The 67799-nt window shown below is 39.5% G+C and overlaps 6 protein-coding genes across 7 annotated transcripts; all 6 read right to left on the minus strand.

Annotated features, from left to right (window-relative positions):
- Positions 1-2904: 2904 nt before the first annotated feature.
- On the minus strand, positions 2905-8504 carry gpr55a (G protein-coupled receptor 55a; the record flags this gene model as incomplete). Its single annotated transcript, XM_053651340.1, has 2 exons — positions 7066-8504; positions 2905-3790 (listed from the first exon to the last, which is right to left on the minus strand). A coding segment is annotated over exon 2 (885 nt), but the record flags the coding sequence as incomplete, so codon positions are not given.
- A 6506-nt stretch (positions 8505-15010) lies between these two features.
- On the minus strand, positions 15011-18862 carry LOC128624142 (integral membrane protein 2C). Its single transcript, XM_053651521.1, has 6 exons — positions 18631-18862; positions 17893-18015; positions 17492-17683; positions 17250-17375; positions 16921-17068; positions 15011-15814 (listed from the first exon to the last, which is right to left on the minus strand). The coding sequence occupies exons 1-6, from the start codon at positions 18721-18723 to the stop codon at positions 15723-15725; spliced, it is 774 nt and encodes a 257-aa protein (XP_053507496.1). The 5' UTR covers positions 18724-18862; the 3' UTR covers positions 15011-15722.
- A 1774-nt stretch (positions 18863-20636) lies between these two features.
- LOC128624467 (rho guanine nucleotide exchange factor 28) lies at positions 20637-30165 on the minus strand. 2 transcript variants are annotated; one of them, XM_053652141.1, is made up of 15 exons: positions 29528-30165; positions 28648-28755; positions 28187-28437; positions 27646-27771; positions 27373-27490; positions 26997-27251; positions 26784-26860; positions 26489-26667; positions 26227-26291; positions 25692-25844; positions 24457-24519; positions 23352-23404; positions 22850-22897; positions 22674-22763; positions 20637-22504 (listed from the first exon to the last, which is right to left on the minus strand). In XM_053652141.1, the coding sequence occupies exons 1-15, from the start codon at positions 29655-29657 to the stop codon at positions 22223-22225; spliced, it is 1998 nt and encodes a 665-aa protein (XP_053508116.1). In that variant the 5' UTR covers positions 29658-30165; the 3' UTR covers positions 20637-22222. The 2 variants fall into 2 exon arrangements, with proteins under 2 accessions (XP_053508116.1, XP_053508117.1); XM_053652142.1 differs by having other exon boundaries at positions 20637-22516; positions 28515-30165.
- A 12369-nt stretch (positions 30166-42534) lies between these two features.
- Positions 42535-43286, minus strand: insl3 (insulin-like 3 (Leydig cell)). Its single transcript, XM_053651006.1, has 2 exons — positions 43019-43286; positions 42535-42896 (listed from the first exon to the last, which is right to left on the minus strand). The coding sequence occupies exons 1-2, from the start codon at positions 43203-43205 to the stop codon at positions 42676-42678; spliced, it is 408 nt and encodes a 135-aa protein (XP_053506981.1). The 5' UTR covers positions 43206-43286; the 3' UTR covers positions 42535-42675.
- Positions 43287-44706: 1420 nt separating this feature from the next.
- Positions 44707-48676, minus strand: si:rp71-39b20.4 (potassium voltage-gated channel subfamily V member 2). Its single transcript, XM_053651341.1, has 2 exons — positions 47319-48676; positions 44707-44991 (listed from the first exon to the last, which is right to left on the minus strand). The coding sequence occupies exons 1-2, from the start codon at positions 48630-48632 to the stop codon at positions 44707-44709; spliced, it is 1599 nt and encodes a 532-aa protein (XP_053507316.1). The 5' UTR covers positions 48633-48676.
- Positions 48677-52954: 4278 nt separating this feature from the next.
- angptl4 (angiopoietin-like 4) lies at positions 52955-57349 on the minus strand. The gene is made up of 7 exons (XM_053652032.1): positions 56814-57349; positions 56294-56404; positions 56126-56192; positions 54760-54873; positions 54437-54532; positions 53989-54267; positions 52955-53887 (listed from the first exon to the last, which is right to left on the minus strand). The coding sequence occupies exons 1-7, from the start codon at positions 57315-57317 to the stop codon at positions 53721-53723; spliced, it is 1338 nt and encodes a 445-aa protein (XP_053508007.1). The 5' UTR covers positions 57318-57349; the 3' UTR covers positions 52955-53720.
- Positions 57350-67799: the final 10450 nt, after the last annotated feature.

Below are 67799 nucleotides of genomic sequence, written 5' to 3' on the forward strand. Positions count from 1 at the left end.
AGAGGGTGCTTATGGGGGCCCGGTGACCTCATGGTGGTGAGGACAGAATGACATCATCATCTAGAGCTATAATACAGACATGTGTGGGGTAAACACAGTGACTCATACATTTGCGAGTCTGTAACGGTTTTGAATATCAGAGTTCCTTTTATAACTTTTGTTTAGACCAAAATTTGGAGGAGTAGCAAATATAGTTAGATGGAAGCATTTTTGGCATGTTATTGTAACTTTTGACCAGTAGGTGGTGTTGTCACAAAATTTGCTGCATAGCCTAAGGGCATGGTCCTGAAGTGTATACTATGATTTGTGTCAGTGTGCAAAGTTGCTGCTGAGATACAGCCTCATTTCCTTTTTGGCAGCATTGTCGTCAAATTCTCTGGCACAGGAAAAACTTTTGGAATGTTCAAAGTTCTTTTGATAACTTTGTCCAGGTCTGAATATTATGCATGCCAAATTTGCTGTTGATTGGACATAATTTTTAGCAGAAAAACAGATTTTGACAAAATCCAAGATAGTCAACAGGAAGTACACTTGAATTTCAGATGTTGGTGTGTGTTCACTTAAGCATACTCCAGAGAATTATCTTAAAATATGAAAGTTGTTACAGTTCTTAACCACAAGGTGGCGAGTCACAAAACTTCTTGGGTACATTCAAGGCATGGTCCTGAAGATACGTATAAATTTTTGTTATGATACATGGATGCATTACTGAGATACACCCTCACATCCTTTTTTTTTGCATTTGCCTAGCAAGTTACAGGAGAATGGTTTTGAATATCAAAATTTTACTTTTGTTTAGAAAGGTTTTAAGATGATGTGAGCCAAATTTGGTGAAGACTGGACAAAATTTATAGGAGTAGCAAAAATGGCATCTAGATGTAAGCATTTTTAGCATGTTATTGTAACATTTGACCAGTAGGTCGCATTTCACAGGAAAGCCTTGCTCCTGAGGATGCCTACCAAGTTTTGTGTCAGTACACAGAGCCATTGAAGAGATACAGCCTCACCTCCTGTTTGTTGGCTTCACTGTCAGATTCGTTGGCCATTACAGACAAACTGTTTGGAATATTCAAAATTCTTTTGATAAGTTTTGTGAGCCTTACTCTGCAGATGATGTATGCCAAATTTTGTGATGATTGGACAAAATTTTAGGAGGAGCAGTGAAAAAAAGTTATTGACAAAATCCAAGATGGTGTAAAATGTAATTAAGCAGAAATTGACATCATAGGGTGCATTGAACTGATCTCGACACAAGGTTGGACACAAGGTTCAAAAGTTATGATCATAAGCATACCTCCAAATTAGGCCCAATTTGAACTGATGGTGGCACTATTTGGCCCAAATTTGGTCAGAATGTTCCTAAGACGCTCCTCAATCAATGTATCAAATTGCACAGTTTTCATACTTTTTACCAGACGGTCCTATGGGCTGTATGAAAAACAATAGGAGCACCATTGGTACTTGGCCCCTGAAAAGGTAGAATAACATTAATGTGCCTACACACCTTCGATGTTTGGCCCACTAATAATACTCTAGTAGCAGTAGCAGTAGTTGTTTACACCCCATTGTGTTCACTGCACTGTTGTTTGGGTATGATAGAATTTAAAAATGATCATCTAAATCATCTAAACTTCATGCATCTAAACAAAATCCAAAAAATGAACACAACATGTGATGAGATTTACAAATCCAAAAAATGGAATTCATAAAATATATAAATTTGCTTGTATCTTTTCTCATTTGCAAGTCGCTTTGGATAAAAGCGTCTGCTAAGTGAATAAATGTAAATAAATGTTGTCTGGTGAACAGTACGAAGATTTGAGACTTAATGTTTAATGAGATTTTGATTTCAAACCGGAACTCAGAGCCAGACACAGAAAAGTTTTACATTCATTCAAACAGGAAGTGGCTTACCAGCAGTTTTTATTCAGTAAAAGCAGAAGAGCTGCAGCTGCACTGCTGTGTGACAGAGAATGTGTGTGTGTGTGTGTGTGTTTGGAAATGTTGACTGCAATGCATGTCTGTCTGTCTGTTTATTTCTAGCTGGGAACAGCTAACTGTTCACACACCAACTCATGAGTGCAAAAGTTTTGGCCCTCATAGGAACATTCATAAATTCACTTTCAGTAAGTACTTCATCCCGGTCAGGCTCTCACTGGATTCCTAGCCTTTCCCGGGAACACACGCGCACACACACACACACACACACACACACACACACTCATATACACCTAATGGCAATTTAGAGTCACTGACCTACATGATGGCATGTGTTTGGTAGGTGGGAGGAAACTGGAGAACATGGAGGAAACCCACATGGAAACATGGAGAACATGGTAAACTCCACACAGAAAGTAACCCGAGCTCAGGATTGACCCTGGAGCTCCCAAAGTTATAAAATCTTTGCAATGTTATAATGACCCCAAGCTCACACTGATCTACGCAATAAGACGTGCACACCAATGTGCAAGTTCAGTGTGATTCTACTGCACAGATTCTGAATCAAAACACAATCAGTGTTATGTCTGAATTAAATAAACCACCCGTTGTTGTCACTGTGTTTATTGGTGTGTGCTCATAATTAAAAGAGTAATATATTTAAATGTTTCGTTTGTTAATATCAGTTAGTGTATGTGGCCACATCCAGCTACCAAACCACAAAAACCATCACACTGAAAACCCCTGGTGTGGCAGTAGAATAAATCCATGTGTCCATATGTAAACACTGTAATTCTGCACAGATACATGTTTTATTTAACATTATTTTCCTCTTAGTGTGTGTTACTGTTTGTATGCTGTGGATAAGTGTGTGTGTTACTGTGTATGCTGTGGATAAGTGTGTGTGTTACTGTGTATGCTGTGGATAAGTGTGTGTGTTACTGTGTATGCTGTGGATAAGTGTGTGTGCTGTGTGAGTGTGTTGGCTCTGGCGTCTTGCTGGGCAATCTGCAGGTTTTCTTTCAGTATGAAATAATAACAGACTGCATCTGCGAGGCAGTTCACGCTGCTCACACACAGACTTAGGTGGACAAATTTACGCAGTTCACCAACATCTGATATGTTGTTCTGTTTAACATAGAAATAAAGAAGCACAGCGATGTGATACGGAATGAAACATAAGAGGAACACCACCAGGTTGCTGAGCACGATCTTTACACTCTTGTTGTTTCGTAGTTTAGCATCATTGGGGTTTCGTTTACGTAAATCATGCAGGATTTTAACAACGTGCCCCGAGCAGAGCACCATGATGAGAGTGCTGCCCCAAAACACACACTCCACACACACTACAATCCACTGTTTCGTCCATGTGCGGTTGGAAAAGTTCTGGAAGCAGAATGACACGTTACTGCTGTCCCTGTGTAAATCATAAACCGGGTAGCTAAACCCAAACAATAATGCCCACACAACTGCGCAGATAAACACAGCCTTCCGTTTGGATTGCAGGCGCCGGAAGGGAAAGTGCAGAGCGACATAGCGATCCACAGAGATGCACACGCTCAGCAGGATGCTGCCATACATGTTGACGTAGACAAAACTCTCAAACAGTGAACAGGAAAAGCGTCCAAGGTTCCATGGCCGGTGGTAAGCCATGATTTTAAACGGCAGTGCAAGCAGGAGCAGGCAGTCATTAACGACAAGGTTCAGCAGGTAAATAGTGGATTCGTTCCAGCGACGAACGCGGAAGAACAGCTGCCACAAGGCGGCCATGTTTAAAGGAAAACCAGCTGCGAGGATGGGAATGTAGAACCCAAATTGAACACACTCCACCCAGTCACGGCAGCCTTCCATGCTGAAACAGAAGCAATAAGAGAAACACACACTTCAGTCAATCACAACAAGGGTAACACACACTGATGCACATAGAAACTTATGTTTGTTGTCCTTCTCAGCCCTATCTCGAGCTCCAGTTAGTCCCAGATGCATTAACCAGAGTCCTTAGAACCAGGAGATATGACCACATCTCCTCTATCCTTATCCACACGGCATTGGCTCCCAGCAAAATTTCACATTAATTCTAATTTAATTGTAAAATACTATTAATAACCTATAAAGCACTGAATGGTCTCACACAGCAGTACCTGAGCGAACTTATGATCCGCCATGCCTACTTCGATCAAAAGGTGCAGACTTTTTGTTGGTTCCCGGAATAGTGAAGGCTACAGCAAGGGGAAGAGCTTTCTCTTACAAAACCCCACAGTTATGGAACAGCCTTCCAGTTAGTGTTTGGGACTCAGACACAGTCTCAGTGTTTAAGTCCAGGCTGAAAACATGTCTGATGTGATGCTGGTGTCTGATCCTGATGTGCTTCTTCTGCTGTGGCTCTTCTATCCCTCTAAAGGTGCCCTCTGTCTCACTCTCTGCTCCTGTAGATGACTCCACACTAACATTTCCCAAAAGCAGTTTATGTCCAGGTCTCACCTGTTCTTCAGTATTTAAGCTCACGTAGATTCTTTAGATTTGTGTTTGAGCTGCTGCTGTAATCATGTTATTGATTCACAATCTGCTCATGCTGAACATCCTGTAAACACACTTGTCCTTACTCTTCTACACCTGAATACTGTAATAATTTATAATCACACTGTTCGGTGTCACCCAGAAGTAAAATTGAATTAAATTCTAGTTCCTGTTTGACTTTACAATAGTACCTCAGGACTTGATCTTGTTCTGGTTACAGTTTCTGTCATAGATCCAGTTACAGTTCATCATACTTCCTTATCTAGTTCCATCTTAAAGAATACTGGGGCTGGACCAGGGAGCTCAACTGGTCTAAGGTCAGCTTAATTATAATTATTTCTGATTATGAGCTTCTCACATCTAAAGACAAGACTGTTAAATCTATAGTCCATATATATAGTTGCAATCAAAATTATTGAACTGCCATTACAAATCAGATTTTGTTGTCAAGATGTACAGACTTCCAGCTGTTTGTGATGAACAAATCAAACAAAAGCAATTGAAATAGTTTGACACAATGAATGCTTCAAGTGTTTTCCCCAAATTCAACTGAAAATGCAACTTATAATGACTTCTCCAGTCTCAAAATTATTCACCCCCCTGAATAGACTCCCTCACAACAGCACAAATATCTAGAACAGGTGTTGTCTCAAGCACACCTGATGCAACTGCTCAAGGGCTTATTAGTTGCACCAGGTGTGCTTGAGCTGGAACACATGAAATACCTGAACTGGCTAGGGGCAGAAAATTTATGAAATGCCTGGACGAGGCAGAAAAAGGAAATTATCAATGGCTGCAAGCAAATTTCTGAGAAGGAAGGTTGTGAAAAACCCTCGAGTGACTGCAAAAGCCCTGCGGCAAGACTTGGTGGCACCAGGCACTGAGGTTTCAGTGAGCACAGTAAGGTGCGTACTAGGTGCGTACTAAACGCAGAAGGTTTCCATGCCAGAACTCCAGAAGTTTTGGGATTCTGTTCTGTGGAGCGATGAAACAAATCTGGAACTTTTCGGCACAATGGATTAGCGGTATGTCTGGAGGAAGAAGAATGAAGAAAGAACACTCTGTCCACAATCGAGCATGGTGGGGGCTCGGTGATGCTCTGCGGCTGCTTTGCATCCTCTGGCACTGGAGACCTGCAGCATGTGGAAGGCGAGATGGATTCATTGAAGTATCAGGAAATCCTAGGAGAAAACATCATGCCGTCTGTGAGGAAGCTGAAGCTTGGGCGTATTCGGACCTTCCAACAGGACAACGATCCCAAGCATACCTCAAATTCCACCAAGGCTTGGTTGCAGAAGAAGTCCTGGAAGATTCTACAGGGCATCACAGTCACCTGACTTGAACCCCATAGAAAATCTCTGGTGGGATGTGAAGAAGGCGGTTGCAGCACGCAAACCCAAGAATATTACTGAACTGGAGGCCACTGCTATGGTAAATGGCGTGCACTTATATAGCGCTTTTTTTAACCTTAGCAATTCCAAAGCACATTACACTGGTTCACATTCACCCATTCACACAGGCACTCACACACCAATGGTAGCAGAGCTGATATGCAAGGTGCTAACTTGCCATCAGGAGCAACTTGGGGTTCAGTGTCTTGCCCAAGGACACTTAGGCATGTGGAGTCACGTGGGCCGTGAATCGAAACGCCAACCCTACAATTAGTGGACAACCCGCTCTACCACCATTGACACAGCCGCCCATGAGCCACTGCTCATGAGGAACGGTAGAAGATTCCTCAGGAACGCTGCAGAAGCTCTGCTTCTCGTTTGCAGCAGGTCATAAAGGCAAAAGGAGCTCTACTAAGTACTAATGATGCTCGCCATGAAGGGGGTGAATAATTTTGAGACTCATTATAAGTCATTTTCAGTTGTATTTGGGGAAACCACTTGAAGCGTTCGTTGTGTTGAACTATTTCAGTTGCTTTTGTTTGATGTGTTCATCGCAAACAGCTGAAAGTGTGTACATCTGACAATAAACCTGATTTGTAATGGGGTGAATAATTTTGAATAAAACTGTAAAATGCACTTCTGTATTTATAAACAAGTTAAACAGAATCTTTCTTTCTCACCAAGCGCAATTATGGTGACGATATGATCAAATCAGCTTATTATCAAGCGCCAGCATGTGTCGAGTGTGGTGTGGCCCTGAGAGATGTTAGATTAGAATGTTTTCAAACCGATCTTTTTCTCTTTAATGAGAATTAAACACACACACACACACACACACACACACACACACGAAAGCATCACAAGATATGATAAAGGCCATGTGGCATGTTAGAATGAGGATTGCAGAGTTACAGAGTATAAAATATAAAAATATATTTTTCAGAACCTCACAAATTCAAATCCATAAATAAAGGTTTTTTTAGTTTAAAAAATTATTATAATTATTATTATTATTATTATTATTATTATTATTAGTTCTGTTGTTTTCTGTTCAGATATTTAGCACTCAGTAAGAACAGCATTGTGACCTTTACGGCGTTGACTCACATGTGAAGGGCGTAAAGGACTTTTATATTGATTTAAACTTCATCACATTTTTTTAAATATCTGAATGAAATAACAATAATTTAAATATGAATCAAGTTAAAAAGCCACTTACCCCAAAACTTTACCCTCTAGAAAACACCGCTGCCATCAAAGACGAACAACTTCTGAGTTCTTACTTCCTCACTGCTTCTCTGTGTCAGTCTGAGAATTGTGAAAAACCCACAGGCTGATAAAAGGCATGGAAGAAATGTGGAGGTGTGAGAGAGACAGATAGATAGAGAGACAGATAGAGAGACAGAGTCTCACTGAGAGTGAGAGACAGAGATTGAGAAATAGAGAGAGAGATAGAAAGAGGGGTTACAGCTATACTAACATGATGTTTCTCATAGAGACACAAAACACTGTACTCCACTCTGGAGAGAGAGAGAGAGAGAGAGAGAGAGAGAGAGAGGGAGTGTGAGAGAGAGAGACAGAGAGAGAGAGAGAGAGACAGAGAGAGAGAGAGAGAGAGAGAGAGGGAGGGAGTGTGAGAGAGAGAGAGAGAAAGAGAGAGAGAGAGAGAGGGAGTGTGTGTGAGAGAGAGAGAGAGAGAGAGAGAGAGAGAGAGAGTGTAAATTGTGGTTTCTTTTTCGTCTTCATTACAAAGTGTTCTCATTTTAATGTAAAACAAAACAAATGTGGGTGAACATTCATGCACCAGTACATGCACACATGCACGCACACACGCACACATGCACACACACACACACACACACACACACACACACACACACTATTGTTAGTTATTGTTGATGCTGCGCTCTTTTGAGTTGCGTTGTGTTGCAGTGAGCAGCTGGTGAACCTGTGATAGAGCACTGACACTAAGAGAGAGATGACAGTGGACTTGACCGTGAACGTACAGACAACAGAAACATTGTGTTTTATTATTTTTTTGTTTGTTTGTTTGTTTTTTTATTGATACATATTTTTATAAATATGGAACAATAAATATATGTAACACATTCGAAAAATGACAGTGATTTCCGTGCATGATGAAGATCATGGTTATTTACTGAAACAAACAGAAATTACAAAAACATATGCCGTATATCAGATGCGGTCTCATACTGAGTGAAACATGCATGCAACACATTGATTCACTATAACATTCTCTCCACTCTACAGTAAAAAAAAAAATTAAAAATAAAAGAAAAGAAAAGAATTTTCAGAGGTTGCTCATTTTACTTTAACAATACATTTGCATTTAACACCTTTGTATTAGGATTTGTCTTCAAACACAACTGCATCATGTTAAACTGACTTGAATAAGTGATTCTTTGGCTTTACTTGTGTTTTATTTAGTTTTTTAAATCAAGTGCTAAAAATGGATCCAGTAAAATGTTATATAAATAAAAAGGACCAAATGGTTCTGTTGAAAGCTGCTGCTGGGGTCCTCATTCCCCCTGACACAGTCATAGTCACCTAAAGACCTGAATGTGTGTCAAGAGTCATATAAATAAACCATACAACACAATACAACACAATACAAACACAGACCACATACCCCCCCACCCTCCCCCCCCAAAAAAAAACAACCCAAAAAAACAAAGAATATTGGGAGCTTTCCAACCAAGAATAATGAGACTTATCTTTTTGTATTTTTTTTTTGTTTTTTTTACTAAAATCAGGAAAACCTTGAAGTCGGTTGAACCCATCTGGCAAGTCGGGGCACCAGGCCTGTTTCACCTGTTGAATGTGCCGGCCCTGCATACAGCGCCCTCCATTAATATTGGCACCCTTGGTAAATATGAGTAAAGAAGGCTGTGAAAATTTGTCTTTATTGTTTAACCTTTTGATCTTTTGTTCAAAGAATTCACAAAAATACTCTGCTCTCATGGATATCAAACACAACACAGGTTTATCCAAAAAAAAATCTTTGCTAAATATAGGTGTGCGATAATTATTGGCACCCCTATGAATTCATATGAGAAAAATATATTTGAAGTATATTCCCATTGATATTTTACATTTGTTTTAGTACACCTGGGTGAAAAGGAACAGGAAATTGTTCAACCATGACTTGCTGTTTCACAGGGGTATAAATATGAGGTAACACATAGGCCAGATTCCCTTAGTCATTCATAACGATGGGTAAGAGCGAGGAATATAGCTATGATGTGCGGCAAAAGGTTGTTGAGCTTCACACAATGGGGCGTGTCTATAAGAAAACAGCACAAGCATTGAAAATGTCCATTTCCACCATCAGGGCAATAATTAAGAAGTTCCAATCCACTGGAAATGTTATGAATCGACCTGGAATTGGACGTGTGTCTATATCGTCTCAACGCACTGTGAAGAGGACGGTTCGAGTGGATAAAACATCTCCAAGGATCACAGCTTGAGAATTGCAGAAGTTAGTTGTGTCTTGGGGTCAGAAAGTCTCCAAAACTACAATCTGAAGTCACCTACATCACCACAAGTTGTTTGGAAGGGTTTCGAGAAAAAAGCCTCTACTCTCATCCAAAAACAAACTCGAGCGTCTTCAGTGTGCAGACACGACTGGAACTTCAAATGGGATCGGGTTCTATGGTCAGGTGAAACCAAAATAGAGCTTTTTGGTAATAAACACCAGAGGTGGTTTTGGAGCACACAGAGAGGTGGCCATATGGAAAAGTACCTCATGCCCACGGTTAAATATGGAGGTGGATCTTTAATGTTTTGGGGCTGTTTTTCTGCCAGAGGACCTGGACATTTTGTTAGGATACATGGCATCATGGACTCTATCATATATCAACAGATATTAAATGAAAACCTGACTGCCTCTTCCAGAAAGATTCAAATGGGCCGTGGTTGGATCTTCCAGCAGGACAATGATCCAAAACATCATCAAAATCAACACAGAAATGGTTTACTGACCACAAAATCAAGGTCCTGCCATGGCCATCCCAGTCCCCTGACCTGAACCCCAGAGAAAACCTGTGGGGTGAACTGAAGAGGAGAGTCCACCAGCGTGGACCTCGAATTGTGAAGGATCTGGAGAGGTTCTGTATGGAGGAACGGTCTCAGATCCCTCGCCATGTATTCTCCAACCTCATCAGGCGTTATAGGAGAAGACTCAGAGCTGTTATCTTGGCAAAGGGAGGTAGCACAAAGTACTGACTAAAAGGGTGCCAATAATTGTTGCACACCTATATTTAAGAAAGATGTTTTTTTGGATTAACCCGTGTTGTGTTTGTAATTGTTTGATATCCATGAGAGCAGAGTATTTTTCTGAATTCTTTGAACAAAAGATCAAAAGGTTAAACAATAAAGACAAATTTTCACAGCCTTCTTTACCCATATTTACCAAGGGTGCCAATATTAATGGAGGACACTGTAGATAGGTATACAAACTATAGTTTAGAATATAATCAGTCATGTTTAACACATGCTGGAATACAGTGTGCTGATCATCTGTTGCACGAATCAACTTCCTGAAAACACTGTGAGGCATCGACCACAAAACTGTAAACACCTGCAAACAAAATGCTATGAAACTACAGACAGACAGACAGACAGGAAGAGAGAGAAATAGAGAGAGATATAGATAGAGAAAGGGAGCGTGAGAGAAAGAGAGTGAGAGTGAGAAATTCAGCCGTGTCACAGTGGTAGCAGGTTGAGAAGTTCAGTCAATAACAAGACTCTCCTGTTCACAAGGCCACATCTTCAACATCTGGGGGGACTAAACCGTTTGGTGGTGTATATATTTATTGTCATATCACAGCAAACCAGTGACTACATTTCCCATCCTCCACTGCAGCCTACAAACATGGCTGCCATGGACCGCAATTCCCAGAACACTCGCCTTCTTGCTAATCACGCACACCTGCATCCAATTCACAGCACAATCACAACCACACATTAAAAGGGACCTTCTATACCTTTACTCTTTGTGAAGTATATGCTCTGTTGCCTTCTGTCTCTGTCACCAAGCCTTGATCCCGTGTTTGTTTATGCTGGTTTTTTGACTTTGTTTATGCCCTGTTTGTGCTGTTCGTCTTACCTCTGCATGTTCATGATTATTGTCTTCTGCCTTATTCTTTGGCCTTGTTGTTGTTTTATTAAACTGCCGTACCTGCACTTGTCTGCGCCTCCATTACGTGACATTTATATACTGTATAATTATAAAATGCAAGACCTTTACATTTAGGACCAAACTAACTACACTAAAGTCAGTGTGTATTACAACAGAAAAATAGGTTAGATTAGATGGTTAGATTAGATGGTTAACGAGCGAGACAAAATTACTTACACAAAATTATTTACTCATCCTCAAGTTGTTCGAAACCAGTATGTTGTTATGAATTCAGAGTAACACAAAAGGAGAAATTTGAAGAATGTTTACACAGCTATACTATAAAAGCAGTCCATACAACACAAAGCCACTTGGAGTTTTGTTTTTTATGGCTCCTTTATAGTGCACCTTTAAAGAGGGGAAAAAAACCTCTTCTTTTATGTTATGAAAAGTAACAGTATTTGGGTTTGGAATGACACAAGGGTACGTAAATGATAACAGAATTCATTTTTAGGTGAACTATCTCCTTAACATTTTGAGCACAGACCTGACATGGACATACAGACTGGCATCACAATACAATGACTGCAGACACTTGGGGGTTTATTGTCCAAAAAGAGAGAATTAAAGGATTAAAGAAAAATAGTTCAAAAAAGATTTTATTTTAATAAAGGACGCTCAACTGATGACAACCTACAAACACACATGTTTTTACTATGTTCTAGTTTAAGCATGATAACTCTCTCATTTTGAGTTTTATTAATCATTTTCTTAGATAAGTGAATTTACTGAAAGGCTACCAGTAAAAGCCAGGTAACCACGTTCATTACATTCCTTTACAATATGTACACATTAATTCTTCTCCTAACTCTAATCTTATGCCTAATATACTGAAAATGATTCTTGTGTCGTCACACTGACCATAATGCATTATACTACATGAATCACGTAAACGGATTTTACTGTCGGTTGTTTCAAATTTCTTTCGTAAAACAGTTGTCAAATATTAAACTTTAGCTACTTAGCTTAGATCTTACCTCACACTCTTTCACCATTAAAACTGAAGCGTCACACGGCTTCTGTGAACAGTAAAGCCCCGCCCTCTTTGCTTTTAAAGGTCATCTAAAACATTTTGACATTGATGAGATCTGCTAGACCACTGAGGTAGTCCACCCTAAACTTATTAAACTTTTTGTCATCCTAACAACATACATAGTGGTGCATAATAGAGTGCAGCAGAGCAGCATCGAAAATATCAAATATCTGATTATTGGAGGGGACGTGTCCCCCTCAGTGTCTATGGTGGTTACGGCCCTGCATCCTCATGAATGTTGGAATTTGTGTCACAGCATGGCATTGGTTTGTTTCTTAATTGAAACAATATCAGTGCTGAGTCCTTTTCTGTTCTCCCTCTATGCCTGCTCTCTGGACTGCACAATCAGAAGCCACACTGCAGGACGCATGTGTGTGTGACATGTTTCAGTCTAGTTCTGGAAACATCAGTGAATTTACAGAAGTGGTGTTGTGTTTCGTTGCTACACTGAGAGATAAGATCATCTCCAAGGGATTGGTTGGGTCTTTCCCAACCAGGATCTGTGGCTTTATAAATCCATCTGTGATGTACTGAATGCATGCACAACTGCCTATAATGATAGGCTCCAGACGGGAGACATGGCTGAGATTAAAGTGTAGCATAAGGTGCACAGTGAAAAATGCTAAGTATAGAACTTTAAGAAGAGAGTGGAGTCCAGGTACACAACACCTAACGAGTGTGGCAAGGATTACTGACCATCACAAACTACAGAGGCAGACCCCATGTTGTGGTGAGAGCTGACCAAACATATAGATCCATGGATGATGTTATCTTCCTTGTCCTACACACCACCCTATTTCATCTTGACAAGGGAAGTGGGAACTATGTGAGACTGCTATTCATTAATTACAGTTCAACCTTCAACACTATAGTCCCCTTCAGGCTGTTGGATAGGCTCAGGGAGCTGGACCTGTTCTCCTCACTCTGCCATTGGGTTCTGGATTTTTTAACTGGTTGGTTGCAGATAGTGAAAGTTGGCGGCTTTGCCTCAACACCTTTACTCTCAACACAATAGCATACACAAATCCAACACCATTGTGTAGCTTGTGGATGACACTGGGGTGGTAGGCCTGATCACCAAGAATGATGAGAAAGCCTATGTGGATGAAGTGGAGAGGCTGTCCCAGTGGTGCCTGGCCAACAACCTGTTCCTAAACATCAGCAAGTCTAAGGAACTGGTTGTGGAATTCAGAAGGGAGCAACAAAGGACATACACAGCACTCACAACCAGCAGGACCCCTATGGAGACAGAGAGCAGCTTCAGGTACCATGGTGGAGACATCAGTGAGGACCTGTCATGGACTCTAAACACTTTAACCATAATATGGAAGGCAAGACAGTGTTTATACCATTTATGTGAGCTGAGGAAGTTCAACATCTCCTCAGCTATTCAGAAGTCCTTCTACACCACCACTACAGAGAGCATCATCACTGCCTACAGGTAATCTACTCTGGGTAGTGCAGGACCAGAGCAGGAAAGATTATAAAGGATCTCCCACAAACCTACAATGGACTGTTCTGATGGCTGTGGTCTGTGTTCTATTGTTTAATAGGTATAATGACGACCTTCATTATGGAGACAATGTGACAGCCAGCCATAACTTTATCCACATTTTATTATACTCTCCCAGCACCATTACTCACTGAATATACGTTCCACACATGTAACCTATGGATTCTAATACCACCATATAGAACATAATAGTACAGTCTGGATCCAAGGAGGATCTTCTTTCCCCAAGCCATCACATCCATCAACATGCTCCAACTTCCAACATGACATTAACACACACACACACACACACACACACACACACACACACACACACACAGCACCTGATTATACATATCATATACGGTACACCTGGCACATTTGCACTTGGACAGGACACTTTAGTGTATATACATATATACATACATATACATAAACAATAAATACATACATAAATACACTGTGGAGGTGGGGGTGTGGTCAAGAGTCAGCTGTGGACGGAGAGGAGGTGGGTCGAACCGGCAGGTAACGCGGGATGATTCTCACCCGTGTCTTATTACCACCAGTCTCTTTATTTATGTCTCTTTGTGCTCTCAGGGACTCCCGTAACCGAACTTGAAGGGGTGAAAGCTGCTATGCCGGGACGAACCTGTTTTCTGTTGAGCTGTTGGAAGTGCACTGAAAATTGCGGACTGAATAAACGCGAGCCTGGAGCTCAACTAACATTCCACCTGCCTCCCTTCTTCCTCCACACGCTCACACACCGCATTCTACATACACATGTGTATTTTTGTATGCTCTTATTTGTATTCCTATACCCGTTGTTATATTGTCTGTTTGGTCTGTTTATTATTCTTGCTATGCAGTCTTTGTAGTTGCTGCTTCTCATTTCACTGCACTTTCTTCCTGCTATGAATGCACATGTGACAAATAAACCTTTGAATCTTGAAAGTACTTTTAGCACCTGACCTAGTGACTCAGTCTGAGGATTTGTTTTTGATGGAGACTCAGTCTCCATCTCTCTGTGAAGGCTCAGTCCAGTCTTGTCTATCCCTGTATCCTTGTCTAGCTCCTGTTTCACCACCACAGAGCAGTACACAACTGTAAACCTCTGCTGACCTGACACAGCATAAAGTTGTTGGTTTAAATAAAATAAAATAAAATAAAATAAAATTATATATATATATATATATATATATATATATATATATATATATATATATATATATATAAACAGCATTTGGCAGACGCTCTTATCCAGAGCGACTTACATTAATTTCATTTATACATCTGAGCAGTTGAGGGTTAAGGGCCTTGCTCAAGTTTGAACTCACGCCTTCAGAGCAGTAGTCAATGTGTTTTAACATTTCTGAATGATTTTACTGAAACCAGCTATAAAAGTATTCATTAAGAGAAAGAACAAGACCAATCTCACAGTGTTCACGTGTGTAATTTCTTTATTTGCTCAGATGTTTAGCTACATTACTCAGATTAGGAGAAGGCTCAGTTTGAAATGTCACACAGTCCACATTTAAATAGATTTTTACATTGAGATTCAATTATTCACTGTTTAATGTGGTAAAATTCATGCAGTGTAAAGACGAACTAAATATTCTAGCTATAGAAATAACAATCGATCAGACTGCTGATACAGACAAATGAACACGGTTACAGGATATTAAGTGCTACATGGACTGAATGAGTGCATAGTCCAGGACAGAAAGAAATAAACCTTGAGTATAAACTGGTCCTGTGCTAATAATCCATTATACAACATACTGTGATATTCATGTCCACCACATGGTAAACTATCATTACTAAACTTCCCCGTACATGTGGGAAAGTCAAATGTGTTTTCAATGGTTGCCATGGTTACTTTTAGCCAGCTAATGCTATTTTAAAATGTGGTTCAATGTGCAGGTGAACATGTTCTTATATCAAGATTATACTTTATATTACACCAGAAATAGTTGGTCTATTATCACAAGATAGTAATTTAATGTCAGTATACACACACACACACACACACACACAGAGTGCTACGGGGTGATTAATGTGATTAATGGAAGCACTTTTATAAATTAAAGCATGAAATAAATAAACTAGTCATTAGGAGAGGAAATGAGAGTGATGTGAGGTTGAAGTTAAGGTTCAGGGCGCATCACAAATCAGCGTGTCCATTACGAACGTGTTCTCAAAGTGTCGGATCGAGTGACAGATCTGCTCCTCTCGCTTGGCGATACCTGCAGCGGGAAAAATTATTTCAATCTGAATAAGTTTATATTTGTAAGAATTTACAATATAAAATTCAAATAAATGCACAACAAAACACCTGTGTAACACACTAATACACACACACTATAATCACACACACACTCACTATAATCACACACTCACTATAATCACACTCACTATAATCACACTCACTATAGTCACACACACTCACTATAATCACACACACACTCACTATAATCACACACACACTCACTATAAACACACTCACTATAATCACACACACACTATAATCACACACACACTATAATCACACACTCAGTATAATCACACACTCACTATAATCACACACTCACTATAATCACACACACACTATAATCACACACTCACTATAATCACACACACACTATAATCACACACTCACTATAATCACACACACACTATAATCACACACACACTATAATCACACACACACTATAATCACACACTCACTATAATCACACACACACTATAATCACACACACACTATAATCACACACTCAGTATAATCACACACTCAGTATAATCACACACACACTATAATCACACACACACTATAATCACACACTCAGTATAATCACACACTCACTATAATCACACACACACTATAATCACACACTCACTATAATCACACACACACTATAATCACACACACACTATAATCACACACTCACTATAATCACACACTCACTATAATCACACACACACTATAATCACACACTCAGTATAATCACACACTCAGTATAATCACACACTCAGTATAATCACACACACACTATAATCACACACACACTATAATCACACACTCACTATAATCACACTGTCTTATTAATGTATTAGAAGGAGCACATTTATATAGAAAATTGTTGTTTAAGTTGCAAACAGAACTACTGTCCAAACCCCGCTGTACATATTTTTAAAAATGCTGTTATATACAAAGGTTTCTAATCAATCTGATTCAATATTTCAGCCACACTGTGGTATAAAACTGGTAGCTCACGCTGGTGTGTGCGTCAAAATAATTCTACTTCTTTACAGAATCTTATCATTCAGAGAATTAAGAGGTTTATTAACTTACGGCGGCGTGTGAGGCGGCGTCTGATCTGATAGGTTGGTTTCCCCTCACACAGTCTGTGGATAAACACACCAAACACACGTGTGTTCATCACCTGCTCAGACACCACCATCTCCTCCTGAACCATGTACGTCTGCGGGAGAGAGGCCTCCTGTAGAGGGGGAAGCACTGCAGTCAGTGGTGAGGTGTACACACACACACACACACACACACAAACACACACACACACACACAAATCAGACAGACACACACACACACAAAATCACACACAAACCATCATACACACAGACAGACAGACAGACAGACACACACACACATACACATACACATACATTGCCGGTTCTCAGTTTGACATTGATGAGGAGTTTCCACAGGTTCCTTGGTGGCAGAACGACACTGCTGTTCAGCACGCTGATGTAACACTTATCCAGAGTGATATCATGATATGCAGTCAGACCCTACACACACACACACAGTGTAAATCTACAGTATGATGCACTGTTAGTCATTTGTGATGCTTGTGTGTGATGGTTTGTGTGTGTGTGTGTGTGTGTGTGCCTGCACGTGTACACACCTTGTTGAAGTCATGTATGATGGTGGCAGGACGTGTGTGTGGGTTTGTGTTGCCAGCATTGATGCTGATTCTCTCGTAGTTGTTCTGCAGGTTGATGTTGACATTCTCCTGCAGTTCCTCTCGATCGTGCTTCAGAGGTGCCTTCAGGGTGTCTTCATAATACACATTACACCGGAACTGAGACTCATCCGCCTGCACACACACACACACACACACACACACACACTAAATACTTATAACCCAATAATTTCCATTTCCCTTAAACTAAATGTTTTTATAAAAACATGTTATATAATCTATCAAACAGGACACATTCATTAAATCATGATGAAATTGTGTGTGTGCAAGCGGATGAGTCTCACTGTCCTTGTGTGTGTGTGTGTCTGTGTGCGTGTGCGAACCTGAGGGATGATATAATAGCGGTAGATGTAGATGGAGGCGTACACCAGGCTGCAGGTGCTGATGATGAGAGCGATCAGTAAACAACAGAGTCCACTCAGAGATGAGCGCCGGTACACGCCCACCTGCAGAGAAAGAGAGAAAGAGAGAGTGACGTCATGTTCTCAACAAACAAATGAGCAAAACACCAGCAGCAGTTTCCAGCCAGTAACACGTTTACTACATGGCATTACAGTCAACATTTCCAAATAAACACACGCATACATACACACACATACACACAAACACACATTAAGCCGATTTTTCAGGATGAAATCTCAGAGCTGATATACAAGTATAAATGTACCAGTCGGATCTGGACACGTCACTGCGGAACCGAGGAGCATGACGTCATCCGTTTCATGGCCAAAATGCACATTTATATAATTACATGTTTACAGATATAAAAATTTCTGTACTATTAAAATTACTACACTATTAATTCGTCCATCTGCGGCGTGTGTGTGTGTGTGTGTGTGTGTGTGTGTGTGTGTAATAACGGACATTATTATTCTCTATAATAATCTTTAATAATACAGTGTGAGAACCGAAGCTTTAACCGCTCGTGCAGGTTTGCTCTTCCCTGCCACGCGACCGTTAATTATAAATGTAGAGATGATATATCAGAGTATTAATATTAAAATAATATTCATAATGAAGATGATGAAGGTGATGATGATGCCTGGCTGTAAATATCTCACGTGCTGCGGCGGGATGTAGCTGTGCTCCGGTTCCTCGCGCTCCTCTTTCTCGGCTTTAATGCCGTTTATGGTCGCGCAGCTGATCTTCACCATGATGGAGCTGCAGCTTCACCCGCACCGCTACAGCGCGAGACCTTACACACACACACCTTACACACACACACACACACACACACACACACCTTACACACACACACACACACAAAACCAAACCAAACCCAACCGGAAGTGCTGCTGCTTTTTCATTTCCGATTTGGAAAACCGCAACGCCCCTACCTTCCCATGTTTAATATAAAATCTTAATATATTAAGATAAATATTTTATAAATATGTCAGATTCATTTGGAAAAAGGTTTCTGAATTTATATTATGATGCCAGTGGAACAACCAACATCTAAACACGTTGAAGATAATGGAGATGATTCCAAGAAAAATCACCGGCCTTCTCAAGGCACTGCAATTAAAATAGTAGAGTCAGTTAAGTTCCTGGGAACCACCATCACCAACACCGTGAAGTGGACAACCATGTTCATGTCACTGTCAGGAAAACCACACAAGACCTTTCTTTCTGAGACAGCTTAGGAGGTTCAACATCTCAAAGGCAATACTAGCATCCTCACTACCTCCATCTCCATCTGGTTCCCATCTGTCTCTGCACATTCCTGTCCATAAAAAAAAGGCACACAGTTCAGTTCAGTGTTATTTGTATAACACTTTTAACAGTGGACATTGTCTCAGAGCAGCGTTACAGAAATATATAAATTCAGGACTTAGATGTTAAATGTATGAATTTAAACCTACTGAGCGAGCCGGTGGTGATGGTGGTGAGGAAAAACTCACTGAGATGATATGAGGAAGAAACCTCGAGAGGAACCAGACTCAGAAGGGAACCCGTCCTCATCTGGGTGACACCGGATAGTGCGATTATAAATAAATACACCCCTTCTATAAATGTGCTAATACTACATGCTCAAATAGTGCAGTTGTGTAAGCAGGAAATTCATTACAGTTTCTACAGGAAGTCTGTTGTCATTGACGCTGCCATAACTGTTAGGATTTTTGCTGTTTCTGTTTCTGTTAAAAGTACTTATGTTGTTATTTATTGTTGAATGTTGCTTGTTGCTGATGTTGAGTGAATGAGCTGCTTGCTGAATGCTCACTTGTTAGTATTTTTTTCTTCTTCACCCCACGGTCACGCCCCACAATCTAGACGAAAGCCTTCCCAGAAGAGTGGAGCTTATTATAACAGCAAAGGAGGAATAAATCTGGAATGGTCATATGGTGTATACAGTGTGATCACACAGAGCCACCTGCTGATCATAATTAAATACTCTAAATACTAAATTAAATCACCCTGTGATAATCAGATTCAGCTCAAGTTCTTGTAACTTTTCTGCTGTGATAAATCCACATAATCAACTTTTTAATGTTTACATGGCAACACACTACAAACAGCACCTGAATAAAATAATAAAAAAGCATAATATTAAGAACACAAATTAGCGGTGACCTCAGTTGTGTGTGTGTGTGTGTGTGTGTGTGTGTGTGTGTGTGAGTGTGAAACATAGGCATGCAAAAAGTAAATTAGACCCATATCTGCAAAAAACTTCATTGTAGTGCTTTCAGATTGTACATTTTTTATAAAGCAGTTTCTTTCATTTTATGCTATGGATTTTAATTAATGTGGTGAATTTTTCAGCTATGCAGAGAGATAAGTTATGGCTGTAACTAAAGTGTGATAAATATTAAGTAAACTGTCTGTAGCAATAACATCAGTTATTCACACAGACAGACACTGTGCTACACCCTGGCCACCAGGTGGCAGTACAGAGCTGTAAAACTGTAATAACACTTTATTAGAGACTGCACTGTTAATTCCTCACTGTATTAGTGTTTATTACAACTTAACTCTACACTTATCAGTGAACTCATCTGTATTAGTGACTAGGCCTCTTTTGTATAGTGATGTCATACAACACCATAAATAAACACACTAAGAAACCCACTACATTCATGGTGATATTTATTGGACATAATATTTACACAAATACACACACCCATACACCCTCACTACATATACACACTACACCCTCACTACATATACACACTACACCTTCACTACATAAACACAGTACACCCTCACTACATATACACACTACACCTTCACTACATAAACACAGTACACCCTCACTAAATATACACCCTCACTACATATACACACTACACCCTCACTACATATACACACTACAACCTCACTACACCCTACACTACACGCTCACTACATATACACACTACACCTTCACTACATATACACACTACAAACTCACTACACCCTAACAAAATATACATCTTCACTACATATACACACTACACTACACCCTCACTACATATACACACTACACAACAAAGGCAACATGAGTAAACACACAATACTATATATTTTTTTATTGAAGCAAAAAAATAATAATTATCCACCTATTACCAATGTGAAAAATTAATTGTCTGCTTAAACTTGAAATCTGGTTGTGCCACCTTTAGCAGCAATAACTACAATCAAACGCTTCCGATACACAGTTCCACTTTTCACTCATCAGTCCACAGAACATTCTCCCAAAAGGTTTGAGGAACATCAAGGTGTGTTTTGGTGAAATTCAGTCGAGTCTTAATGTTCTTCTGGGTCAGCAGTGGTTTTCACCTCGCCACTCTTCCATGAAGCCGTTTTCCCCCGGTGTCTTTCTGATAGTGGAGTCATGAACAGTGACCTTTATTGATGCAGGAGAGGCCTGTAGGTCCTTCGATGTTGTCCTTGGCTCTTTTGTGACTTCCTGGATGAGTCGTCACTGTGCTCTTGGAGGAATTTTGGAAGGTCGGACACTTCTGGGAAGGTTCACTACTGTGCTGAGTTTTTCCATTTGGAGATAACGGCTCTCGCTGTGGTTCTTTGGAGTCCCAGAGCCTCTGAAATATCTTTGTAACCCTTCCCAGACTGATGTATTTCAATCACCTTCTTCCTCATCATCTCTGGAATTTCTTTCAGCTTTGGTGTAGTGTGTTACTGGGTAAGATCTTTTAACCAACTTCCTGCTGTTGATAAAGTTCTATGTAAGTGTAGATGTGATGGAACAGGGTTTGCAGTAATCAGGTCTGGTTGTGTCTCGTCCAGCTGAACCCCATTATCACTGCAGTGTCATAGATTTGGGGAATTAGTAACTACGGGGGCACATACATTTTCACACAGGCCCAGTTGGTATTGGAGAACTTTTTTGCGTTAATAAATAACATTATTATTATTTAAAATCTGTATTTTCTGTATTTTGTGGTTGCCTTTGTTTTATCTTAGATTTTGTTTAAATTCCTAAAACAATTTAGTATGAGATCTACACAAACGCAGAAGAAATCAGTGAAAAATACTTTTTCACAGCACTGTATATATACACCTTCAACATACTGTATCTGTATTACACTACAAAACCATCCTCGCCCCTTACTATAGTCCAGCTAGTGAGAAGTGAGTGGATATGTTGAGGGGTGGGGTTATAGTTACTAGGTGTTAAGTATAAACACACACACACACACACACACGCACACACACTTATTTGTCTAGTGGGATGATGGACAGGCTGTGTTGGCGATTGGTGGAGTTTTGCTGTGAGAGGAGTTTTCTCTCCATCCTCTCTCTCTCCTTCCTTATTCGTCGCTCCTCTTGCTGGACTCGCGTTCTTTCTCGCTCTATTCCTGCCTCCTCCTCTCTCAGAGCCTGAGCTTGCTCTGCCCACTGCTGTAGCTCCACCTCCAGCCCCTCCTTCTCTCTTTTCATTCTGTCCATCTCCTGAGCATGGTTGCTGTCTGAATGGCATAGACTCCCGTCGACAACCTGAACACAGCACTCAATAACACACACACACACACACACACCATTACACAACACAGGTTACACAGCATTCATTAACACACACAGTGTTACACAGTATTCATTAATCCACACCCACACTGTCTCTTTATTAAGCCACACCCACACTGCCTCTTTATTAAGCCACACCCACCTTCCCATCAGTGGCAGGCTGCAGAGTTTCTTCCTCCAGGATCAGGAGTTTCTGAACCTCATACACACTGTCCTGCATCATTACTGCAGCCTGTGTCATTTACATAATCTCATTTACATAATCTCATTTACATAATCTCATGTACATATCACCATTATTTACATAGCAACACAGACCTGCAGACTGTACAAGATCTGAGTTAAACTCTGCACACAGTCCACCACCTGTAGTCAGACACCCACCCACACACACACACACACAAATAAAAAACAGTATGTAAGTTTATGTTTTCAGCTGTTATAAATACATATAAATTAATAAATAATACATTCATATGCTTATTAGCTTGTTAACAATTTTAGTGCCACCCAGCTGTTTCTTTTTAGTAACGCTTACTTTTCCAGCCTTTTGTTGACCTGTCCCAACTTTTTTGAGACGTGTTGCGGCCATCAAATTATAAATTAATTACCTTATTTTCCCCTTAAAATGGTACATTTCCTCAGTTTAAACATTTAATATGTTTTCTAGGTTCTACTGTGAATAAAATGTGGGTTTATGAGATTTGCAAATCATGGAATTCTGTTTTTATTTACATTTTACAGTGTCCCAACTTTTTTGGAATTTAGGTTGTATTATTATTATTATTATTAGTAGTAGTAGTAGTAGTAGTAGTAGTACCTTTAGTATAAGAGGCTCCTTCCGTTTTAGACGTTTCTTGCTCAGTTCCTCAGCTGAAGATAAAATTATTCCATTCTTAAATCCTCCTTCATGTGTCCAATAATAAATCAGTTTCAGATGCTTTCGCACATCTCCAGAAACAAAAAGCTCTCAAAACATTATAGTACCACAACCATTTAGACTGTAGGCTCACTAGAAATATTTAACTATTTTCTGTAAGTTAAATAAAATACATTATCCCTTTAGTCATTGCTTTAACCGAGATGGGGTAAAGCTTAAAGATTTTTTTCCAAAGACAGAGAACACCGAATTGTTTTGTCACTGAATTGGTGTTTCTTTATTTCATTTCTCCTCTCAGACCTTTACAGTGAGATCTAATATTCCCTGTAGACGCTGAATAAAATTCAATCTCACAAGAAAAGGACTAATGTAAATTATGAACTATTCTGAAAGAAGAAGGAGAAAAAGGAACTTAACCTCAGCTGTTCTCTACAGAACTCAGGCATGTAGAGCTCAGTTATTCTCCCTGTACAGTGATATAAGTGTGTATGACAACTGATAGGTGAATAGCAGCACCAGTGAACTCATAAATTAAACAACATCACTTATATTTTGCAATACACTATGAGAATTAACTCAATAACTGCATATCATGATACACCTGTTATCAGTTCTAATGGCATTCAAACTACTATTCAAGGCTACTGGCGTGTGTGTATGTATTCACCTGTTATGACTGTTGGATGGATTATTTTGTATGAAAATATTTACACAATGGTCATGTTGATAAATGCATGTGAGTGAAATAGAGTAAGTCAGTTTTGTTCAGTAAGACTTGTCATTGTGATATGATCAGTGGAAGACACCTGTGTGCAGATATCTGAATTCTGTGTGAAAGAAATGCTGATAACCTTCTGATCGAACAACTTCATGCTGGATTTTAAAAAGAACGAAAGCCATTTGAGGGTTGTGCCAAAACAAATGAGAAAAACTGAAATAGTAACAATAATAATGACATAAAATATTAATAATCATAATCATATTCATATAATTCTTCTTCTTCTTCTTCGTATTATTATTATATAACAATAACACACACACTCACCATGCTGAATGAACTCATGATAACCAAAGAGCAGTGACATCACACACACCAGCAGATTTACTACTGAGAGATAAAAAGACAGACAAAGAATTTGTTAGATTTCAGTATTTACTATGTATATATATATATATATATATATATATATATATATATATATATATATATTATATACTATATAATATGTTTAAATTATAACAATATTTCATATTTAAAATGTATTTCATATATAATATTATTATATTTCCAAGAGTCGACAGAGTGTGTTATATGTAACATGAAAAGAAAGAAAAAAAACCATAAACAGACATCCCATCTCTCCCGGGAGTCTCCCGTATACTGACAGCAGCTCCCTGATGGCATATATACAATATCCCTGAAATCGATTTTTTTTTGAGAGAGATAGAGAACAGATAATTTCTAATAGTAGGAGCAGAGAGCAAGTGACAAGAGCGAGAGAGTGACAGAGAGTGTATCCTGATTGGTCACTCTTTCTGCTAGCTATACATATCAGTTTTCTCTGTGGGTGGGCTTTAAAGTGGACCTCTCTCTCTTCAGTTCAGTACCACTGTAGTGTTATGCAGCATCATGGCACAGTGTCCAAAAAAAGAAAATACAAAGCACTAAAGTGTACCCCTGCTTCATAGAGGTAAAAAAAAATAACAGTTTTGCAAGTTTTCAGCAGTGACTTTTTGATTGCCTGTGGTGGGGTAAATGATTGTAAAAGACATGTTGAGGTGAGTTTAACAGATGTCATTTGTTCATTAGCATAGCTAATGTTATTTAAACTAGCTTGCTAGCTGCAAAGGAGCTACTCTATTGATGTCCTACATGATGAGACCAAACTCCTTGTAGACTTGCTTAAAGTTGTAATAATATAATAATACATATTAATTACATATTTTAATGCGACATTTACCATTTATCCATTAGCATTGAGACTGCCAACAAAATACTTAAAAATGAGTTTATGTGTGTGTGTGTGCGTGTATGTACACATACATATATGACTGAGATGGGGTTGCAGGGGTGGTGGAGCTACCTCATGTCAGCATAAAATTAAGATAAGAAATGAATGAATGTCTCCCTGACACACCTAAAGGGTGTGAAAGCCGCCTCATCCTGCGAGTACTGAATTGAGTTATCTTTAGCGGTTTATTACGCTTGGACAGTGAAATAAACACACACATTTACTCAGACCCAACACTAACATTTACTGTGTGTGTGTGTGTGTTTACCCTCTGTCTGTGCAGCAGTCAGTAGCGTCGCTCCACATGGTGTGTGTGTGTGTGTTTGTATGAGCAGGTGCTGGTGTGTTAAAGGCCCAACACACACCCTGAGTTTCTCCTCTAGGACTGCATACACCTGCAAATCTAGAGATAATAAAGCCTCTACACACACACACACACACACACACACACACACACACACACACAATAAGGGTCTTTACAGAGATGTCGAACAGTAGCGCTCATGCTGTGACTGTGAGCATCTTCACACAGAGATAGACACAGTGAGGGGAAATATGGATTTCTTTAGTTTTAATACACATCCAGTACATATATCCTTGTCAAATTTACACACATAAATTTTGACTGTGTACTTATAAATATAAATACAAAGTATTTATTCATAAGCTTAAACAAAAATACTGTATGTTTAAAAAACTAATGATTAATTCTGAAGGTGTATTTGCAATGTGTAATTCTGAGTGTGGATGAATGGATGGATGGATAAACAGATAAAGCGAAGGATGTACAGACAGATGTGTACCTTGCAATGTGTTTATGTTCTTGCATTTCAGCTCTTCATTATTCTTCAGTTCATCATCAGGCAAACTGGAACAAAAACACACATCACATGACTCAGATTTATCTATGGGCTGTGTCCCAACATGCTAATAAGTGTTCTGGAACACTACCAGAACACCATAGTACTGAGTTTACAGTGTTACTGTGTGCCTCTGTCTGTCTCTCTGTCTGTCTGTCTCTCTGTCTGTCTCACAAATAACTGTCTCTCTCACACACACACACACCTGTCTGTGGTGTGTTGCAGCAGTGTGATCCACCTGTCTCTCTCTTCGCGATTGTGTGTGTGGATCTCATACATTTCCGGCTCTACTGCATCACTGCTGATCAGAAACAGTCCACGATCCTGATTGGCTATTTCTCTCAGGATCAAAGCACGCAGAGGGACGACAGCAGGCTTCTGCTCCTGCACACACACACACACACACACACAGAGTCACATGCTTTGTGAAATGGCTGAGAATTGTTAAAAACACATGTATAAATTCATTATTTTTATTGTGTGTGTGTGTGTGTGTGTACCAAAGCAGCAAATGTGAACTTCTGCTCTTTCTCCTGAAGGAAAACCAGAACATCAGAGAGAAGAAGTGCAAAAACATCTGGAGAACCACACACACACACACACACGCACACACACACACAGAAATTAGATTAAAAGTTATTTGGAAATGGAAAAAAGCAACAAATAAGAACTTAGGCATGCACACACATACACACACACACACACACACACACCTCTCAGTCTGCCTGATGTAGTCCTGCAAGTGAGTGTAGCGCAGTGTGTGAGTGTGTGCGGTGTGTGTGTGAGAGTGTGTTTGCTGTAGATCTCTCCACTCTTCAGGCGGGTGAAGCTCTTGTTATCCAGACGGCTGATGATATCATCAAGTTCCTGTGCATGCTGGATTTTCTCCACATGCAGCTCAACACCTGATAACACAGACCGCACCCCCTCCAGTGCTCCCATGACATCATCATGCTCCACTCCGCCCCCTACAGGAAAACAAACCTCTTTACATTTCTCAACTCCACCCTCTACAGGGTAGCAAACCACATTACAGTGCTCGACTCTGCCCCCTTTAGGACAGTAGGAAGTATTAGGTGTGTGTTGTACCATCTGTGTGCTGCAGTAGTCTCTCCAGCAGGACAGGGTATTTTGTGATTCTCTGCGTAACCAGCAGCAGGAATTCTGGGATTTCTCTGCGTTTTATAACCGAATTACTGCTCTGCTGCTGTACAGATAAACACACACACCATCACATTTATCACTTACACACAGAAACTTCTGTACAGAGACATCTGTTTGCTCTAGCAGTAATGTGTATAGGGTGAGTGAGTGCATGTGTGTGTGTGTGTGTATGTGTGTGTGTGAGTAACAGAGACTCACTCTGAGGAACAGCTGTAGTTTCCTATTGCTCTGTTGAAGTTGTTTATAAATTTTCAGTGCTTCAGACTGTTTACTGCAGAAATCTCCATACAGAGCTGTCATGTGACCTGCAGATGGACCTGAGAACTACACACACAAAAAAAAAACACACACACACACACATTGTCATATATCAAGGAGGTAACTCTGGACTTCATTTCCCAGCAGCCACTGCACCATACTACATCATTGTCACATGACCACCTGCACCTGTATCACATTTCTGTTTAATGAGCACTCCTATATATAGCCAATGTTTGTACTGCTTCCTTGTCTTATGTATTGGCTATCTTGACCTGTGTCCTTGTACCATGTTTTGTTTCATAGTTTATGTTTAGCCTTAGCCACGGTATTTTGCTGAGTTGTCTTAGTGTCTTTGTTTTGTTGTTTGTTTGTTTGTTTGTTTGTTTATTAAACTGTTTGAAGATCTGCGCTTGCTTCCGTATCTACCTTTGTGATGTGACACACTCACACAGACACACACACACACTCACACACACACCTGCTGTAGCAGTATGTCTCCGATTCTGAGGATGATGAAGTTCTTCCTGTTGCTCAGGTGTGTTGAAGTGTGCTGTCTGCTCTCCATCTCGCTCAGGAAGTTCCTGTGCAGAGTTATGAGGTCATCCAAACATGGGAAAATCTGACCAATCACATCCTGTTCCAGCTGCACCTCCTCCAATAAGCCACGCCTCAAAACATCAATCATCACCGTGAGAGTCTGAACGTGATGAAACTCCGTCTGCATGAGCTCTGAAACCAAAACTCACATTAACCAATCAGAGAGAAGAAGAAAAGACTTCAGTAACCAATCGGATCACAGCACTTACTTTGGATTCATCAGTGATAACGTTCTTCTGGTTTACAGGTTTGAGATCAGAGACCTCCAAAGTGTAAATTATTTTTCTAAACAGATTATTAAAACTGGAGCGCCGAGTGCATTGTGTTGCCATGGTAACTGACCGTAGATCACTTCCTGTCTTTTCACAGTTTTTCGGTCAAGCGTGTGTGAGAATTCAAAGCCGACAACAGCACTCCATGACTCAGCGGAATAATCCAGCGGTGCAGGAACTGAGCCATACACACACACACACACACACACACACACACACACACACATTAACACATAACAATACACACACATATGCACACACACACATACACACACACATTAACACATAACAATACACACACATATGCACACACACACACACATTAACACATAATACACACACATATGTACACACACACACACATTAACACATAACAATACACACATATGTACACACACACACACATTAACACATAACAATACACACACATATGCACACACACACACACATTAACACATAACAATACACACACATATGCACACACACACACACATTAACACATAACAATACACACACATCACACACACACATGCACACACACATGCACACACACACATTAACACATAACAATACACACATACACACACACACACAAACACGCATATAGACACACACACACATTAACACATAACAATACACACACATACACATTAACACATAACAATACACACACATACACACACACACATTAACACATAACAGTAAACACACACAAACACACACACATTAACACATAACAATACACACACATATGCACACACACATATACACACATGCACACACACACACACATTAACACATAACAATACACACACACACACACACAAACACACATAGACACACACACACATTAACACATAACAATAAACACATACAACATGGTAATAAAGCGTGTGTTTGTAAAAAAAAATCACTTCCTGTTTTTGTGAATAAATGGATCAGAACTGCACCTGTGATTTCGCATGGAGTTGAGGAACTACTGACACACTGACCAATCAGAGACCACGATTTCCTCATTGTCATCTCATGACCACACCCCTCACTATTACTCCTCCTCCTCCTACACACACACACACACATGAATACAGAATAATACACAGACACGCTACATTCAACATACCTGAGTGTAGAAACTGTATATTTCTATATTTCTATCTCTCTCTCACTCTCTCTCACTCTTTCTTTCACACACACACCTGTGTGAGGTAAAATTTTTGTGGCTGCTGCTGAACAGGGATGGAGAGCTGTGGCTTGATGAACCTAAGTAAGAATACAATAGAGAAGTAAACACACACAGACTCCACCCATTGTGTTGTTTATAAAAAAATATTATCCACACTGGGGTGATATGAAGCAGAGGGGTTTGTTTATACTATAATTTTTTTTTTTTACTTTTTGTGCATGATTTTGCACGGATGTGCAGAAGATGCGAGCGGCGTCGTTCACACACAGATGAGCTCTGTCTCTCTTAAAACATTCCACCACTGATTATTGTAATTGACCCGCATCTGAAATTAACAGCTCTTTGATTTTGACATTCCAAACTATTTATTAATGTAGAAAATCCAAAACAGAGCTTTCAGTAGGTTTGAAGGCCACAGGAGAGGTTTTTAAAATTCTAGCTCTAACACTAGCTGTAATAGGCAAACAGGCTAGTATAAATACTCAATATCTGTCTAGAATAGTACATAAGGATGAGATATGAGGCATAATGATAGTTTGTTTAGTAGAGTTAGATGGACAAAGGAATTTATTTATTTTTATTGCTGCACTACACTACTGCAGCATGTCAGGATAGTGAAAAAGACTATTCATTTGTAAAATAAATTAATTAAAAAGGAAGAGATGAGTTTCTCTCCTGAGCCCATTTGTAAATCATGTGGTTATGACCCTTAGTTTGGGAACCCCTGTATTATGGGTTATACTGTAGGAAACAACCAGAACTCTTCAGGAGGTGCTATAACTTATTTAATAATATAATAATCAACCTGCTACTGCTGATGAGTCACATGATCAGAATGGAGAAAAACAATTGGCTCACTCACAAAGCAACATGGGGAGTGTGGTTGCCTTCAGCGGGACCTGAGGAAAAAAAATAATATTTGTTATGTTTGTTTAGCATGTTTATTAATTTAATACTTTAATGCATATTTATATTATTTAATTAATTCAGTATAATTTAAGTAAGTTACAGGTCGGGTGAGTGGGGGTTTGGTTTAATCATTACTGTACTGTATATCAGTGTAATATGTAATATCAGTAGTGTAGCATAGTGTAATATAGTGAGGTGTAGTGTGGAGTGGTGAACTACAGTGTAGTGTAGTGTACTGTAACATGGTATAGTTGTTCTGCATAGTGTAGTGTGGAGTTGTGCAGTATAGTGCAGTGTACTCTAGTGTAGTACAGTCTAGTGTAGTGAACTGTAGTTTACCATAGTGTAGTGATGTGTAGTGTAGTGTTGTGTACTGTACTGTGGTGTAATGTAGTGTTGCATAGTAAACTGTTGTGTAGTGTAGTATAGTGTAGAGTAGTGTTGTACCTTGTGTGTGACTTTAGTTTGAATCGATGTCCACACTGTCCATTTGCCCGTCTCCTCCACAACTGCTCCTTCATTAACAGTCAACTTACTGAAACAAACACATGACTTTGACCTTACAGTGTGTGTGTGTGTGTGTGTGTGTAAGTGTTTGTGTGTGTGTGTGTGTGTGTGTGTGTGTGTGTGTATGTAGGGCTGGACAATACTTAATAATTGTACTTCATTACTATACTTATGTATTGTTAAGGTTTGAAGCCATCACTCAGGAGCAGGCAGAGAAGCAGTGGGTGCTCCAGATGCTGCTGGAAGCTACACCTCCTCCAGCTGCAACTCCTCCATCATAATCTCCTCCCTAACCCTGACCCTAATCCTAGCCTCACCAGCTAGACCACCCATAACGCTCATGAAGATGTTCTCCACAACTGATTTGGAGGCCTTCATAGAGCTCCTCGAATGTGTGGCAGCTGCATAAGGATGGCCAGAGGATGAGTTCCTCCCGGCTGCCCTTTTAACTTAGCACATCAGCTCAAGGGCAGTGGTGGATGTTCTCAGAGGAGTGGAACGAAGACGGAATTATCAATCTGATGGTGCTGGAACAGTTCATCTCACGGAGTGGGACTAGTACAACCAACCGGTGTCCCTCACTGACGCCATCCAGCTAGCAGAGGATCACCTGCTGATGTCCATGGCAGCTCTTCTCTCTCTCTCTCTCTCTGTCTCTCTCTCTCTCTCTCCCCTTCCACATTCCTTGCCCTCACATCCCATCCCCCCACCATTTGCAGTACTCCTCGCCTTTCTCTCTGGTATCTCCCACTGCTCCCTCTCTCTGAAAAGTCTAATTCAATGTGGGGCATTGGGAAATGCACAATTGGTAATGGTAAGGTGCATGCAGGGAGATCCTCTGGTACCATTAATCAATTTTGGAGACAAAAGCAGTTTTATGTGGGAAAAACTGCAGAAATATTTTTGTGCCAGTCACTCGTTGATATCTGGAACTTCATCCGTTCAAGTTCGAGGCGGTCCACAGGCTGGGATACAGATGCCAGTAGCTGATGTTCTATCTCACCAATACTGGGGACAGTCAGCTGCAGACCGGACAGCTCCCCGGCCTGGGTCGGGCGGCGGGGCTGTGTGGTCAATTAACTTCTCTGCTATATAGTATGCTTTGTTTGTTCTTTCAGGAATGCGTTAAATGAGAGAGAGACAGAGGGCTGGTAGAGTTCACAATCAACACACCTGCATGGGGAGTGATTTAGTTTGAATTTACTTGAATGAGGTGGAAGCTGTGAACTGTTGAGATGGCAAGTGCACTGAAAAGTTTGGCTGAGAAAACAAATAGAGCCTGAAGCTTCGAGAAAACTCCGCCTGCCTCTTGTCTGAGTCCTCCTTCACACACAGATAAACACTATGTTCTACAACCTTCCTAGAAGGCATGAACTAATTTGCTGTCATTTATTGTTAACTATTTATCTTAATTAGCTTGTTTTCTTTGCAAATTGCAGGTTAGACTAGCATAAATTCCAGTAGCCAACATAATTGGTTAGGCAGAAAGTGAAATTCTAGCTAATGGTAAATACTGCAAACTTACAGTGATTGAATGATGTGTTCTAGAAAAACTGTGTTGGTTCTAATCATGTTCTAACAGTTTTCAATAAGCAATAAAATTTACTTTTCACATGGAAACATGACTTTACATTTTAATACAATTAACTTTTACTTTCACTTGTGTAAGAAAAAAGTTTTCCAGCTGGATACTTCCACTTTTAATTTGCAAGATTATCTACATAGTATAATATCTACATAAGTATAATTTCTCAGTATTTTGTCTACCCTTGTGTGACTGTGTGTGTGTGTGTGTGTGTGTGTGTGTGTGTGTGTGCGATTGTACCTCTCACTGACGAGAGCTGTTTCTTCAAGATACTCTGACAAGTTAAAAAAGTAAAAGAAAAGACTAGTAAGTAAAAACAGCTTACTTCATACACACACACACACACACACACACACACACACACACACACACACACCTGTGCAGGCCAGTGTATGTGTTCTGCTCTCAGTGTAGTGTTGCTGTGGGGGGAAATATTAGATTTTAATATTAAATTATATCCTGTAATTGTTTCAGATGTTAATATCAAAGATAGAAGTGTATTAGTTTTATTTATTTAACTCTGTGAATTAAGGGAAAATTCACACTGGACTCTATATACTAAAAATAAACTGCACTGTGATACTATGACTACATACTGATATTAAATTACACAGCACTAATAGTGTGTTTTATTTTATGTGGGTGTGTGTAATCAATCAATCAATCAATCAATAAATAGTGAGTTTCTGTAAAACAGTCGAGACAGATTCCATAAAATCACCTAACCCTAACCCTAACATGCTAAAATAATAAGGTAATATAATATATTCAAAACATTCTAGAAGTATTCCTAAAATAATGTATTTTACCTTTTGCATGTCTGTTTGTTCATGGTTAAACACAGCTGCAGTGTTTGCCTCAGTGTCTGATCCACCTGCCAAAAATAATAAAATGGATCCATTTCTTTCCTTTTTTGGGTCATAACTTTCTGTTCTTCTTACCCCACAGCCAACTGTTTCTTCTTATTTAAGCCCTTTGACCTCCACTTGCCTTTCCTTTCAGTTTATCTGTTTGTAGTTTCAGTGTTTTCTGAGTTGCAGGAACACTTCAGTTATAAATTAAATGTCCACATTCTCTCTTTTCCAAGACATGTTCAAGGTGTGACATTCCCTTCATCAGTTTTGCACTGGAGCTATGAGGCTAATGTAGCTAACAAGTAATAGAAGCTTGTGACATTCTTTTAAGGCATTCATGTGTAAACAGATTTTACCTGAGCTGATGGACAGTAAAAGTTCTTCATCTTCAGGGTCAGTGCAGCTGCTGATTAAATCCTGATGAAAAGCAGGGACCGGTTATTTATAAACTACAAAATCACATTAAAAATTAGAATTAAATTTTTTTAATAAAACAAAGACACTCAACTGTGTGTGTGACTACAGTGTGAGGAGATTCTCCTGACTGAAGATCTTCTGGATTAAAGAGAGACAACAAACACACTGTGTTAGGACACACACACACACACACACACACACACACACACACACAATATATGTAATCAGAGATTTAAAATGACAAACCTGAAGATGATGATAAAGACTCATGATCTGATCTGCACTGTATAGTTCCACATAGTGATGTAATCTAAACACACACACACACACACACACACACTGTCTGTGGAAGAGGTCTGAGGGATTTGTGTTCATTTGGGCTTAGATGCTCATAACTGAAGACTCAACAGTGACTAATGGCTGATGGCCCCCACAGTGCAGGGCATCTGGGATGTGAGGATGAGGTTTTATTATTCTGTGAATGTCTGTGTGTGTGTGTGTGTCTGTGTGTGTGTGTGTTTGTGTGTGTGTGTGTGTTTTATACAATGCATGTGCCTGTTTGCTGCCTGAATGTTCTGTGAATTTCTCACCCTGTGTATGAGGGCAGAATCCATGACACACTCTCTGAGCAGTAAGATGGCTGAGTGTAGCTGAGTAGAGGACACACATTCTGACACACACACCGAAAGTGACATCACTCCAAAAGCATGAATAAAGCGCAAAAGGTGGGATGAGTCAATTCGAATGTGAGACACTCCAGCAGGTGGAGTGACGAGTGGGTTTGGAGGACTGAGGGAGAAAAACAAGAGAAGAAGTACATGAGGGAAAAAAATAAATACAATAAAAAAACCAACCAGTGCTGATTAAATGTGTTACAGTGTTAGTGTTACAGTGTTAGTGTTACAGTGTTACAGTGTTAATGATACAGTGTTACAGTGTTAGTGTTAGAGTGTTACTGTTACAGTGTTATAGTGTTAGAGTGTTATTTACAGTGTTAGTGTTACAGTGTTAGTGTTAGAGTGTTGCAGTGTTAGAGTGTTACAGTGTTAGTGTTACAGTGTTAGAGTGTTGCAGTGTTAGTGTTACAGTCTTACAGTGTTAGTGTTACAGTGTTAGTGTTAGAGTGTTAGAGTGTTGCAGTGTTAGAGTGTTACAGTGTTAGTGTTACAGTGTTAGAGTGTTACAGTGTTAGTGTTACAGTGTTAGAGTGTTGTAGTGTTAGTGTTACAGTGTTAGTGTTACAGTCTTACAGTGTTAGTGTTACAGTGTTAGTGTTAGAGTGTTAGAGTGTTACAGTGTTAGTGTTACAGTGTTAGTGTTACAGTGTTAGTGTTAGAGTGTTAGAGTGTTGCAGTGTTAGAGTGTTACAGTGTTAGTGTTACAGTGTTAGTGTTAGAGTGTTAGAGTGTTGCAGTGTTAGAGTGTTACAGTGTTAGTGTTACAGTGTTAGTGTTACAGTGTTAGTGTTAGAGTGTTAGAGTGTTGCAGTGTTAGAGTGTTACAGTGTTAGTGTTACAGTGTTAGAGTGTTGCAGTGTTAGTGTTACAGTGTTAGTGTTACAGTCTTACAGTGTTAGTGTTACAGTGTTAGAGTGTTGCAGTGTTAGTGTTACAGTGTTAGTGTTACAGTCTTACAGTGTTAGTGTTACAGTGTTAGAGTGGTGCAGTGTTAGTGTTACAGTGTTAGTGTTAGTATTACAGTGTCAGTGTTACAGTGTTAGTGTTACAGTGTTACAGTGTTAGTGTTACAGTGTTACAGTGTTAGTGTTACAGTGTTAGTGTTATAGTGTTGTAATGTATTATGTGAGAGTCTCACTGTGTGAGTAGGTGCACAAGGGTGTGTTGATTGGTCCTCCGGGCCAGCTGTAGTGGACTGTCTCCTTTCTGATTGGCTGAATTAATGACCATCAGAGCCCCAGGCTGAGAGAGCAGGAACTCACACACACGCACGAAACCCAAACGCACACAAACATGCAGCAGAGTCTCTATACACAGACACACACACACACACACACACACACACACACAGAGAGAAAATGAACTAACAGGAAAAGACAGAAAACAGAAAAAGAGTGATAACACATTTGTTCATTGAACAGAAACACACACACACACACACACACACACACACACACACACACGCACACTGTATCCCACTGTAATTAGTTTACTCTCTGGTTGTCATGGTGATAAAATTTCATTACAGCGCTGGCTTTAATTATAACTGAATTCCGGATGTGCGTGTCAGCTGGACATTAAACAGAACCCACCCACACACACACACACACACACACACACACACACACACCATGTGTGTGGTTCAGCAGGTTGTGGTTGGTCTGCAGGTTTGCCAGAGCAAGTGCAACTTTTTTATCCATCTCTGCTCGCACAGTGCTGTCACTCAGATCGTATTGACCAATCAGATTGCTGTGTTCATTGGCACCAAGTTGGTTGCTATGGGTTACAAAGTACTCAGCCATCTCCTGTGCATCATCCTCAACATATTTCAGAAACGATACGCCAACATACCGCAGCACTCCTCTAACATGTGTGTACGCTCGCACACACACTGTCTCCTGCTGGTTATGACCTGGACACACACACAGAATAGGATTCGCACATTGTAGGCTGACAAAAGAATTCACATGTAAAGCATCAAACTATAACATGTGATTTCAGTATAAATTGAAGGATGTTATTCATATTAAAGCTTTTTAGAAAGTTTTTATTTCTTAATCAGTAATTATAAATGTTATTTCTGGGTAGATTGTCTGAGCATCTAATTCTAGTTTAGAAATTCAGCTAAAAAATACCAGTGATGCACAGAAACAGCTGCCATGACTAAAGAAATAAAACAGTTCTCTGAGCTCACATTTACAGGAATAATTAATCATTTAAACCACGTGAAACTCAGAACCAAATGTAAAATGTCACAAAAAAAACCTCTGCTGCTGTAAAACTGTCTAAAAGAAAGAAAGACCAAGGAGTGAAGAGTGTTTAAATGAGTAGAGTTTATAGTATGCTATTGTGTGTGTAGTGTGAGTAATTAGTGTTAGTGTGTAGTGTTAGTGTGTAGTGTGAGTGAGTAGAGTTGGTGTGTAGTGTTAGGGTGTAGTGTTAGTGAGTAGTGTTAGTGTGTTAGTGTGTAGTGTTGGTGTGTAGTGTGAGTGAGTAGTGTTAGTGTGTAGTGTGTAGTGTTAGTGTGTAGTGTTGGTGTGTAGTGTTAGTGAGTAGTGTTAGTGTGTAGTGTTAGTGAGTAGTGTTAGTGTGTAGTGTTAGTGAGTAGTGTTAGTGTGTAGTGTTAGTGAGTAGTGTTAGTGTGTAGTGTTAGTGTGTAGTGTTAGTGAGTAGTGTTAGTGTGTAGTGTTAGTGAGTAGTGTTAGTGTGTAGTGTTAGTGAGTAGTGTTAGTGTGTAGTGTTAGTGAGTAGTGTTGGTGTGTAGTGTTGGTGTGTAGTGTTGGTGTGTAGTGTTAGTGTGTAGTGTTAGTGAGTAGTGTTAGTGTGTAGTGTTAGTGAGTAGTGTTAGTGTGTAGTGTTAGTGAGTAGTGTTAGTGTGTTAGTGTGTAGTGTTGGTGTGTAGTGTGAGTGAGTAGTGTTAGTGTGTAGTGTGTAGTGTTGGTGTGTAGTGTTGGTGTGTAGTGTTAGTGTGTAGTGTTGGTGTGTAGTGATAGTGAGTAGTGTTAGTGTGTAGTGTTAGTGTGTAGTGTTGGTGTGTAGTGTTAGTGTGTAGTGTGAGTGAGTAGTGTTAGTGTGTAGTGTGTAGTGTTGGTGTGTAGTGTGAGTGAGTAGTGTTAGTGTGTAGTGTGTAGTGTTGGTGTGTAGTGTTGGTGTGTAGTGTTAGTGTGTAGTGTTGGTGTGTAGTGATAGTGAGTAGTGTTAGTGTGTAGTGTTAGTGTGTAGTGTTGGTGAGTAGTGTTAGTGTGTAGTGTTAGTGAGTAGTGTTAGTGTGTAGTGTTAGTGAGTAGTGTTAGTGTGTAGTGTTAGTGAGTAGTGTTAGTGTGTAGTGTTAGTGTGTAGTGTTAGTGAGTAGTGTTAGTGTGTAGTGTTAGTGAGTAGTGTTAGTGTGTAATGTTAGTGAGTAGTGTTAGTGTGTAGTGTTAGTGAGTAGTGTTAGTGTGTAGTGTTAGTGAGTAGTGTTAGTGTGTAGTGTTAGTGTGTAGTGTTAGTGTGTAGTGTTAGTGAGTAGTGTTAGTGTGTAGTGTTAGTGAGTAGTGTTAGTGTGTAGTGTTAGTGAGTAGTGTTGGTGTGTAGTGTTGGTGTGTAGTGTTGGTGTGTAGTGTTAGTGTGTAGTGTTAGTGAGTAGTGTTAGTGTGTAGTGTTAGTGTGTAGTGTTAGTGAGTAGTGTTAGTGTGTAGTGTTAGTGAGTAGTGTTGGTGTGTAGTGTTGGTGTGTAGTGTTGGTGTGTAATGTTAGTGAGTAGTGTTAGTGAGTAGTGTTAGTGTGTATTGTTAGGGTGTAGTGTTAGTGTGTAGTGTTGGTGTGTAGTGTTAGTGTGTAGTGTTAGTGTGTAGTGTTAGTGAGTAGTGTTAGTGTGTAGTGTTAGTGAGTAGTGTTGGTGTGTAGTGTTGGTGTGTAGTGTTGGTGTGTAGTGTTAGTGTGTAATGTTAGTGAGTAGTGTTAGTGAGTAGTGTTAGTGTGTATTGTTAGGGTGTAGTGTTAGTGAGTAGTGTTGGTGTGTAGTGTTAGTGTGTAGTGTTGGTGTGTAGTGTTAGTGTGTAGTGTTGGTGAGTAGTGTTAGTGTGTAATGTTAGTGAGTAGTGTTAGTGTGTAATGTTAGTGTGTAGTGTTAGTGTGTAGTGTTAGTGAGTAGTGTTAGTGTGTAATGTTAGTGAGTAGTGTTAGTGTGTAATGTTAGTGTGTAGTGTTAGTGTGTAGTGTTAGTGAGTAGTGTTGGTGTGTAGTGTTGTTGTGTAGTGTTAGTGAGTAGTGTTAGTGAGTAGTGTTAGTGAGTAGTGTTAGTGTGTATTGTTAGGGTGTAGTGTTAGTGAGTAGTGTTAGTGTGTATTGTTAGGGTGTAGTGTTAGTGAGTAGTGTTAGTGTGTATTGTTAGGGTGTAGTGTTAGTGAGTAGTGTTAGTGTGTAATGTTAGTGTGTAGTGTTAGTGTGTAGTGTTAGTGAGTAGTGTTAGTGTGTAGTGTTAGTGAGTAGTGTTGGTGTGTAGTGTTGTTGTGTAGTGTTAGTGAGTAGTGTTAGTGTGTAGTGTTAGTGAGTAGTGTTAGTGAGTAGTGTTAGTGTGTATTGTTAGGGTGTAGTGTTAGTGAGTAGTGTTAGTGTGTATTGTTAGGGTGTAGTGTTAGTGTGTAGTGTTAGTGTGTATTGTTAGGGTGTAGTGTTAGTGAGTAGTGTTAGTTACCTGGCGTGATGAAGTAGGTCAGTGTGTGTACTTTAGTCTGTAGAACGTGAATTAAACTCGAACCTTCTAAAACCACAAACATTTCCTCCGATTCTGTTTGAGATGGAATTAACACGAAGACTCTTGCCTGTCCCTGACACACACACACACACACACACACACACACACACACACACAGACGTGCCATGAAAAATTATTCCTTGCTCTGTGTTTGAGATGTTTGTGGTTCTAGCTTCCAAATCTTACAAAGTATTTTTTTTTCTTAAATTTTAACACTTCAATGAAAGTAAATAAGCTGAAAATAAGTGATGGTGTGTATCAGTGTGGCTGATAATACAGATCTAATGTTATTTACCTTTGACAACACAGAGGTAGAGCATAAACAACTTGGTTTTAACGGCATCTAGCTCATCAAGAGTTAATCCTTTGTTCTTTAAACCTTGTGCACTGTTAAAGGCTGAAATGTAAGAAGAAGTACTAGATGGTGAAATGAGTGAAAATGCTGGAGCTGCTGAGATACAGCGGTGAGTTCGGCTGAACAAGCAGTAGCTGTTTATGTTTTATGGAGTGAAATATCAAACTGAGAAAACCAGCAAGCACCAACAGCTGGAAAAGCTCTTCATCCAATGCTTTCCAAAGTAAGCAAAGAAATATTTAATACAAATGGAAGCGTTTGTATTTAAAGTCCCTGTCTTGTGTAAACTCTAGGATTAGAGTTTGATGAGAGATGGAAATTTTTAGGACGTTAATTAAGAAGATGGAGCTTCAGGTGTGGTCCAAAGACTTAGTTCAGAAAACCATTTCAAGGCATCTTTTCTGTGCGGACTGTGACCTGCCGCATCACATTTCAACTGTATCTGTAGACTGTGGATCTATCTATCTATCTATCTATCTATCTATCTTACACAAATACACACTAAAGACTATGTGACTATAATTTAATCCTAAAAATGCATATAACCAACCTAGATTTTAACACATTAACAAAACACACACACACACACACAAATCTTTACCTACATAAAGTGGAACTTCTTTTCTGCTCAGCTCCATCAGACACATCAAAGAAAAAAATAAAAAGTATATAATGTAATACGCATATTCAAATTAATAAGGAGATACATGTATTTCCTCTACAGATAAAGCTGAAGAAGAAGGGAGAGAACAGAAAACACAGTGATGGAGGGGAGGAGCAGAAAAAAGGGAGGAGAAAATGAATGAGTAAAGGAGGAAACAGATGGATGCAGGAAAATTGATAAACAGATTAGTTAATAATGATAAATACAAACTTGTGCATTCATGAGTTTGCTTGTGTACATACCCCTAAAGCTAACATTCTAAAACACATAATATTATTAATAATTAATAAGCCTAATTCAAGAGCTACCAAATCCCCCAGTGATAACCACACCCCTTCCAAGCCACACCGCCTATCAACCACACCCCCTCCCAGCCACGCCGCCTCTCCACCACACTCCCTCCTAGCCATGTCACCTCTCCACCACACCCCCTCCCAGCCACACCGCCTCTCCACCACACCCCCTCCCAGCCATGCCGCCTCTCCACCACACCCCCTCCCAGCCACGCCACCTCTCCACCACACCCCCTCCCAGCCACGCCACCTCTCCACCACACCCTCTCCAAACTACACCGCCTCTTCACCACACCCCGTCTCACAAAGCCAATCTAAATCTCCTGTTTACTACGGTTAGAGTTACTAGTACATTTGATTAAATTAGTAAGACAGTTATGCAAATTAACAACCTTAACTATGAAATTAATATTTGCATAATCTCTTCATGTATTATTTTATTATATAGTATATTATTTATGAAATGGCATAGCAACACACAAAATCAGTACTTTTCTGCCCCTATTATTAATGTTTAATATATAATTGACAGATATATCATGTAAAATACATTCTTAATATCTGGAAACCATGTATTTATGATGTGATGCCATTTAACATTTCAAATATGCACCTGTAACCCAGAGACTGCCAACAAAACGTCAGTATTTCCTATACAAAGCTCCACCCCTTCATGGCCACCAGATGTTTTTGTTATACTTAGGTAAGTATCTAAATAATCATAGTCAAAATTTGCCCCTCAAGTTGGTACTGAAAAGATGTCTAGCTTATAAGCCTATTAGTGTGTAAGCTTATAAGACTTTAAGCCTGTTTGTCCATAGCAATCTGTCAACTGTAACTAACTACAAAACCTTTTACATTAAAATGACAGTGACATGAGACAGTAGGGCAGTTAATAACTGGTGTATATATTATTTTCCTCATGTTTATGTTGTTTCCTCATGTTAGTGTAAAATGGGTATCATAGCAACAGCTACAGGTTACACAATCATGACATCTTCGGAGATTTTAATTTGAAATAAATTGCACAATGTAAAAAAGTGTAGTTTTGTGATTTACTTTACTTTGCTATTAATCAGGGATGTCACAAAACATTTCATTTAGCTCTTTATTTAATGTTAGTGAGTTGATTTTAAATTAAGTGCAGCATCACCTGCTACTGGATATTTATCAATAAGTAAATGAGCTCAGTATCGGGCAGATATGCAATACCAATATTGATTTCGATGCATCTCAATAATATATATATATATATATATATATATATATATATATATATATATATATATATATATATATATATATAGCATATCATTTAATATAAACATTTGTTATTGTTTTTCTGAGGGATTTGTGTATATAGAAATGGAAAGGCATTATGTTGCATTTTATATGTATTTTAACTTTATAATAACAGCAATAATTACACAATAATTTATTTACAGAAAAATTTCCTGAGATATTGTGAACTTATTTTTGCTGCAAATAACAGAAAACAAATAAAATGTCATTTTAATTAATTCAGATGCTTGTAGTTGATTTGTTTAAGTTTTATTAGTTCATCAGATAATGAATTAAAAATAAATAGGACAATAAATTACAAACAAAATAAAACACCAGTGTTATATATGAACTACATGCATATTCCCTTTTATTTATATAAACTTACTGGGGTTTCTTTCTGATTACATCATCACAATTAAATAAAAACAAATAAATTGTTGAGTTTTTATACTCAGTAGTGTTAAGTGTTTATGTTCAGCAGTGTTGAGTGTTTATGTTCAGTAATGTTAAATGTTTATGTTCAGCAGGGTTGAGTGTTTATGTTCAGTAATGTTGAGTGTTTATGTTCAGCAGTGTTGAGTGTTTATGTTCAGCAGTGTTGTGTGTTTATGTTCAGCAGTGTTGAGTGTTTATGTTCAGCAGTATTGAACCAGCTCGGTCTTGGTGCATCCGGATCTGCAGCACACTCCTGCAGGACCGACGTCACGCTGCAGCCTGGAGCTCGAATGTTCTGGAGACTCCATGACTTTGAGAAACAATGATAATGAAGGCGTCAACACTTTCTCTGGAGAGTTGTCACTTGTCTGACCTTCACTTTGTGTCACATTGGAAAACAGATCACTGTTGTGTTGAATTGCTGGAATAAAAGAAAGTATCAGTTTAAATATCAATTTAAATGGAGGACTTTTGAATCGTCACATCTTAAACTCTCTATATTCAACTGTTTACAAAATTTGCCATAAAAGATGAAAGACCTACCGTGAGGACTGATGGACACAGGGTTAATCTCAGGTGCATAGCGTCTCAGTCGTGAACTTCCACACAATGTCACAACCATCCTGATAAACTCACGGCCACAAAGTTTCACTCGCACGTCTTTTCCTGAAATCCCATTATTCTCAGAAATGAACAGAACCGTGAGAGTGATGATCCATTTAATATTCATGTTTTGTTTCTGCTAAAGAGAACCGTTAATGGTTTCAGTGCAGTGCTGGAGTTTCTGTGATCATTTCAGTATCTGATGGGTTTTATATCACCGACATGCCTGATGCTTTTACACTTGGCCTTCAAAATAGAAAATCATGTTCTGATCTGTGAAGTTCATCAAGGCTGTAGATAAAGATGAGGTGATTTATTTTACTGTCTTAGGTCAAGGGACACTAACATTGAGATTTTAATGGCTGACTAACTTCATAGAGAACTCAGAGGAAAAAATGTCAGACATTGTGATGAGGCATTGTTTTAATGTTTTATTTTCTTGGCATTTTTAGAGAGCATATAATAACAAGTACGAATGTGGAGAGCCCTTTAATTTCAAGTCAATAATTTGCACCTGCACATTACCTCATGACTCTACTTATTCACACAGAGAGAGAGTTTTCCAGGCAGAACCAGACATACAGTGCATCCGGAAAGTATTCACAACGCTTCACTTAAGGCACAAGGCTGTGAATACTCATGTAAATGTGCTTTTTTTGTTTTTTTATTTTTAATAAATTTGCAAAGATTTCAAACAAACTTCTTTCATGTTGTCATTACGGGGTATTGTTTGTAGAATTTTGAGGAAAATAATGAATTTAATTCATTTTGAAATAAGGCTGTAACAAAATGTGGAAAAAGTGAAGCGCTGTGAATACTTTCCGGATGCACTGTAGAACCATCTAGAACACTGGCACACAGCAAATCAGGTAAGCACATGATAAAGAGCTACACAGATAAATACAGATTTATAAATAACAAAAAATAATGAGCAGGTAAGGGACATCTCCAGGGCAGAGCAGCAGGACGTGCGTGTGTGTGTGTGTGTGTGTGTATAAACACCAGAAAATGTCAGGAGTTCAGGAGTACAAAATGTCATTTAATTTGAAATTTAATATAAAATGTTCAGGTCACAGAGTTGGTATAGTGCTATAACTTTCAAATTACAAAAAAAATTTGAAAGTCAGTTAAAAAAACCCTTTTATTTACTGACATTTTTATTTATTAAGTGTGAGACATTTTCAGAAATTTTCACACTGCAGGCTTTGTTAAAGACTCACCAGTTCGTCCGTTAATGCATTAAGTCTTAAAGCTGATTAACACTTTATCCTTAAATCACTTCGACTGTATGGGACATAAATTAAATCTCCACAAAGAACATCGGTGCATGTTTAAATGTTCAGTTTTAAGACTTACATTAATAGATGTGTTAAATATCATCTACTATATTATTTCAAAATAAGTTCTATTAAACTTTTGAGAACCTCATGATGGTGATTAGTATACACCTAATACACACCTAATAACATTAATAACTTATTGACCACAAATATTTACCTACAACCAAAATGAGAACTTTTATTAAAGTGAATATTTGCTTTAAAGCACTTAATAATGATTACACACTACTGACAGAAATTCAGGATCAACCCATTCGATCAGATTATAATAAACCACTGTGTAAAGTTTCATCTCTGAGGTTGAAATTCGCTGTCTGTTTCAATGTCTTGAGGATTAAAACAATTCTCAAACTTTCGTTGTAGGCGTTTTCTGAGGTGCAGACTGTGCTGGACTTTAGTGTTGGTATATTCCTGTGCTTTGAGTTTGGCATAATAATCTGAAAATTTATTAAAGAGGATAGAAATTGGCATTCCATTTAAAATAATCCCGAATGAAATGCAGCCGAATGCCACAACACAACCAGAAAATGAAACTGGAATCACATCGCCGTAACCCACTGTGGAGATGCTCACCTGCAGGAAAGATAAAAGAAATAACAAATAATCAATAATTAATTAATTCAAATCCCAGCATGACAAAACTGCTATGGTTGGCCCTTAACCCTCAACAGTTTAGCTATATCCTGTCTCGATTTTAAGACGCTTTGGGGGAAAAAGGATCAGCCAAATGAGGTAAATGTTTATTTTCAAAATATTATTAAGCGCACAAACTGGAAGAAAGTAAAACACAGAGCCTCATGATTTTTAGTGGCTGCATTTCCATTTTTACACTTGAGTGATCCAACATGTTGATTTTCTCTCTGCAACTAAAGTATCAGAATTTGATCAGATCAGTGGATAATAAACACACACAGGGCATCATTAACAATTTCAGCATCAACCATGAGGATCAATAATGATGGAAATAAACCTAAGGCTTTTTGGGGTTTGTTATCCTCAGTGTCACAGTTTCCCCGTTAGGCAGCGCGCTTGGAGAGCTGGAGGGCGCGCGTGCACGAGCAAGGCGCGCGAGCACTCGTGCTTCGAATGTTGACAACCGTGACATTGTTTACTATGGACACGTGCGTTTGTTTTGTTTCAGTTCTGTCTCCTCCCTTTTCTGTTACTGGTTGTGGTTCAGGGGTGTGTCTTTATTGTTTTCAGCTGCTAGCACTTAACGCTGATTATGTTTGATATATATACCGCGCACCTCCCAGTACACGGCATGGAGTATTAGATATAGTTCTATAGATTATTTAGGTTAACATTAGATTAGTTCACTTTGTCCATGCTGGTGTTTTCCCATTTCATAGTCATAGTTCATGTTTCTCGTTTTGTGTTTTAAACCTGTTTTCTGTGACCGCGACTTCGATTCCTGATTTGCCCCATTTAAGCATGTTTGCCGATCACCCGACCCACTGCCTGTTTTTGACCACGCATCTGTTTCACGTTTTGGATTTGTCTGCCTGCCTCCTTTAATAAAAGCTCTTAACTGCAATTGCTTCCGTATCCTACTCCCTTACATCTCGCGACGTGACACTCGGCAGTTTTTAAATGTTGTATGGATGGTCTATATGGTGGCTTTCTTGTACAATTTAAAACAACAAATAAAGCAACAACAACAGCAACAACCACAGCCAAACACAGGTGTCCACAAAACCCAAACCAAAGAGTGGTCAGGAGAGGGTACAGGAGAAACACGCAACTGCGATAGTCTCCAGGCTCCCCGCGACCCTGTGTAGGATAAGTGGTACAGACAATGGATGGATGGGTGTTTTCTCCTTCACATCATGCACTTAACTGGCTTCCCTGCAAAAAGAGAAGTAGTGAAGATGAGCAGGAAATTGAGAGTGAAAGATTGGCGGAAAAACAAGGCTCAATGTTATCAGGTATACATCCTTGAAATGAAAGCTGTGTAAGTAGTGATGTGGAATTTTCAGGAACTATGGAGTAGGTAAGGGTTAAACACCATGGTGGTGTTTTCCATCAACAACAACGTGAACAAGCTCTGGAAGTGAGCAGATGCACACTTTATAGATTCAATCAGACAGACAGTATGCATGCAGCAGAGACTGGCAAATTCCCAAGAACGTGGTTCCCCTAATTTGGAACAGCTACAACAGAGAGGACAAGACAGACATGTCTGTCTGACATTTTTCAGAGCCTCCTCAGTGATGCAGTGTTGTAGTGTAAAGTGCTATCATGCAGTTCCTTTGTCTGCGCTTTCATGTGGATAAAACTGCCTGGATATTTTTCCAGCTCCTGCCTTGACCATGCCCTCTGATCATCTCTGTTTCACCTGCTCAGTGCTAGCAGTCTCATTTGGTGTGGTTTTGTCTTACCTGTGTTTTATTTAGTCCAGTTTCCTTCAATATAGATTGATCTTTTTAATATGATGTCACTGTATGATCACAGCACCATATTTATGACAGAATGTTTCTGAAGTTACTGATATGGTATAAACATCATAAAAAAAATATATTAAAATTTTACTAAATTATTAAAGACCCTGATTGCTAAGCGATTTTTAAAGCAGCAATTAAGCAATAAAACTGGATACCAACAAAACAATCTCTTCTCTGTAATGAGCACTTTATCAGGAAAGTTGGCTGGCTAAATGTATAAAAACATTAGCTAGGTGACTATAGCTAGATATGCTAAACGAAACAAATTATCGGAGCATTTATTGATGACAGATTTATAGTTATTTTATGTTTAATGCTGTTTGTCTTTTGCTTTACCAGTGGGTTTTCTGAATAATAAATATCTTCTTGTACATCTTCTTGTACATATGTACAGAATGTGTGTGATCTGTTAATAGGTGTGTGTTTTGTGTGTCCTGTCAGTATGTGTGTACTCACTGCTGCCCACCACCACGTATCTGGAATGCTGCTGAACGGAGTTCCCGTCACGTCCTGTTCCACCGAGTACATTAGAGCCGAAAAAACAAAGATTCCCATAATAATAAATAAAAATAAGCAGCACACCTGCTCGAAACACTGACGCAGAGTGAAACCAAAAGCTCGCATTCCTGTTGAGTGTCTTGCTAATTTTAGAATGCGAAAAATTCTCATCAATTTGACAATTTTTAGCACTTTGCTGACTTTGCTCACTCGTGCCATTGTTTTGAGGTCGTCTTGAACACTGAGATCTTCCTGATCAGAAAACATCTCAAACACCAGCTGGATAAAATATGGCATCACCGCTACCAAGTCCACAAAGTTCAGGCCACTTTTCAGGAAATTCTTCACATTGCAGGTGGTCAAGAGACGAAGGAAATACTCAGTGGTGAAGAAGAGAATTGACATGATTTCAACAAACTCCATGTAGGTTCTTCCATAAATTTTATATTCTGTCAGTTCACTCACTGTGTTTAGAGTCATGGCCACAATTGAGATGAGCACAAAGGTGGTGGACAACACAGCGAAAAACTTTGCTCCCACTGATGAGTATGGATTTTCCATTAAATCCCAAAGAGTCTTACGAAAATCACCCAGAAACATTGTTTTAAATCCTTCATCATTGTGAACAGGCTCAATTTCAGCCATCAGTTCTTTATTCACCTTAAGCTGGTCTCGAATTTCATCCACTTTTTCCTCGTACAGGATTCGACAGCAGCAAGGCGTGTCATTCAGGTTTAAACCCCAAAACTCAATTTCTTCCTCAAAGTGAATGGGACACACGCTCTCCATCACCCACAGCATGTTACTGTAGTAAAGGTGGAAGATGTAGTGGAAGAACGTTGGGTCTCGGTCAAAGAAAAATTCATTTTTGATCACGCAGTAATCATCGCAGAGTGTCAGACGCTTTACAGGATCTGAACACACAGCTAAAGCCCCGATTCGTGATTGAGGATATTTAATGGCTAAATGTTTGGAAAGATGAAACAATTTTCCACCTACATTAAGGCTTAGCATTCCTGAATGCCTGTGTAGTGGCTTTGTTTCATTACATTTATTTTCTTTATTTGTATTTTTTAAATCTTCTACTTTATTCGCTGGACTGTCGAGTCTGTCCATTGATGTCCATGGTTTAACAGAACTGTCCTGTGAAAAAGGAAAAGCACAGTCCTCTCCCTCGATGCTATGTGAGAAGCTGGTATTGAGTTTAACGCTAGCGAAAAGACTCGATCGCCTCTTTATCAGCTGTTTGAATTGACGTCTCGATTGGTTCATAACTGCAGGTCTTGAGAAAAACTATTAGATGTCCAGATTATTTGAGCAAGAAATCAAAACACAGTCTAAAGCAATTTTTAGCCAGTCTCCAGTCTGCAAGATGAAGAAATCAGAGCAGAAGACAAGGAGCAGGGGATTTAATCACTTCACACACTCTTAATCTCTTGGAGTTAAAAATACAGCCATGAGGATTAGTGCAGTGATTTAAAGTTCAAACAGGAAATACAGAAGTTCAACAGCTTTAACTGAGGGCCAAACCCTTGTAAATGTTAAAGGATCATCAACGTTTAGCTGCATTAAAGTTCTAGATCTGTCCTTTCTTTACTGTACTGTGTATCATTTTTGCCCTTGCATGTTACAGTTATTTTTCCTGGACTTCATTAAGTGCACATGTTGTTGCTGCATTGTGAGGCATGAATATTTGCAAAGTGACTGTGCATTTGTTTATCGTTCACATAGAACACTGCCTAAACCTGATACTCTGCTCTAAAGTCATATTAAGATTCAGAGGTAAAACTTGAAATCCTGAATCACCCCATTAACACCCTTTTCATTCTGGTCCAATAAACAAGATAATACACACCAACATAAACCCAGAGTTAGTCATACAGAAATACTTCCCAAGCCTACTTAAAAGAGCAGAGGTGTCCATCACAGCTGGTACTAAATACTGGTCATGTAGACGAGTGCTGAGAAGCTCAATACTGTTAAACATTCATTAACCGTTAATCAGAACAAAAAGATCTGCAGGAACTTGAGAGAAGGAGGAAAAGTGCTGAAATTAATTATGCAACAGCATCACTCGCTAATTTTTATGTTACTGACACAACAGTGTTTTTAATAGCTATGATAATCCAACAGCTCCATCTGGTGTTTCAGAAAACGAGTTACATCAGGGATCATGTTTGGGAAAATGGAGCGTACTAGTGTACTGGATGGTAGTGTAATACCTCAGCTTACAGCTAACACAGCTAGCATAGTAAGTCTGTAGAAATAATTAATTGCTCTTTAATTTTTACAACAATTACCACATTCATTTCTGCTGTAAATTGCTTAGCAATGTGTTGTTATTATTATTATTATTATTATTATTATTCTTGCATAATAATTATTATATATATAATAATAATGTAGGTACCTCCCAAAAATGCAGCTGAATAAATGGCGTGCTTGCTACATATCTGGGTAAATTCAATGGAAAACTACATTTCACGTAATCCTTTGTTTTAGGGTGAGTTGTAATTTGTTTTCAGTGGAGTAGTCTAAGCCAATATGTTTCCTGTTTAATTACACTCGTAGCCAATCAGAGATCACCTTTGTTTGGGGAGTGGAGAAAAGAGAGCGAGGAGTTGGAGGACAGGTGAAGCGGATTTGGAGGGAATGACACGCGGGAGCAGAGCGGGAATAGAAAATGGAGTTTTAACGCCGAGGTGATGATGTTTGTAGACTGAAGTATTGCTACAGTAGTGGCACAAATATAATTTTGTTCAGTGAAGAGTTGTGTGCAATTAGCAGTACAGTAACTTTGTGAACCGTAGGTTTAAGTGAAGTGCAGCTAGGTTATCTGCGTTTGTTGTTTTGCATTAGCTTGAAAAGGGCTAAGTATAAACTGTAACCCGTGGACGTTCAAGCTAATGTCGTCGTGAGAGGCGGACAGCTGAAACCGCCAGCCGCAGTTTTCACCGTGGAACTGAAGGGACAAGGACTGTGGAGAACTGTGCTAAGTAGCACGGTAACTACGCCTGTGTAAGAAGGGACTCTACCGCCAAACCTGCATCGCTGAATCGACTATTAAGTGCTGGAACCTCGCTTGAGGCGGATTCATTCACTCAGCTCGTTGTTTCCAAGTCAGCTAATTCTTCTCTTAGAGAGGCGTGAGTAATGGAGAGTTTTGAGTAGCAGTTCATTAAAGGAACCAAGTTTTTTTGTTGTTTTTTTTTGTATGTGCAGCAACTCACGGGCCCTAACGGAAAAAAAAAATAGAAACCCCAAGCGTTTGGTAAAGTTTTGAACATTTACAACAAGCTGGAAGTAATGCAAACTATATTGTTAGTGTAAGCACAGTCCTAACAGTCTCTTCTCTCCCTCTTTCCTTCTGTCGAGCCACACACGATTTTATGGAGATACTGGAGATCCTGATCCTTTCTGCTCTCCGGACCTGCCTGTCCTACCTCTGGATGGAGCTCTCATCTACTCCAATTCCAGATTGCTGGGACTATGGTTGCTTGTAAGGCCAAACAGACTTCCTATAAAACCATAATGAACTTTACTTTCACACTATCCGTTGTTACCCAGATGAGGACGGGTTCCCATTTGAGTCTGGTTCCTCTCAAGGTTTCTTCTGCTTAACATCTCAGGGAGTTTTTCCTTGCCACCGTCACCACCAGCTTGCTCAATTGGGATAAATTTGCACTTTTAATATCTGTATACCGTGTTTATATATTTCTGTAAAGCTGCTTTGAGAGAATGTCCATTGTAAAAAGCGCTATACAAATAAAATTGAATTGAATTTAATTGAATTAACTGTAAATAACTGAAACACAGGAACACAGGAGGTGAATAATGAACTTTATGTTGGAAACATCAAGTGTCGTGGAAGGTGATGGTCAAAGACATACATGCTGATTAAGCCAATTTTCCTAAGTCATCTGTGTGGGTAAGAGCCTTTCTAACCTTGCCTTGGTGTCTGACTTCAGAGATCATGTTGTGTAAGCAGCCAGTTTAACAAACAGCGATAAGTTCAGTAAAATGTCCACGATGCTCCTGTTGCTTCACATCATTATCAAAAGAAGAAGCCTTTATTTGTCACAGCACAGTGAAATTACTTCTTTTCATATCCCAGCTTGACCCCAGAAGTTGGGGTCAGAGCGCAGGGGCCAGCCATGATATGGCCACCTGGAGCAGAGAGGGTTAAGGGTCTTACTCAAGAGCCCAATAGTGGCAACTTGGCAGCTGGGGCTTGAACCCCCAGGGCTTTAAATACACATGATCAAACCATATTAGCTGTACAAAACAAAAGAAGCAAACTGCATTTAATACTGTGTTAATGTAAATTCATTCACTTACATGGAACCAAGTAAACTTAAGTTAAATAAAGTGTAAGAGATGAATTTATTTTGATGTCATATTTTTCATTTGTGTGAAACTGATGTAAACATTTGAAATTCAATGATCTTTTTTTCCTCTCCATATATTTGCTACTAATAGTAGCTCTTCCCCAGCCGAGGAACATTTATCTTCTGGACTCCCACTTTTGTGAAAACAGCAAATACTCAATTCAATTCAGTTTTATTTGTATAGCGCTTTTTACAATTGACACTGGCACAATGCAGATTTACAGAAATATATAAATTTCCAATCTATATTTTAAATTGATACATTTGTCCCTAATGAGCAGCCAGAGGTGAGGATGGAAAGGAAAAAGTCCCTGAGATGACATGAGGAAGAAACCTTGAGAGGATCCAGACTAACCTTAACAGAAATAAATCTGTGCAGCCTGAACGAAAGTCTTTCTGATCTGTTTATTAGGAACAGAGATTGGTAGTGTGAAGCGATGACGATGAGGCTTGTGTTTAATGTTTGCCTCAGGTGACGAGACAGAGACTGATGATCAGCATCATCCACATCAAAGTGAGAACTCAGTAAAGTGTGCGTTTAGTGTTGGATTGTCTGTTAGCTCAGGATTACAGCTGAGATAATAGAAAGATGACAGAGTTATTAAGGATTTGAATAATATATTGTTATTGTTTATTATTATTATTATTATACACTACCCTGACCCATGACTTCTGGATGGGTGGGGCTTGTGAGAAACCTGTGGTCCTAGTGGAAATACTTCTTTGTGAAAATTAAGTAGGAGGAAGTTACTCAACATCCAGTGTCTAATGTCCATTACACATTCCTCAACTTCACTGAAACAGACAACTGTGTCATCAGCATAGCAGTGAAAGCTAATAACTATGAATAATTGTAGCATATATAGAGAAAATAGCAGTGAGCCTTGAACAGACCCAGGGATGTAAGAATAAGCGTTTAAGGCGTTAATCTGATGGAGTTTATGTGTAATTGTTAGGTCTGAGTTTTGGTTTTACTTTTAAACAGATGAAACTGTTTATCATTTATTCCATGTGAGAAGTCTGAGTGTGTGAGTGAACATTACAGCGAGCATGCTGCATGTACGACATGTTCATGCCTGTGTTGTCAATCCCCCTCACTCTCCCATCACCCCCCAAACTCCCCACCCATGACTGCCACTCCCCCATCACCCCGCTGCCCCACCCATGGCCCCCCTGCTGATGAATAAATTTTAGAGAGGCAGCAAGAAGGGTTTTAAAAAATAAGTTTTATTGGTCTGCTTGAGACCAAAAATTATCCTGTAAAAAAAATGATAACACTATGGAATATCTTGCAAACATAAATTATGGAAGAAAATAAAAATGTACAAAGAATGTTAAAACCACAACTATAATGAAAATAAGACAAATATCACATCAAATAACATTAATATATAACACTGACACAATTCTAAACACACACGCAAACACATTTCAATGTTTAAAGTGAAAACAGCAGTAAAATATTAACACCAGTCAATGTGACTGAAAGTTGGTGCACTGGAATGTGCACAGGTTCAAACTCGCTGAATAACACACTCCTGTGAAGAACTCACATTTTAAATATTTATGTTTATAATTATTTTTGATTTTTTCTCTGGAAAATGCCTTTAAATAATGCCATTTCTGGTGGTTTCAATCAGATAATCTACTGTTTGGTCCATGAGCATTGTATTTTTGTAAACAGTCTATTAAGAACCCTCTGAAAATGAACTCTGACCTTTCTGTAGCTTTCTGAGGTGTTCTGCATTTGAGAATTTCTCCAGAATCATTCTGACACGCAGAACTGGGTGTCAGCTCAACACTGGAATCTGACTTTTTAGCTTTCTGCCTTCTATCAGATTCATAAATAAATTTATCCTTACAAATTTACCAAAAAAAGACTGGTGTGACCTTCTGAGCACCAATAAATTCTTCAGGAATAATGATTTTACAGACGTAATGTCGCCATTACAGTTTGCAGCGTTAACTGTATTTAGCGAACAGGTGAAATCATCATCACTGTGGTTTTCAAAGAATAATATCGACCGTGCCAGGTCTTCCAGAACATTCCCTGTTTCCTCTGATGCCTTTGTTTGGGAGGCGTGATGAAATACCTGCCGTTGAGGTTGGAACGGCCACAATTACTGAACCACCAGCCACCTGAAAGGAGAAGACGATGACATGTTAGAGCTGAGCTCAGTCTGTTTCTCTACAGTGGTGCAGACGAACATTACGGTCGCCTTAGGGTTAGGTTTGCTCACCAGACAGATGTTTGGCACAGTTGAAGTCATATTTCCAGTCGTTGTCTTTGTCGCGGGTTGAAAATGGCAGACTGGACGACTCTGTGCTTAAAGAACTTTCCAGATTACCATCAGGACTTTCCAGAATTTGGAGAGAATAATTCTTGTCCTCCCCGTTCAGACGGAAACGGTACTGCACGTTTTGATGCTCGTCTCTCCAGTCAGTCATTTGAATCTTCAGGATAAAATCTTCATCTTTAGTCAAACGGTACATTTTCTCGAGTCCGAGCCAAAACTCACCTGCACATTAGAGACGATTTTACTTTTAAAGCCTCTGAGATTCCTTATGTTCAGATTAATATTGAAATTCTTTAACTGATAGTAAAGTAAAATCTGAGATAATGCTAATGTTAACACAGGCTAAATGCTAATTGCTAAAGCTTCCTGTGTTTTCAGATCAGAAACTCACCATCAAGGTTTCCGAATCCGTTTTGATATTCGTTCCACAGCTGATCAAAATCTACAGATCCATCACGGCGTCTCTGGATAACGGTCCAGCCACCATCTACACACCCACACATGTCAGTAAGACATGTACAATTATTATTTGTTATATTTGTAGACAATTAATTCGTATTTATTTAGATTTTTATTCTCATTTTTGTTGCTACTAAAATTAACTGAGTAACAAAAAGTAGTTTGGGCTTCGTGCTTATTTACAGAATTAGATTTTAAGTGCAAAACCTCTAAAGGATTTATTTATTTATTTGGCTGATTTGTTTACATTCGTACCAGAAGTCATTTCGCAGTAGACGTGGAGTGGCGGCGAGTCACGAGGCTGCAGCGTATAAACTCCGCTTGTTGTCTCTCCACGTAGGAACACATCGTGACAATTTGATGCTGTTGCTGCAAAATAACATTAAACACACATTTAACATAACATTTCAGCACAGATAGGTGTGTGTGTACGCTTATATGTAAAAACCTTAAGTGTGAGATTTTTATTTAGGTTAACTGGACAAATTAAAAGCTGTGTGTGTGTGTGCACGTGCGCATGCAGTATTGTTCCTTTGCAGCAATTTGGAGATTCCCATTTGGAAGCAATGAGTGTGTAAACATGACCTTTCCCCTAGTTCCCAAGCTGACTTCCCTCATCTGCTGTTCATTACGTGCGTGGGCGCACACACACACACACACGCACACACACACACACACACACACGCACGCACACACAGTCATGCCTCTTTCACGTGCACAGCAGTGTGTGTGTGACGTCACAGTGGGTGAACAGCGAGTGCTGACATTTGAGATGCAGCCTCAAGGAGACACAATGGAAAAAACAGGCTACTAAACACCACCAGTAACACCATTAAAACCATTTAACACCCAACTCGCTGTGTAAGTCACTGAACTGAAAGTATTTTAATCTGATTCATAATTACACAACTCCATTTAGACACTTCATTTGTTTCACATTTGCATAATCCAATTCAACTTTATTACAAAGGAGACTGTGTGTGTGTGTGTGTGTGTGTGTGTGTGTGTGTGTGTGTGTGTGTGTGAGTGAGACAGATCTAGGCTATAGGTCACACTGCTGGAGAAAGTGACTGCACTTTTCTTTGTGAAAGAATGAAATCTCCTCAAACAGCAGAAAGTCTGTACAAAGTTCATGAGCCAAAAATCTTCATCTGTGTTCCATCTGGATCAGAGCCAGAAATCTGATCTAAACCTCAGCGTCTCTGCAGATCGGATCAACATGCCTCAACTTTCACCTATTTGGATACTTTACAACTCATTTTGATTTATTAAATAATACCACCTGAACTCAAAAGTATTTCATTCTTACCTACTAAACATCTACAAACAATAATTAAAATGTTCCTTTTTATCAGACCACTTAAGAGGTGTATTTTAACTGATCTTTGTGCTGCACAAAGTATTGGCACCCCTCTAGAGGGGTCCAACAGATATAAGTGGGTGGGTTTTATTTTACTGTGTATGGGTGTGTGTGTGTACACTTTGATTAGTACACTTCATTAGTCACATGATATAATGCTGTGTAACTGTAATAATGTGTAATAGACACTTATACCAGCAAATACAATGTGTAATTAATTATAATAATATCTATATATTATTTGTGTGGTGTAAAACTCACCGGTGTCCTGTTGTTCAGTCCGAACTTCATCAGCACTCGGGTTCAGTCTCTCCTTTCTCATCTGGATCTGTAAACCACAAAAATAATTATCACATAAACAGGATTGTGATAGCACTGTGATGAATTAACTTAAATCATTTCTCAATGAAACTATTAAACATAACTCACTTGACTCTGCAGCGCTCGAATACGAATGTTCTGTTTGTCCAGTTTTTCCTGCTGCTGTTTAATTCTTTCCACAAGTTCATCAATTCGCTGATTCTGTGCCTCCAGCTGCAACTAAAAACAATTTATAAAATAAAATACAAGATGTGGAATTTGAGGGTTTATTGAATACACTTCAGTATAATTAATACAACTGAGTGATGAAAACACACACACACAGAGCAGACATCAGAATAAAAACCACCTTTAAAATCATTGTAAACATTAAAACAGCTGCAGTGTGGCTCAGGACTGAAACTCTACACACTGATCTGAATTCTACAATATAATCATGACAGAAGGAGGTATTCAATTTCACCCTGTTCTTCTGTGAAAATATTCCTGCACGTACACGCACGTACGCTTCTGCCAACACACGCGAGCACGCGCACACACACACACACACACACACACACATACATTGCAGGTGGACTGAAGTGTCACTTGACAATAATTATGTTTCATTGTTCAAAGATAAACGTACCTGAATGGCGCGCGCGTCGCTGTGATTGCCGCTCGTGAGCGCGTGCCTGTCTCTCTGCACCATGTTGTCCACTTTTTCCTCCAGGTTACCGATCCTGTCATGCACGCGCTGTCTGTCCCTCAGCAGCTCTCCGCTTTTCTCTTGCAGGTCAGAGGAGATGTTGAGGATCCGGTTCTCGCGCTCCTCCAGACTCTGCGCTCGTGCTTTAAGAGTCTCGCTTTCCTCGTGCAGACGCCGTGTCAGTGCCGCGAGCTCACTGACGCTGCCGTTAAACACTCGGAGTTTGACAGAAATGTCCCTCATCTGTCCCTTTGTTTTGTCCACATGCTCTTTCAGACTCTGTCCGAGTTGTAGCAGGCCGTGCGCGAGCACATTGACGTCATCCCAAGCGGCATATTGCACGCGCTTCTCTTTTCCTGCAGGAGCTTTTCGCTCGTACGGGGAACCAGAACCGGAGCTCACGAGCACCGTGATGCACAACAGCTCCGACAGCTTCATCTTCATTTCGTTGTGTATGTGAGATACCTCCAAATATCGTGTTTCTCTCGAGCAGGGCTCTGCTTTATTTATACTCGCACTGTGCTCGGTTCCTAGCCTCTGATTGGCCGGTTCTTCCTCACAGTGTTTAACTCTTTCGGTACTCGTTGACGCAACAATGCAGAGGTTTATATGATCAACATCTCGCGAGATTTAAACACAAATCTGTGCCGTGTGTCTGTGTGTCTGTGTGTGAACTAGGGGAAAGGTCACTCACTAACAGAAAAGCAGCAGATACCGTTTTCCTTTGAGCGTGCGTGTGTGTTTATCATCAATGTTTATTTTTTATTTATTTTTTATTTTTATTATTTGAAGGAGAATGTTACACATTTTTTTAATATAATTTAGAATTTATTTATGTTGAAACAACTTATTTGATCTTGTGTTCTTTACAGCAAATAAACCACAAAATTATATAAATAAAATTTATATAAACATATAACATTTATTTACTTACTTTGTGTTAACACAGATTTGTGTTTTAGGTAACAGTGAGATCGATGTAAAAACATGTCACAATCGAGCAGAAATATAACACAGAAGCAACAACTTTAATTACACTGCACATTTCTACAATTAAAGTGATTTTTTAAAAAATAATTACAGCCATATTCATGATTATGTAAAACAAAAAATGAAGATAAGTGCAAAGGAGAAGTGTTCAATGTGCTTATTTTATTAAAATGTTTATCTTTAATAACATCACAAGAACAGGAAAAAGATCCCAATTTCCACATGAACAGTGTGGAGTTAATGGTGTGTGTATGAGCGGTGTGTGTGTATGAGCGGTGTGTGTGTTGCGTGTGATCCGTGTTAACGAGTGTTCAGTCTGAACAGCTGCATTTCAGCTCAGAGCACAACGACCTTTCACCTACATACTAACACACATCTGTGTGGCAGTGAAAAATCCACACTTCTGGAAAATGATTGAAAATGACTACAATAAATATTTACACACACACCACAGGAACTGTATTTATTTAATTTACTTATAGTTTTACACAAACACAAGTTTATTTATGTGGCTGTGACAAGGCACTAATGAAACACTGAATAAAATAAAACTTATGAAGATCCATTTAAGAAAAGCTGTAAGGAAAAATGAGGGCACTCTGAGTAATATTACGGATGGACATTGTCTACAACAGAAAATAAATTTCACAGTTCAGCATAAAAAGTCATTACACTTTAAAGGGCTCAGTAATGATTAAACACTGATTGTTGCACGGCCTGGAGTCCTGTTTCACTGCCATGTGTAATAGGGATGTTACGATACACTCCAGTCATTATTGGAGTCCATTTGTGATACTGGGTTTACAATTCAACAGATTAATTCTATGGGTTGAGTAGATTGGGACTGCTAGTGTTCAACAGTGCAATTGCATTAGATGCATCCACTACATCCATTAAATGCACCACATAACCAAAACCAGGGTTAAGGATCACACAGAAAGCAGAAAGGTGATGTTGATCAGAATTTGCTGTTTGATTTTCATCATTCCATGGAACACAAGTGTGGGAAGATCACAACTAGACAAATGCCTGATGCTGATTCATTTCTTCAGACATCAGGTAGTGAGGGATTCAAGGTTACTGAAGGAACTGACAATGATGCCTCAAGACCATGAGATCAAGAACCTAACTTTGTTGTCTGGAGGTAGTAGGAGATAAACTTACTGGACACCTCTGTAACCTCAGGAACAAGAACACACACTGTGCATGTAATTTTGTGAGTTTTTTTCTTTGTGTATAAGTGCAGGACATTAACAAGGGTTTTAAAATAAACACTTACTAATTGCACTATGGAAAACAACCTGATAAAATAGAATACAGTTTTGCATGTATTTTATCAAATTTGATCAAAATTTTCTCATTTGTAAGTCGATTTGAATAAAAGCGTCTGCTAAATGAATAAATGTAAATGTAAATCAAATCAAGCACATTAAACCCCAATATAAGAGCAACACCGCCATCTTGTGGTCCATGACCCATATTAGTATTCTTATATTCTAAACCTATTCTCTTATTTCTAAATGAAATGTTTCCTGCAAAGAAGCAGAAATTATGTACATTTTAATATTTTGAAATTTTATATTTGAAATTGTAATGTACCATGTGCACATAAGAAACCACAGAATTTCTCATAATTGGAAATAATTATAATGTTTAAGAATTTTAACACTGTATAATATGCTTGGAATAAACTAATTTAAAAAAAGAGCCATAGCATAAAAACAATGTCCTGTGTTTACAAGTTACAACATAAAAAGGAATGATATTTATTTTTATTACTTGATAATAATTTTAAATGTTAATATATAATAATATTTATTTATTGAACTATAAAACAATGCTAAAAGCCGTAAAGTCCTGCCAGTTTCCTACCACAGTGTAGAGGACATGTGATTGCTGGTTTCCATGACATTCTGAGAGAGATAGGCTAATAATTTCTCTGATAAATATTTATAACAGTTTGACAATTATATTTAATTGATATAAATAAAAAACTAATTTTGAGATGTTCAACTCTGTTCTGTTGTAAAGTTTAAGGTAAGTTAAGTAACAGTGGCTGAATCCCAAATGGATTTTCATGTTTAAGTGCACTACATAGGGTTGGACTCAGTAGCACTACACCATACGGTGCACTCTTTATCCAACAGGGACACAACTTTAGTCTAACGTTCTAAACTTAAAATATTTAAACTTAAATCGTTTTCATATTTTTAATGAATGAAATGATGGTTTGAATAGCATGCTTTAATATACAACTCTTCTTATAGAAGAGTCTGATTTAAAACGTTTTTTCCCCCCCAGAATCTCTGCACTTTAGACTTTAATGATGAAGTCAGTAGGGTACAAGACACTCTTTTAGAAAACCACACACTCCTACTGCTCATTGTCATGTCACGGCAAACCAGCGACTCAATTTCTCAGAATACACCACAAACTACAAACCGCCGACTACAACTCCCAAAGATAAACACTGTCATGTCGCCTTCTCTTGAGAACTAATCAGACACAACTGTTCCCAATTACATTCTCAATCACACCACACTATTTAAGAGACACACATACACACATACAGCCAGCCAGCCAGCGTGAGGTATTACGTGCAGTTAAGTTTTGGTGCTGCCGAGACCAAGCCATGATGCCTTATTTGTTTGTTCTGGTTCTGGTTTTTATTTTGCTTTTGCTTTCGCTTTCAACCTTGTCTTTTTGCCTTGCCTTGTTCGGACTGTTTGCCAGATTGCCTGACTTCTGCCTGTCTGTTTATTGATTTCTGCCTGATCCCTTGAACTTATTTTATTAATAATTTTTTTTCACTGAATGCTGACTGCATTGTTTTAGGGGTAGGGTTGAGGTTGGGGTTAGGGGTTAAGGTTGAGGTTATGGTTAGGGTTGGGGTTATGGTAAGCAGTTAGGGTTAAGGTTAGGGTAGGAGCTAACCTGTATGCACTGGCCATCTTATGTTGCTCACTCCACTGGATTAATCTCCTATGTTAGCCACTCTATTTTAATCATTTTTTAAATTTTTGTTCTTTTCTCCAGGCCCTATACCGGCACGGGTTGACCTGTGGGACCGTGACCCGGAAGGATTTCCATCCGTGTCGGGGGAAACCTTGGACCCGGTCAGTGTATTTTTCGGGTCATGTCGTGTTTGCATACTGTGTGTCTTTTTGCCCATGCCTCCCAGTGGAATTGAGATTTTGTTGAGCCTGTCAGGCTGTGAGGGAGTGACACGGACTCCCATCCGCGAGTGGTCTCCGACAGGGATAGGGTCTTGTTCTTGTGTAGTACAGGGGCTTGGGCGAACGCTAGGAGCGTGTCGTTCTTCTGGGGAGGCAGGGAGCTTAAGGGAACTGTCTGGGTTAGGGTTAGGGTTTTGGTAAGGGTACAATGGTTCCCCCCATCACAATAATCCATTGCGTGGTTGGATAGGGAACCAAGGAAGGTGCACGGGCCGGCACTTGTTTAGCGCCACTATTGTTACTATAGCAAACCCCGGCTTGGCATCTGCTGGTTTTAACAAATCTAATAGGTTAGGAGTAGGTTTAAATTTATTTATTTATACTGATTATTTTTACGGTTTGGGACAGGTTGTGGTTCGGTTGTAATTATGATGTAGTTAGGTTATGATTAGGTTAGATTATGATTATGGTAGTGTTTGATTATGATATGGTTAGGGTTAATTTATTTATTTATGTGGATTAAGCTATAGTCCCTGGTTCGTCTTTGGTGGGAGCAATTGGGCAAGACTTCGTCGGCCATTGGTTGGTTGTTTCTTCCATAACGCTGGGTTCTCACATGTCGGTGTTGTGTCGAGATTGGTTTCCGGCAGGTTTTATCCTGCATGTCGGAATGATAAGTTGGTTGATTGTTTTCTCTTGATGCTGGGTTCTGTCGTGCCAGTTTTTATGTATGTAATCTATTCATAAAAATACGTGTGTGGAGTTCTGAGGTTTAAGTGGACTTCTGCGCGATTTCTGTGTTTAAAGTGCGCTCTGACTTCCGGTATTTTAGCCGTGGGAAAATGCTCCAGATCGCGCAAAATAACCATCTTAAAATTAGATCTTCGCAGCAAGTGTGTTTCTGTACTGTGTCTTAATCTAACCAGGGTGTTGATTTTGCTTCGAAACGGATAATTTTATTATTTTAAATATTTTTTTGTGGTACGGTCGGCTCGGCCGGCGGAAGTGAACTTCTGAGAGCCACCCCACGTGTCCCCGCTGTAATATGTATTGGATCCAATGAAGAGACATTACGTGAGTGATGTCTTGAGGTTTAAATAGGCTTCGGAGCGATCTCTGCGTTTAAAGTGCGTTCTGACTTCCGGTTTTTTAGGCGTGGCAAAACGCTCCAAATCGCGCAAAATAACTATTCTAAAATTAAATCTTCGTAGCGATTATATTTCCGTACCGTGTCTTAATCTAACCAGGGTGTTGTGTTCGCTTCGAGTTGGATCATTTTTAAATATTTTTCCGCGGTACGGCCGGTGTGATCAGCTAGAACTTGGGGAGGAATACGACGTGCTCACACTAAGGTATTTATTAAATCCCTTGATAAAGCATTACCTGAAGTTATTTGAGGAATTAGGTTATTTATTTAATTTATTTATGCTGATACTTTGTGGTTTGAGAGGTCATGAATCGGTTTTAATGTGTTGTAGTTAGGTTATAAATGGGTTAGGATTAGGTTTAAATTAAGTTATTTATTTGTTTTATTTGTTTATTTACTTATTTATTTTTTCTATTTACTGTGCGGGATAGGTTATGATTTGGTTGTAATTAGGTTATAATTAGGTTAGATTACGATTATGGCAGTGTTTGATTATGACACGGTTAGGGTTTATTTATTTATTTATGTAGGATTAAGCTATAACCCCTGGTTCAGGCTTTGGTGGGGGGAATTGGGCAAGACCTTGTCGGCCGTTGGTTGTGCAGTTGAATGTAGAAGTCGTTTTTAGGTCTAAGGTGCTACCCCGAGTGAGGCTTTGCTGACGATATTTGGCTATAATTTTACCCGATCTTGGGCTTTTTTCTTTTATCTGCAGTGAATGTAGCAGTCGTTTAGGTCTAGGTTGTTACCCCTGAGTGAGGCTTTGCTGAAGATATTCGGCTAAAATTTTACCCGAAATTGGGCTTTCTTCTTTCCTGTTGGTTGTTTCTTCCATAACGCTGGGTTCTCACGTGACGGTGTCATGTCGAGATCGGTTTCCGGCAGGTTTTATCCTGCATGTCAGAGTGATAGGTTAAGCAGAATAAAGAATGGACTACCTGTCTGGGCAGTACATTCACCATGCCTGTCTGGGCTTGTTTCTGCTCACCTATCCCATAGTCCCTCTATCCCTTATTCAAAAGTTCAGGAGACTGGACAGGTGTGGTCGATGGATATGACCGTCGTCGAAGCTCCTGGTCCACCAACGACTAAGGCTACTTTGACTCAGATAGCGTGCTTGGTCCGAAGGCTCTCGGTGGGTTAGGTTTTGGTAAGAATACAATGATCCCCCCATCACGATAATCCATTGCGGGGTTGAATACGGGACCAAGGAAGGGTGCACGGGCCGGCGTTTGTTACTGCACATCTATTGTTCTTGTAGCAGACCCCGGCTTGGCGTCTGCTGATTTAACAAGTCTAACCGAGAGTAACTCGATTAGGTTTTTCAGTTGGTGGGTCACGAGCTATGGGTTCTCAATGAGTTCTAAATGGGCTGTGGAGATGGTATTCAGTTGGAGGTGGTATTTAGTTGCCTGGGGTTAAGATGTTTGTCATGATTGAGGCTTCGCTGATGATATTTGGCTGTAACTCTACCCGAAATTGGGCTTTCTTCTTTTATCTGCAGTGAATGTAGAAGTCATTTTTAGGTCTAGGTTGTTACCCCTGAGTGAGGCTTTGCTGAAGATATTCGGCTATGTGTAACAGGCATGATACCAGTTAACCACATATATATTATAGGACCAGTATTAGATTCGGAGGGAGGTGTGTTGATGAATGCTAAATAGATTGAGACCAGTGGACAAGGTAAGTACAGTTAAGTTGCCGGCTTTACTTATGAACTATTGATTAAAAGTAAAATACAGAGTAACAATAAAATGGAAACGAATCAAATGAATTAACAGTTTTCTTACAAAAGGGTTCTTTCTGTTTCAAATCCTACCCACAAGTTGTATCGGTCCTGCCGCATAGGCGGGTATACAGAGGGAGGTGTTAAAATCTTCCGCATGCAATTGTTTGGGTGGCTCACCATTCCCTGATTAGGGAAATCTCGATCAAGTGTTTCAAGGAAGAGGGGTTCCAGGAGTTCTGCTGGTATCTCTTCTGTCTGGTGTCAATCCTCTGCAGTAGACTGTTCATCTGCACAAAAAACCTGGCCTGTTCACTTATTAAAAGAAACAGGACATTGCTTACATTCTGTTAATCTGAACACTATACTGGTCATTACACTGTTCTTCTTAAAGAACTAAAAACATCAGCATAGGATTATTCACAAAAAATAGATTCTTAGTCATTAAGCCTAATCATGTTGTAAAGATTATATTTCTAAATGTTGTACAACTATTTAGTACCCACTTCAATTTCACAAATACATTTACCCATAATCTGAGTAATAACCATGAAGTATAAAGAACTGCAATGGGTATTAATTGCATACCTTGAACAATCATAAAATACCATACAATTCTTGGTATGATGTGTTGCAAACATCCTTCACAATGAAGTAGAACAATACAATGGTGCATATCTCTTTGTGTTCTTCCTTAGCACATGAGCGCTGCCATTCCAAGATTCAATTAACTAAAATGCCACGAGGCAGCCAACCACTTTGACTGCATCGTGACTTTACAAAACATGTCTCTCTTCAAATATGAATTAAAGTACATACAATACAAAAGAAATTTATGTGCTATCAATATTTCTAGGACAGGTAAACATATCAATTATCTGCAACAGCAATGCTATGCAGAAGCTACGCTAACTAGCTGATCTTACTACATTACAAGTTAAACAAAACCTCAAAATAGATAACTCACCAAAATCCGTTCTTGCTACACAAAATATAAAGATTATGCAGCAGTATATACTGGGAAGCTTCGATGCAAAGTTCCAGTTTGATATATAAAAGATACAACAAACAGTTCTGCTACGTTGCGACAGCTACGTGGCTCAATTGAAAAAGAAAAAAACAGGCTTCTGCCGAAAGAAATATTACACAGAGGCCGGACTTCCGCTCCCCCTTGCCTTCCTATTGGCTCAAATCTCAAATCAACAGCATCAAGACCATAAGAACGAAAAAATACAAATAAACCAAAATACAATAAGAAATAATAATAATAATAAAGTAATCATAATAATTGCCCTACATGTCAAATTAAATAATTTCCAGAATAATTCTATAATTTTATAACCTTGACTGGGTTACACCATCCCCTCTGGAAACATGCCAGTGTCTTGGCATATAGCTAAAGGACTCTACACTACCTCAAGATGGTCTAGTGAAATATTTGGTAATACTTCTGATGTCTCAACCCCACTCATGGAATTGATTATGGCTGTATTAAGGCTTTGAAATAGTGAATGCACTACTGAAATAAGGGGGTTCCCTAATTGGGGGTAGTGAAACGTTCATGGTTCCACATGTGTTCTGAGGGAACGTTTCACAGGGGGTTCAGTAGTTGTTTGGTTTCTCTCTCCAAGTTCTGGATTTCTTGAATATCCTCTCTGTTCAATTTTGTCAGTAGCTACAGGTTCCTCATTGGCTTGAGTATCAGTGTCTTCAGTATCATCACTCATCACAGCTAAATCAGGTAAGTCATTCCCTCCATTCTCCACAGGATCCTCACGGCTGGAGCTACATGAATCTTTGGATCTGTTAGTTCCTTGAAAATGCACAGGAACTACTTCAGGTAAATAATTAACTGGAGAATCATCAGTACTGACAGCAGGTGGGATGTAATTAACTGGAAGATCGGGATTGGACTGGGCTCAATGATCTTTTGAATTCTCCTCTGCATTTTCCACAATGGCGGTAGGTGAACTAAGGTCATAGACATAAGTAAACCTTGCCTCTTCTCTTGGAAATGTACCACACAGAACCTGCTCTTCATAGTCAGAATCAGACTGGCCTTCTTTATCCACCGTTTCTTTAATGGCTTGACTCCTTTTTTTGGGTCTATGAACTTCAGCTGGGGTGGGTATGTTCTCCTCTGAAGCAGGTAAAAACCCACAGGGTAGAAGAAGATCCCTGTGCAGTGTTCGCAGGGGGCCTTCCTTATTCTCTGGGCGAACTGTATACACTGGAATTTCCCCAGCACATTTCACCACAACATGAACTGCTGGCTCCCATTTGTCTGCGAGTTTATGCTTCCCTCGGATACAAACATTTTTAACCAAGACTTGATCTCCGACTTCCAATGTTGACTCTCTGATATATTTGTCAAATCTAGCTTTATTTCTGTCAGCAGACTTCATAGCATTCTGGGTTGCCACCCGATAACTCTCTTCCAGATGCGCTTTCAGTCTCTTCACGTACCGTGAATGAGACTTCTAGGGACACTCTCTAGCAGGTAGGCCAAAAGCTCTGTCTACCGGTAGCCGTGGTTGCCTCCCAAACATGAGCTCATAGGGAGTGAATCCAGTTACCTCATTCTTTGTACAATTATATGCGTGGACCAAAGGCTTCACAAAGTCACGCCAATGAGACTTCTCCTGACCTCTTTAAGTGCCAAGCATATTGAGTAACGTCCTGTTAAAACGTTCAACAGGATTACCCCTGGGATGGAAAGGAGTTGTACGTACTTTCCGAATTCCTGCAAGGTCACAGAGCTCCTTTATAGTACGTGACTCAAAGTCAGGGCCTTGATCACTATGCAGGCGCTCTGGAAAGCCGTAATGAACGATAAAGTTATCCCACAGGCATTTAGCAACAGTGTGAGCCTTCTGATTTGCTGTTGGTATGGCCACTGCATATTTTGTGAAGTGGTCTGGACATCTTTTGTGGGCAAGGACATCCTTTGTGTTGCTTCGATCAGGTTCAATGGACAGAAAATCCATACAAACAAGCTCTAGGGGCCTGGTAACCTTAGGTTTAGGGTTAGGGGTGGTTAGGGTTAGGGGGGGTCAGGGTTGGGCTTGGGGGTTAGGGGGTTAGGGTTGGGGTTTGGGTTAGCGGTTAGGGTCAGGTTTGGGGGTCAGGAGGGGTTAAGGTCAGGTTTGGGGGTCAGGAGGGGTTAAGGTCGAGGTTTGGGGGTCAGGAGGGGTTAAGGTCGAGGTTTAGGGGTTGGAAGGGGTTAGGGTCAAGGTTAGGGGGCTAGAACGGGTTAGGGTCAGGATTAGGGGGCTAGAAGGGGTTGGGGGGGGGTCAGGGTTAGCGTCGGGGTTAGGGTTAGGGGTTAGGTTTTTGAATTGTTTGTTTCTTAATTAAAGCCCCCTGATTCAGGTTAATTGTGCACTGGCACATCTCAATCTTCCTTCTCTTTTGTTGTCTGTAATACTCTCAGGGTTTTATTCTGTCTTTGTGTATGAGGAATGAACTGTGTATTTTTCATTTTCTGATTTAAAAATGGATTATTTGGTTTTTAGTGGACTATGTGTCTATCCTTTTCTGATAAAAAATCGGACTATTCAGGGTTAGGGTGAGGCCTAGGCTAAGGAATGAAGTTTAAAAATGGGCAGATGGTTAGGCTTAGGGTTGGGGTGAGGCATGGGGTTCAAAGGTTAGGGTTGGGGTTTGGGTTGGGGTCAGGCATAGGGTTCAAAGGTTAGGGTTAGGGTCAGTGATGGGGTTCCAAGGTTATGGTTAGGGTTGGGGGTAGGGTCAGCGATGGGGTTCAAAGGTTAGGTTTAGGGTTCGGGTTGGGGTCAGGCATAGGGTTCAAAGGTTATGGTTAGGGTTAGGGGATTAGGGGGTTAGGGTTAGGGGGGTTAGGGTTAGCGGTTAGGGGGTTAGGATTA

This window comes from Ictalurus furcatus, chromosome 20, assembly GCF_023375685.1.
Source record: "Ictalurus furcatus strain D&B chromosome 20, Billie_1.0, whole genome shotgun sequence".
Classification (NCBI taxonomy): domain Eukaryota; kingdom Metazoa; phylum Chordata; class Actinopteri; order Siluriformes; family Ictaluridae; genus Ictalurus; species Ictalurus furcatus.

Bases quoted from the DNA above. Each gene is read 5' to 3' on its own strand.
- LOC128624142 (XM_053651521.1), bottom strand. From the start codon at position 18,723: ATGGTGAAGATCAGCTGCGCGACCATAAACGGCATTAAAGCCGAGAAA. The intron at 18,016-18,630 runs GTGAGATATTTA...CTTTCTCTGCAG, and splicing joins GCTACATCCCGCCGCAGCAC to GTGGGCGTGTACCGGCGCTC. The intron at 17,684-17,892 runs GTTCGCACACGC...GTGTGTGTGCAG, and splicing joins GCTATTATATCATCCCTCAG to GCGGATGAGTCTCAGTTCCG.
- LOC128624467 (XM_053652141.1), bottom strand. From the start codon at position 29,657: ATGTGTGTGTGTGTGTGTAGGAGGAGGAGGAGTAATAGTGAGGGGTGT. The intron at 27,491-27,645 runs GTGAGTCTCTGT...TTATCTGTACAG, and splicing joins AACTACAGCTGTTCCTCAGA to CAGCAGAGCAGTAATTCGGT. The intron at 22,764-22,849 runs GTCTGTGTTGCT...TAAATGACACAG, and splicing joins AGATCTTGTACAGTCTGCAG to GCTGCAGTAATGATGCAGGA.
- insl3 (XM_053651006.1), bottom strand. From the start codon at position 43,205: ATGAATATTAAATGGATCATCACTCTCACGGTTCTGTTCATTTCTGAG. The intron at 42,897-43,018 runs GTAGGTCTTTCA...CTTTTATTCCAG, and splicing joins TGTGTCCATCAGTCCTCACG to CAATTCAACACAACAGTGAT.
- si:rp71-39b20.4 (XM_053651341.1), bottom strand. From the start codon at position 48,632: ATGAACCAATCGAGACGTCAATTCAAACAGCTGATAAAGAGGCGATCG. The intron at 44,992-47,318 runs GTGAGTACACAC...TCTTTCCTGCAG, and splicing joins ATACGTGGTGGTGGGCAGCA to GTGAGCATCTCCACAGTGGG.
- angptl4 (XM_053652032.1), bottom strand. From the start codon at position 57,317: ATGAAGATGAAGCTGTCGGAGCTGTTGTGCATCACGGTGCTCGTGAGC. The intron at 56,193-56,293 runs GTGAGTTATGTT...TGTGGTTTACAG, and splicing joins TTCGAGCGCTGCAGAGTCAA to ATCCAGATGAGAAAGGAGAG. The intron at 54,533-54,759 runs GTACGAATGTAA...GTGGGTGTGTAG, and splicing joins CTACTGCGAAATGACTTCTG to ATGGTGGCTGGACCGTTATC.